This window comes from Delphinapterus leucas, chromosome 5 (genome assembly GCF_059928025.1).
Source record: "Delphinapterus leucas isolate spDelLeu-1000000601 "Yukka" chromosome 5, BTC_Dleu_Yukka2, whole genome shotgun sequence".
Taxonomy (NCBI): domain Eukaryota; kingdom Metazoa; phylum Chordata; class Mammalia; order Artiodactyla; family Monodontidae; genus Delphinapterus; species Delphinapterus leucas.
This window is the reverse complement of record NC_143133.1, coordinates 4716798-4777745: the sequence shown is the minus strand read 5'-3', so window position 1 is coordinate 4777745 and position 60948 is coordinate 4716798. Positions and strand designations below refer to the sequence as shown.

Below are 60948 nucleotides of genomic sequence, written 5' to 3'. Positions count from 1 at the left end.
AATGCTCAACATCAGTAATCATTAGAGAAATGCAAATCAAAACTACAGTGAGGTATCACCTCACACCAGTCAGAATGGCCATCATCAAAAATATCTACAAACAGTAAATGCTGGAGAGGGTGTGGAGAAAAGGGAAGCCTCTTGCACTGTTAGTGGGAATGTAAATTGATACAGCCACTATGGAGAACAGTATGGAGGTTCCTTAAAAAACTAACAATAGAACAACCATACGACCCAGCAATCCCACTACCAGGCATATACCCTGAGAAAACCATAATTCAAAGAGCGTCATGTACCACAATGTTCATTGCAACTTTATTTACAATAACCAGGACATGGAAGCAACCTAAGTGTCCATCGACAGATGAATGGATAAAGAAGATGTGGCACATATATACAATGGAATATTACTCAGCCATAAAAAGAAACGAAATTGAGTTATTTATAGTGAGGTGGATGGACCTAGAGACTGTCATACAGAGTGAATTAAGTCAGAAAGAGAAAAACAAATACCATATGCTAACACATATATATGGAATCTAAAAAAAAAAAAAGTGGTCAGAAGAACCTAGGGGCAAGACAGGAATAAAGATGCAGACCTACTAGAGAATGGACTTGAGGATACGGGGAGGGGGAAGGGTAAGCTGGGACAAAGTGAGAGAGTGGCATGGACATATATACACTACCAAATGTAAAATAGCTAGTGGGAAGCAGCCGCATAGCACAGGGAGATCAGCTCTGTGGTTTGTGACCACCTAGAGGGGTGGGATAGGGAGAGTGGGAGGGAGGGAGATGCAAGAGGGAAGAGATATGGGGACATATGTATATGCATAACTGATTCACTTTGTTATAAAGCAGAAACTAACACACCATTGTAAAGCAATTATACTCCAATAAAGATGTTTTTTTAAATTAAAAAAAAAGATGACTTACAAATACTGAGAGAAAAGGGGGTTGAGAAAGATAAGCTAGCCAAAGAGACCAAGAAGTAGTCGTCAGAAAGCTAGGAGAAGTAGAAGATAATAGTGCTGAAGAGTCAAAATTTTTTAAGGATTGGCGTCAAAAGGTTCAAAATCAAGATGTGATCATTCACATCCATCTAGTCGGTAACATTTTAGAAGTCTGAATGTCAATGCTGGCAGAGATGTTGACAAACGGCACAGGAACTCTCAGGTGTACTGTCTTTGGGAGTATAAATAGGTATAATCATTATGAGAGCAATTGGCAATATTTATTTACTAAAATCAAACGTGTGGGGCTTTCCTGGTGGCGCAGTGGTTGAGAGTCCGCCTGCCGATGCAGGGGACACGGGTTCGTGCCCCGGTCCGGGAAGATCCCACATGCTGCGGAGCAGCTGGGCCCGTGAGCCATGGCCGCTGAGCCTGCGCGTCCCGGAGCCTGTGCTCCGCAACGGGAGAGGCCACAACAGTGAGAGGCCCGGGTACCGCAAAAAAAAACACAAAAAACAAAACGTGTGTAAACCGGCAATTCCTCTAGGATATCTATATATATCTATATATACCTGTGTATATATACATATATGTGTGTCTCTGTATATGTGTGTGTATATACACACACACACACACACACACATATATGCCCTTGTAAACATTCCCACACATTTGCCAGAGAGACGTGCAAGAATGTTCATCACAGTATTGTTTATAATAATGAAATTTGGAAATAAAATGTAACATAAACAAATTTTACTATATTCATTTAATGAAATGCTGTACAGTTAATACAAATAAGCTAGCATTAGGTGAATCGAGGATTGCTCTCTAAAACAGTAGTGATCAAAAAAGTTAAATGGCATTGTATTATGTTTCTTATATGTAAATTTTTTAAGTGAGATAAGACTAAGTATCATTTATGGATATATTCACATAAAGTAAAAGTTTAAAAATAGGTTTGGGGATTATAAACTGTCCAGAACCACTGTCCAGAATTAAGGACAGTGGTTCTCTTGAAAGGAGGGAGAGCCACATAGGGGATCTAGTTTTTATTTCTTAAAAAACATGTTTGAGATAAATATGGCAAAATGTTAACATTAGGTGTTTTTGTTGATTTTGGGTCTATGTGGGATACTTTGTACAAAGTTAAAAAAAAACAACAATTTTTTTATTCCCCATTGAAAAAGTGGGTGGACAAAAATAGAGTAATACTAAGATAATACTATAACTCACTCAGAAAGTAGGGAAAAAGTCAACAATTGAAACAAATGCTTCTTTGGTTTCTATACTCTCCCAGAAGGTTAAGGGCACTTTTACTGATTTATCAAGAGTGATGAGAAAAGTAGGAGGAAGGGTTACCAAGATGTGTAACATAAGTTTTCAGGAAGAAAGGGGGCTCAAATAATATCTAAAACGTTATTGCCCTTTGTAATTCCCAAAGTGTTTATATGTAGGTACTATTATCCTTCCTTTACAGATGGAGGTATGTTACATGACTTGCTAAAAGGTGCCCAGCTAGTAGTACAGAGCTGGGTCAAAGGGCCCGTGTACATCTTTCCCTGTGTTCCTTCTTGCCTTATCAGCTGGGTGTTCAAGTTCACAAAACTAGATGTTAGAGCAGGAACTTGAACCCAGGTTTTCGTTTCAAGGCAAACTAAACTACGCTATGTTCCTGGACCACATACATTTGCTTAAAGGGCTATTACTGAAGTTAAATGCCTTGTGCTGTTTAGAACTGCCTTAGAAGAAAGAATTGTTGAAATTTTTAAAAAATGAGTATTTTCTAAGCTATGCATTTTTACACAGCATTTGTTTACCCTTTTTGATATATATGACACTGCTTTATGTTTCAAACTTATCTTTTTTTTTCCCTATAACCTCCTGTTATGCTGGTGTTTGGATTTCCTTTTACAATGGGGAAGTGGATTTTTAAGATGGTGAAGGTAAGTGTCATAAGATCATTTACCAGTTCTGTGAATTGGAAACTACCGTCCTTTATCCCTTAAGTGAAATGCAGTGTTTTGCAAAAGAGACCACTCCAGTAGCTAAGATGCCCGTGGTAATGTGGCCAAGAGCTGTATGTTATAGACGTATTGATTATTAGAGATTGCCAGGCTGTCTTGCTAAAGTATTATAATTAAAACCCAAGATAACAGGGTCTATTCTGTACCTTACCTTTTACCCCAAATACAATATTATACTTCAGGCCAAAGAGTGACTCTTCTTTGGGGGGAAAACATTACCATTAGTGAAAACCATCATAAACTCACAAATACTAGTGTTTATTAGATCTTGCACTTAGGAAGTCCTTCATAAACTTAGCAGAACTGGATTCCACAGAGTAGCGGGAATTGAAGCCAGGGAACTGAGGTGAGCAGTGCGTGGAGGTGAGGACATACAGGCTTCAGGAGAGGCCGCTTTGTCAGAAACCTTTGAATGAGATGGAAAGGGAAGACGGAGGGCAGAAACAGCAAGAAGATAAAGGGGTAAAAAGAAGGGTCATGATAGTTGAGAGATTTGAGCATGATTATAATTAGAAGGGAAGGAACTTATAGAGGAGGGAGAAAATTGATGGAGTTAGGTCCCAAAGGACGTAGGCCTTGAAAAAGACACCCTTTCTTGGAAACAAAAAGGAAGTAAGAGAATGGTGTAAGCAAATTTATAGCTGTGAGAGAAGAGGTTTATATTAGATGGTCTCAATATTTTTTGTGAAGTGGAAAGTATGCTATTTGTGAAGTAGGAGGGGGTAAAAGGTTAGTTTTGGGAGGGATTTGAAGAGAGAATGGAGGTAGTTTGGAATATTCAGCTGACTAAAGAAAAAAGCATTAATGAACAGTGTTAACCACTGAATTGAGTTTGGAAATCATGAAAGTATAGTGGTTTTTATGATTACTTCTAGTACCTCAGCTGAATGGCTTATAGAACCAGGCATATTACAGGACTGACCCAGAATTGTGAGCTGGATGACGACGGATGGAGGAGAAAGACGAGGATGAAGGGAAGGAGGTTGAGGCGTTGGTGCCTGGCAGAATATGGCACTGTTCTAGACGTGTGTGTTGGAAGAGAGACACCAGGGAAGGAAAAACATGGAGGGGGATTGAAAGCACTGGTGAGAGAAGAGGCCATATGACCATTTAAGAGATCCAGGCCAGATATGGAAAGACATGGGACCAAGAATAAACTGGAAGAAAAGGCAGCATCACAGGAATGAAGGTCTTGATGCGATTGTGGCATCAGGCATACTGAGGATGCTATCTGTGGATGGAAGGATAAGGGTATTGAAATCACTCAGAACTACTCCATAATAAAGCAGAGAGTGTGGCAGTGGCCCTGGAACTGTGAGGCTTGGGTGTTTAACAGACCATCCACACGAATATTGAAATCGCCTAGGAAATGATGAAATGAATTGGGGTTTAAAGGAATAAAATGATCCAGGTATAATGTTACTGTGGAGAATGATCTGGAGATAAATGGCTGTTAGGGACAAAGCAAGGTAAAGGGTGACAAAAGCGGGTGGAATAAACCTCAAAGGAATGAAAGTTTTTACAGGAGAGTGAAGTGCTTTAGACGAGGCTACAGGACAAAAAAGGGTAATACCAATTCTGAGCCTCGTGGTACATGCAGTTTGAGGAAACTGCAAAGGAAGCAGTATCTTTGAGAAAGGAGTCGAGGACATTCATGAGAAAAGCTGTACGTGTATCGGTGAGTTTGTTTATAGTGGAACAGGTGGCCAAGGCCCACACTGGAAGGGGCTAAGGGAGGATTTTTGTGGGAAAAGTAGAGATGAGGGGTCAGGAGGGCGTGCTGTCAGATACACAGCAGTTTGGAGCTGGAGACAAGAAGAGAGGAAGCTGATCGATGTCTGAGGAGTCTACCTTCTGAGCAGGGACCAGGAATGACAACTATTTGGATGGAACTATAGCTTCTCAGCTTTCTGTCTAGTTGCTTTGACCCTGGTTAACCGAGGGTCCCAGCAGTGTTGAGCCTTGTCTCTGTAGGAGTGTTTCTAGATCCCTGGTGGGGTGGTTATTGCTGGATCCTTGCGGGGGCTACTGTGCAGAAGGCTGCGCGTGGTAGTGTTTGGCCTGGTCTGTGCTGGACTTCCTTATGGTTTAAAACAAGCAGCCGTGGATTTGCCACACTGTGGCAGGCGTGCAGCAGACATCCCAGAGGACAGAACACAAGGACTTTCTCTATGGACTGCACCCTCTTTAGTATAAGGGCCATTATCTGTGCTTTACATGAGATGTAATCCCTTTTTTCCTGCTTTTGAGAAAGATTTCATTCACCAGTCTTTTGGAGGGAGTATGAGAGAGTGGGAAAAGCATGGACTCATATCAAAGTCTTACTGAAGACTCTGTCAGGCTCTGAGCTAGGTTCTGGGAAGTCAGTGATGAATGTGACGTGATTCTTGCCTGTAATATCCTTACAGCTTAGTAGGAGAAACAAAGATAAATATATTCAGTGACAAATGAGGGGTACCTTGATAGATGCATAGGTGAGAAAGAGTGGGAGCCCGAGGGAGCAGCAGTGAGTTCTGCTAGCTTGAGGTCGACTGAGAAGGCTTCTCAGTTTTCTCTGCTCATCTACCTTCCATTCTGTGTGCACGTCTGTTTTCATCATTAGTTTCCTTCATTCATTAGCAGCATCGTATCTTGCCTAAACTAATCTGTTCTCCATACTGCAGCCAGAATATTATTTCTAAATTACAAATCTAATTCCTTGGCTTAGAATCCTTCAACAGCTTCCTGTTGCTTCTAGAATAAAATAGTTTACAGGCCACTGCAGAGTCTCATCTTCCTGACCTCTCTAAACCTCAGAATTTCATCACTTTTCTTCTCTTACTCATTGCTTTCATTTTAGATAAACTTCTTCCCACCTGTGGCCCCTAAACCCCCAAGTGCCCCCTGGTGCTCTTTTGAGCTGACACAGTTTCTGTACGGGCACACCTCAGAGCTACTGCAGGTCACTTCCAGACCACCGCAATAAAGTATCACAATAAAGCAAGTATCACAATAAAGCAAGTCACACAAATTTTTTGGCTTCCCAGTGCGTATAATAGTTATGTTTACACTATACTGAAGTCTATTAAGTGTACAATAAATAGCATTATGTCTAAAAAACAATATATATCTTAATTTTAAAATACTTTATAGCTAAAATATGCTAACCATTATCTGAGCCTTCAGCAAGTCATAATCTTTTTGCAATAGTAACGTCAAAGATCACGGATCACAGGTCAGCATAACAAATATAATAATAATGAACAAATTTGAAATATTGGGAGAATTGCCAAAGTGTGACACAGACATGAAGTGAGCAAATGCTGTCGAGAAAATGGTGCCGACAGACTAGCTCGCTCGACACAGGGTTGCCACAAGCCTTCAATTTGTAAACATAATTTCTGCAGAGAGCAATAAAGCGAAGCGAGGTGGGACAGGCTATGCCTGTACTTCTGCTCTCATGGCACCCACTGCATCGTATTGAAACGCCTACTTGTTGGTGTCCCTGACTAGACTAATCTCCTCAGGGCAGGGATCAAGTTGTTTGTTTTGCTTGGGGGGTGGGGGGTGTGTGTCACACAGAAGAGCCTCGAGCATGAAGGAGTCAGAGAATACACGGCCACCTGCCTTGTACTTACGGTGGCAGTATAACCACACTGTGGCAGTCACAGTCACACCCTTAGGAAGGTAATTTAATTGGTTGGGGCCTTCTGTATGTTCCTTGAGTAGCTACATACAATAGAAATTGAACACTGTCAAGAATATTTCAACAATATACTCAGTATCCAACAACTAGATGGCAATGTTGTTTCTACGTCTAAGTGGAGAAGTTGATTAAAGTTAAATTTTCTCTGTCAATGAATGGTCTGTTTTTACATTATTGCATGAGGTAGTAACAGGACTGTTTATTCCATTACCTACTTATATTCTGAATTTAAATATTCCTTAGTATTTATTCCCTAATAAAGTTGAGCAATTTCAATCTATAGAAATAAAATATAGTAGACCACTTTACTTCATCATTTAACTATGATAGTTTATACCTAATCATATAAGTGCTTTTGTCTTCATGATTATCTTATCTGGTTCAGAAATTAAAACACACACACACACACAGATCTCTACACTAATCTTTTACTCAGATTTGACATAAAATGTTATAAAGATGAAGTTGGTGGTCCTCAAATGGAAGTGTGTCTTTTAAAAACAGTTTTATTGAGGTATAGTTTACATACAGTAAACAGTAAACTCCTCATTTTTTTGGTTTGTTTTTTTGCGGTACGCGGGCCTCTCACTGTTGTGGCCCCTCCCGTTGCGGAGCACAGGCTCCGGACGCGCAGGCTCAGCGGCCATGGCTCACGGGCCCAGCCGCTCCGTGGCACGTGGGATCTTTCCGGACCGGGGCACGAACCCGTGTCCCCTCCATCGGCAGGCGGACTCTCAACCACTGTGCCACCAGGGAAGCCCGACTCCTCATATTTAAAATGTACAACTGACACATGTACACACCTATGAAATCATCACCACAAAGTACTAAACATATATCCATTACCCCAGAAGGTTTTCTCAGGGCCTTCTGTCATCCTTCCCTGCTACCCTTCTCAGCCCCCAGCCTCAGCTTTCTTTATCTATAAATTAGTTTGCATTTTCTAGACTTTTATATAAAAGAGATCATCATACAGTATTTACTTTTTTAATCTGGTTTCTTTCACTCAGCATAATTGTTTTGTGAATCATCTGTGTTGTTGCATGTATCGGTGGTTAATTCCTTTTTAGTGTTGAGTAATATCCCCCTAGCGATGCTCTGGAAAAAACAACTTTGAGCTTTCTCCTGTTAGAAGAAGAAATTATCATGAAGCCTTGGAACTTCTGTTTTTTAAACATTTAAATGATCCTTTCTGACTAAAAGAGTCTGACATGAATCTACATTTTGTGCTCTTTCATTGTTGCTCATGAAAATCTCAGGGTTAGCTTTTTGTGTGGTCAAGAGGACCACACTGGCGGCTTACTGAAAATATTACCTTTGAAAGAAAAAAGAAAGGGCCACTTGCGTTGTTGTACAGTGTCTTTCCCAGGTGTCAGCACATCATAATTAAAAAACTGGAAATCTGCTGTCCATTAATCTGTGAACAAACAAGTTAACAACTAGGTTATTCACAGTTCTGCAAACATGCCTAATGCTTTCCCACGCCAAGTCTTCTTTCATACTTTTCACTCTTGCTGAAATGTTCTTTCCTCAATTACCAGCTGAGCAAATTCTGCCCATTCGTTAAGGTTTTTCTCAGCTGAGTTGAATTTCTTCCTTCTCTGATCTTTCATAGCACATTCCATCTTTCTTTTATTCATCTTTATATGTAGTATTAACTTAAACTTTTTTGAGAGTCTATCTTATTTTTATACTATTACAAGCTCTTTAAGGGCAGAAATCATGTTTATTCATCTTTAAATCCCTCAAAGGGTAGACTAAATGCCTGGTACCTAGTTGGTACTCAATAAATTGTTGCGTGAGTGAATATATCTACCAATAAGCTGGAAAGTCATAAGTAGTTCCATTATTAACCTGCTTGAGAATACTGCTAAGATTCCAAAGGGAGCATCCATTGAACACTTAAATACATTTGGAGCCATGTGAGCTTTATACCACATTCCTCACCAACATTACAAATAGTGAATTGTTGCCATGATACTATATTCCACCATGTTCCAGGCTTGTAGTCTAAGCATTAGAATGGGCACTTTTGATATGGCAGGGACATCTAAGATGAAAAAAGAAATTCATCCAACATAAGATGATTCTTTATAGCTGCACACAATATCTGTCTTTGACAGCAGGCATAGGCTAGCTTCCTCTTACCTTTGCAATCTGATTTTCCACAACTGCCCTGGTCAAAACTCCCAGCCAAACTGACTCACACACCAAGCTTTAAAACTGAAGCTTTTCCTTGTTCCATTCTTCCGGCATGGAATTCGCCATGCAATTCCTATTCCTTTCCAAGCACAGCACATTTCCCACTTTCTCTGTGATGCATCCCTGGCCATTTTAACTCACAGTGATGCTCCCCTCCTGGAAATTCAGCTTTACTGTCCTTTCTGCTCATATCAGAACATCTGATATTTGTGTCGGCTCAAACTTGTTTAGTTCTTGATTATTTGACATTTTTATTTGTAAAATAAATAACAGTGTTTCCAAACTGTTTTCCAGTTTCCCCCAAACTGGATTGGGACCTGGGACCATGGATTTTACTTTGTTATGTCCCTCACTACCCCAGCCATAAAGCCATGCACAAAGGAAATGCTCACTGAGTGTTTACTAAGTGGATGAATTTTATCTCACCTGGAAATGCAATCATTGTGAAGACATTATATATGCCCCTAACTTGATTAGCAAAAGTTGGACGATTTTCACCATCAAAATCAACCTGCAAAAGACAGACCAAAAAAATAAATAAATTTATTTCCATATGACCTGTAGTGGTTTATGAGTTTGCATATGACCAGCTAGTGGATTGCTTAAGTAGTGGCATATAATGGTAGACAGCAGGGTTGGGCCTGATTGGCAGCTAAACACAGGTTTAGGAACTCTGTTTTAAAAGTTTATCCACTGGTAATAAAGCTCTGAGAGATCTGTTTACGTAAACCGCTGAATAAATTAGACTGCCAACTTAAATGTATTAACTTACCATGAGAAAGGTCATCATACAGGATGACCAATCCACTTTAAACCAGTCATAGGTTAAAAGATGGCTCAGTGAGCCAGAAGAAGAAACCAGAAGGTGCTCCAAAGAGATTACTTGTCACTTCAACTTGCACTTGGGGCTATAGGAACCTTACTACTAGAGCTTAGCACCTGTGAACTCTAACAGTTCATGTGAGGTTAGAAGTTAGGTAAGTTATAAAAGAAAAAGCTAATGCTTTTTAGCATTTGCCAAAAAGCCAAGCATACCATGGACCGAGATTAAATCAATAGTGTAGGTACTGCTCTAAACCAGGCATTTAATTGATAAGACCCCATTCCTACTTGCAGTTTCTGTATGCCATGAGCTGTGGATTATATAACCTAGAGGAAACTCAGCGCTTGCTAAGTAGTAGTATCAGCAGCATACATGGTGTGTCTGTATTCTGCAAGGTAGAGGTGTCACTTGTTGTTTTTTTCGTTTTGAATGTCGTAGTTGTGAGAGAAATTCAGAGGCCATCGGTTAGGTCCAGTGAAAACTTTCAAGCAATACATGGTCATAGGATCTTTTCAAAATAAGCACTTTTACTGTTGTTTTCAAATCCTTTTAGACAACCCTAATTCTTCTGTCATGCAATAGCCATTGCTTAGAAATGGTCAAATTTGATAACTGAGTTAAAACCTCAAGGGCCAGATGTAGTACATGACAGGGCTCTGAAAGATTAATCCAGTATGATTACGGAAGCACTCAGAATTCTATTTTGAGGAACTGTAAGAACAGAGGGAGATTCAACAAAGCCCTTAAGGACAAGTAGGCTTCCTGGACAGTTCTGAGAGTCCTTCTAACGTTGCTATTGTAAGTTCACAGTGGCATCAATTCATCGATCTCTAGGAGTTCTGAGGCAGCCACCTATTATTCTGCGTGTCTGCGGCTCTCTCCTCGTGGGAAAACTGTTCCTTCCTTGATTCTGTCATCTAGTTCTAACGGAGGCTACTGACTCAAGTACCTTGTCTAGTTATAAGTGATAGGTCCGTGAGTGAACACCTGATCTAAGCTAGGTCAGAGCCCTCCCTTGGGATTTTCTGAACTATAATAAGAGGAAACAGTAACTTTCTAGGAACCATAGGATAGGATGCTTGAGACTATTTCTTGTCATGTGGAGAAAACCAGTACATTGAGAGAAGCAGAAAAGACAGAGTGAGTCCCAGCAGCAGGCGTCTCTAGTTCCAGCTGTCTTGGAGCCCCAGTTGTACTCTTGACACATGAGCTACTCTGGTAGCTCCATTAAACACTCCTTTTCTCTAAACTATCTTGCATTGATTTTCATCACAACCAACAAAAAGAGTTCTAGCCCAGACAAGTACTCAGAAGCCTGGGTATAGGGATGAAAAGTAAATTCTTATAGTGTTCCCAGGCTGCATCTGAGCCAGGTAAACAAGGGTGCAAGGTAGTGAGGACGTTTGTGAAAAGCTGGACCATGAAAAGCTGAGCCACGCATCTAGGCTGATTAAGAAATGAAGTGGCAGGACGGGACTTCGTAAGAAAATTTATGTGCTAAAGGAATGGAAGATACTGAAATTCAGGATTTAGGAGGTAGAACCGTTCCTGGCGACAAACCTAAGTGCAGTCACGGAGTAGATCAAGTGTAGTGTGTTAAAGGTCATCAGATTGAGAGGGTTCAAGGACATAGAAGATAGAGCTGTCCGAATGGACAAGCAAATGATCCCAGATGACGGTGGGACTCACGTGGAGATAAAGACCATAAACTAGAGAAAAGAATAACTAGGAAGTTAGTAGATGGCAGTAAACAGCAGGAGTAGAGAGGTAGATGGTTGAAAACTATAATTCTGAAAGGAGAGGCTTCTCCATGAGGGTGAGACAGATTAACAGTCTCCACCCCAGATGGTAGGAGAAAGAGTCGTTTCCTAAAGGGAAACCAGGTTTCTGCTTACGGCCAGGAGGTGGAAGGAGTATTTTGTTATAAGGATGAGACTATAGGTGAGTTTGTTTTGAATAGGCAGGAGTTCCAGAGGACACAGGGCAGAGGACAGAGCCAGAAGAGAAAGGGTTTGGGAGGATTGCAAGCGGAATGGGAGAGGATAGCTTCCTGGAGAGCCTTGTTTGACTAAGTGATGAGTGTGATGGGAAAGTGAGAAGTAACTGGCCTTGGGTGTCTCACGAAATTCTTATGAAAAGATGTTTCAGAATGGGCCCAAGCAAAGGCTTAGGAGGCATCAGAATTCTGAGGGAGGGGACAGTTGGCATCTAGGTCTAGGGGTGCATTTTTTCCTACTCTATGTCAGTAGAGACATATGGTACTAACAGCCTTTATTCAAGGTTTTTTTTTTTTTTTTTTTTTTGCAGTACACGGGCCTCTCTTGTGGTCTCTCCCGTTGCGGAGCACAGGCTCTGGACGCGCAGGCTCAGCGGCCATGGCTCACGGGCCCAGCCGCTCCACGGCATGTGGGATCTTCCCACACCGGGGCATGAACCCATGTCCCCTGCATTGGCAGGCGGACTCTCAACCACTGCGCCACCAGGGAAGCCCCAAGGTTCTTTGATTTACTCAAATATGTTGAGTATCTCTTTTGTGCCAGGCACTGTGCTAGATTCTGGGGATGGGGTTACAATGGCAAGAGAAAGGAACAGCCACTTTCTGCAGGAAACATAAAATACAGTGTGAGCTGTAGGCCTATTGGATGGTCTGAATGTTTGTGTTCCCCCAAAATGCTTATGTTGAAATCCTAGCCCCCAGGGTGATGGTACGAGGAAGTGAGACATTTGGGAGGGGATTGGGTCATGCGTGAGGGCAGAGCACTTATGAATGGGATTGGTGCCCTTATAAAAGAGGCCCCAGAGAGAGCTTGCTTACCCCTACCACCATGTGAGGACACAGTGGGAAGTCTGCAGCCCAAAAGAGGGTCCTCACCTGACCATGCTGGCACCCTGATGTTAGACTTTCAGCCTCCAGAATTGTTAGACATAAATTTCTGTTGTGTTTGAGTTACCCAGCCTGTGATGTTTTGTTATAGCAGACTGAACAGAATAAGACACCAGTAAATAGACAGTTATAATGTTTTATATCATGATGGGGAAGTACAGGGTGTGATAGGAATACGGACGGTAGGGGTGGGACACGTAACCCAGATTAGGAATATCAAGGACTGCTTCCTGGAGGAAGTGCTGTATAAGCTGAGACCTACATTGTGGTGTGAATTATGAGGAGGAGACAGAGAGCAAGGGAAGACAGAGTGAGGGCGCTTTAGGCAAGAAGAGCACGAGCAGTGTCCCAGAGGCAGAGACATTGAAAGGGGCCTGTTTCCTATCTTATAGGGTCGTTGTGAGATCTAGCTCTTAGAATAGTGTCTTCTGGCACAGGGTAGGTATCCCATAAATATCAGAAATGATTACTACGGGACTTCCCTGGCCTTCCAGTGGGTAAGACTCCGTGCTTCCACTGCAGGGGGCATGGGTTCCATCCCTGGTCGGGGAACTGAGATCCCACATGCCGTGCGGCGTAGCCAAAAAATAAAAAGGAAGAAATTACTACTAAGTCTGGAGCATAGAATTAAGGGTGAGGGTGAAGAGAGATGAGAAATAAGGCTACCCAAGTAAGCAGAAGCCAAACTCTTAAGTCCTGGACCAGGCATTTAGACTTAATCCAGGAGTCACTGGCAAACCACTCACAGATTGTCAGTAGTGAAGTAAATTCCATGCATTTTAGAAAGATCGGCTGAGACTAGCAGCAGGGAGACGAGGCAGAAGGCTGTTGTAATCAGGGTCTGAACTAGATGGGGAGAACGATGATGGAAAAACGTGGACGGGTTTCAAGATACTTAGAAGGTAGATGTATTAGTTTCCTAGGACTACCATAACAAATTACTACGAACTTGGGGAATAAAACAACAGAAATTCATTCTTTCACAGTTTTGGAGGCCAGAAGTCTGAAATCACGGCGTCTGCAGGGTTGGCAATCCTTGTTGTTCCTGTAGCAGCGTAGCTCCAGAGCCTCCCTCCATCTTCACAGGGGTCTTCCCATGGCCCCCTCCCCTGTGCCTGCGTATCAAATCTGCCTCTCCCTCTTCCTCTCCTTTCTCTCATAAGGACACCAGACATTGGGCTTAGGGCCCATCCGAAATCCAGGATGCTCTCATCTCGAGATTCTTAACTTAATAATCATACCTGCAAAGATCCTGTTTCCAAATAAGGTCACATTCAAAGGCGCCAGGAGTTAGGACCTGGATATATCTTTCGGGGGGTAGGGGTGGGGCAACAGTTTGACCCAATATAGCAGAATTAACGGGACCCTACTGATTGGCTGGATGGGGGTGAGGGGCTTTGAAGGAGAAGAGAAACCAAGGGTAGCTTCCGCGAACAACTGGTGGATGATGGTGCCATTCACTAAAATAAGTAACACCGGAGGAGAGACAAGTTAGGAGAGGGAAGATGACATCTCTATATTGAGGTGCTTGTGGAAATCCAAGTGGGGATCAAGTAGGCAGTAGGTCATATAAATTGTGAGCCTAGTAGATGGAGATGAGGGCTGGGCATACAGATTTGGGTGGTAACCGAAACCATGGGCATGGGTAAGATTGCCAAGGGAGAATCTGCAGAATAAGGAGAACCCTGATCTGAACTCAGATACACAGAATTTTAGGGAGGGACAGGAAGAGTAGCAGTCAGGGAAGTAGGAGAAAGCATGAGGAGAGTAATGTCCTGGAAAAGCTCAGGGAAGAGAGCTGTTAAAGCAGGAGTGAGCTGTTTCTAAGGAGTTTTAGAGAAACCAGAATGGATGGAGAGGTGAGGAATGCAAAGAGGATAAAGAAGTATTTCAAGAAGTTTGGCTGTGAAGAGCAAGAGAGATTGGCGGGTGACAAGAGATGCAGACAGACAATTTTCTTTTGATTTTTTTTTTTTTTTTTTTTTTTTTTTTTTTTTTTGCGGTACGCGGGCCTCTCACTGCTGTGGCCTCTCCCGTTGCGGAGCACAGGCTCCGGATGCGCAGGCTCAGCGGCCATGGCTCACGGGCCCAGCCGCTCCGCGGCATGTGGGATCCTCCCGGACCGGGGCACGAACCCGTGTGCCCTGCATCGGCAGGCGGTCTCTCAAACGCTGCGCCACCAGGGAAGCCCTGGGAAGCCCTTGATTTTTATTTAAGATGGGAGAGACTTGTGCCTGCTAGAAAGAGAATTCTGCAGGCGGGAGAGGTGAATGTAAAGGCTAAGTCAAGGTCATTGAGGAGGCAGCACAGGTGAGACATTAACCTCAGACAAGAAGGAAAACATCTCTTGTACTTAAAGGAGGAAGAGGGGAAAGGATGGCTATAGAAGGAGGCAAGTTTGCTGACTTGATGGCAGGAAGCTAAACGTTTTTTTATTCATTCCACAAATATATTTTTTTACCAAATAGTTTGCAATGCCTGGCACATGCCAGGCTCTGTTCTAGATGCTAGTGATACAAAGAGAATAAAGCACAGTCTCCATCTCCACAGAACTTACATTTCAAGTGAGAAGACGGAGAAATATATATGTATGTATGTATTTTTCAATGCCAAGGTAGTTGGTAGACGCTACGAGAAAAAATAAAGAAGCTTAAGGAGAGAGAGTTTTGGAAGAGTATCTGTTTAAATGGGGTGCCTAGGTTCAGCCTCTCTGAGGTAGGCAATGAAAAGGCAAGGCATTAAAGATCTAGGAGGAGCATTCCAGGCAGAGAGAACAACAGATATACAGGTCCTGAGGCAGGTATATTGTTGGCAGCCGCAAAGAATAATAGCAAGGAGGCCCCCTGAGACTCATATAATATTGTAAGTCAATTCTACTTCAGTTGTTTTTTACAAAGTAAGGAGGCCAGTGCAGCTGCAGCAGAGCAAGGTAGGAGAGAGGTATGAGAATGGTAGGCAGGGTTCCGGTCACAGAGGTTTAGTAGTCTTTGGTGAAGACTTTAGATTTTTAGTCTAAGAGTGATGGGGACCTCTTGGAAGGTTTTGAATAGAGAAGTGACATAATTTGTGAACAAATAATTTGGCTGCATGTGCAGAATAGATGGTAGGGAGCAAGGAAGGAAGTAGGGAGTCCAGTTAGGAAGTTACTGCACCAGTCAGATGAGAGATGATGGTGGCTTGGACAGGCATGGTAGCTGTGGAGGGGTTAAAAAAAAAAAAAAAAGTCGAATTGAGCATCTATCCTGAAAGTGATGCCCACAGGACTTACTGACAGACTGAAGATGGGATGTGAAAGAAAAAAAGTAAAGAGCCTCAAACACCTCAGACTGGCTGAGGTAGAACTGATTCCTTCAAAGAAACCCTAGCCCAGGTGTATGAAGAACGTTTGGATAAGTACATAACACAGGGAGAAGGGAAGGAAGTGTGTATCTGCTAGAGGCCTGTATGTCATTTTCATGTGTCATCTCATTGAATCCTCTCCACCACCTTTGGTGATATTATTATCCTTAATTTTAGAGGTAAGAAAAAATTGCAATTTAAGTTAAATTTAATAATTTACTCAAGCCATAGCTTATACGTGAATTTTAACTCGAGACTGTCTAACAACTATGTTCTTTTCGCTAGCTTAGAAAAATAACACTTTTACAGCACTCGTACAAATTAAAAGATTTAATTTATTTTGAAGCACACTGTACTTAAGAAAAGTCAGCTTTAACTAGATGATAGTTCAAAGGCATGTATTCATTTTGGGAACAATTCTGAAAGACTTTTTAGGTTCTCAAGGGCTACAGAGGCTAATCGCACTAGTTATTTCCCATTTCTAATTTCACTTTCAAAAGATTTATCCCTAGTACAATTTTTGCACTTATTAGCAGTTATGCCATTTCTTTTTGATGCATGAAGATAGATCCAGAGCTAGAGACTGTTCTCCCTAAGAATTTGGGCAAGGGCTAGAAGAGAGAGGGGACGAAGTACACGGACAACGCACATAGTGATGGTAACTCTTCAGCTCTGGTCAACGAAAACTTAAGGGGAGAACATAGCATGCGGAAAACTGGAGCAGGGAACCCAGGGAAGCCTATCCATGGTCCCAAGTCTCTAAGATTCCTTAGGATCTGGACACTGGAACAATTCAAAGTAAGTCTGTTTCCATCTGGACAAGATTCTTAAAAGGAGCTGAGGGTAAAACCACTTCGTTTCTTTATATTTCTCTCCATAAATGTTTATACTCTCTTTTCAACCCGGAGGAACATAACACTGGGCATATTTAAGAGTTTTCACCAAAAGCACTGAAGGAAGAGGCAGTGGGATATAATGGAAAGGGCAAGGGCAATTCAGAGACTAAGGTGGCACCGTAGCGGAGGTTCAGGAAAGGGTTGTGGACCTCAGAATGCCTGCTCTACGCTGAGTGTGCAGCCTCGGGTAGGTCATTTTCTGTGAGCCTCAGGATCCTCATTGGTTAAATAGGGATAAATGAGAGTAAAAATAGGAACTACGTCATATGTTCCTATGAGAATAAAATGAGACAGTCTATATAAAGTACTTAGCGAAAGGGCTTAACAAGAGTTTGTTACTATTAATAAGTTTCACTAACAGTGTGACTCTAGACAAATGGCTTAAACGTTTTTGCCTTTTATTTTCTCAGCCATAAAATGATGGCTAGAACTAGGTGATACTGCAGATTTCTTTACAGCTTTATAGTTACGATGTTATGTGTGTTGTTTCTTAAGGTGACAGAAAAGAAATGATATCTGTCAGTGGTAGCCACCAGGTGGCAATAGTGAAGAGTTTAACTGCCATCCCATTTTGGGGGAAACTTCCTAATTTTTTCAGTATACAAATTCAAAAAAACAACAAAAAGCTTTAATCGTTTGTAATCCTTATTCCCAAGGAACTACCATTAAAATTTTCATGTATAACCTTCCATCCAGTTTATTTCTTTACATATATATATATATATATAAATTATTATTTTTCAATTTTATAAGAAATGAGGATAACAGATGTATTGTTTTGTAATCAGTTTTTTTAACACAAAAATATATGGTGAACACCTTCCATAGCAACTAATGTAGTTCTACACCATCATTCTTAAAAGTTCCATGGTATTCCACAGGTATTTGTTTAATTGAACCATCCTCTACTTAGCAAACACTGACTGGAAAAATTTCCAGAAGTGGAATGCCTGGGCTATGCACCTTTTTTTTTTCTTTAAGGCTTTGATACATACCACAAATTTGTCTTTTCCTATATTTTTTGGTTTTGTGTCTGGTAGAGCAAGGTCCCTTATCAGTGCCTTCCTTCAGAATTTAATTGACTATATAAAGCCTTTATTCTTCCTGATGAAATTTTAAATCTTTTAATCAAATTTTGCCCCTCTGTCTCCCCTAAAAATTTTGCTGGGATTTTGATTGATACTGTGTTAAATTTATAGGTTAATTTGGGGGGAATTTTCATCATTACAATATTATGTCTTTCCATCCAGCAATATGGCACACTTCACTATTCATTCAATTCTGTCAGTAAAATTTCCATATTATTTAGTTTCCATTTAGTTTACTTCTGGATATTTTTTTGGTTGCTGTTAATAAATATTATCTTTTAAAATATTCTTCTGAAGGCTTTTGCTGGTATATAGGAACACTATTAATTTTAGGATTATTGATTTTGTAATTGGCCATGATACTGAACTCACTTAACGGGTCTAATATTCTTATCTATCCATTCATTCATTCTGTAAATATTCAGGCACTATTCTGGGTCCTGGAAATAAGCAGTAAAAAAAAAAAAAAAAAATCTGTTCTCAAGATCTTTACATTCTACTGAGAAGAAATACTAAACAAATAAATATATGACAGGTGGTGATAAGTGCTAAGAAGGTGGGGGAAGCATAGTAAGAGAATGGAAAGTGACCACAAAAAATACTACTTCAGTTAACATGTTCAAATAAGGCCCCTCTGATAAGTTGAAGTTTGAGGAGAGACCTAAAATGATGTTGTTTTTCTTGGGTTTTCCCAGTAGGTATATATACATCATTATACACTTCCCACCCACAGCAGGATTTCCATGCTCCTGGAAGATTGCCTGTCCAGTGGCAGCAACACCAAGGATTTAGTCTCTAAAGGACGCTTCGAGGGTTTTCAGTGTGCTGGATTTAAAGAATGGCTCCACAAGTCCTTCCAGCCACAACACAACAAAGTGGAACAGCTATATGTATACTTATATCCCCATATCCCCTCCCTCTTGCGTCTCCCTCCCTCCCACCCTCCCTCTCCCACCCCTCTAGGTGGTCACAAAGCACCGAGCTGATTTCCCTGTGCTACACGATGCTCCCCACTAGCTATCTGTTTTACATTTAGTAGTGTATATATGTCCATGCCACTCTCTCACTTTGTCCCAGCTTACCCTTCCCCCTCCCCATGTCCTCAAGTCCTTTCTCTATGTCTGCGTCTTTATTCCTGTCCTGCCTCTAGGGTTCATCGGAACCATTTTTTTAGATTCCATATATATATGTGTTAGCATACGGTATTTGTTTTTCTCTTTCTGACTTATTTCACTCTGTATGACAGACTCTAGGTCCATCCACCTCACTACAAATAACTCAATTTCATTCTTTTATGGCTGAGTAATATTCCCTTGTATACATGTGCCACATCTTCTTCATCCATTCCTCTGTCGATGGACACTTAGGTTGCTTCCATGTCCTGGCTATTGTAAATAGAGCTGCAATGAACACTGTGGTACATGACTCTTTTTGAACTCATCATATAGATTCTTAACCCCATAATGCTTTGCTCTAATCTAGCCTAACTTCCCACTTTTCTTAATCTATCCTGACTCTTTCATTGTGCTGTCATGAGTCAAATCCCCCGTTGCCCTTAACAACTCTTCTAACCTTTCCCTTTATCTTCTTACTCTAACCAAAAACCTGGCCGTCTCCTCGTTTCCTTGCAATACTCTCAAGTTGTAGGTGTTTTGTCTTGTTTTGTTTTAAATCCTTCGAGTCCTGCTTGCTCTCCATTGCCAAATCCAAACCTTTCCCCTTCCTTCCAAAATCCTAGTTCCCTTGAGATGCACACCATTACACTACTGCCTGAACCTACCCAGGCTGATTGCCTGCTAAAACCAAAATATCAACATTCTCGATAGAATTTAAACAATACACAGAGTTTCAAAACAGAACAGTCGGAGCAGTGTGAAGAAGAGGTGAGAGCGACCCCTGGACCGGCCAAAGCCGCGCGCCACTGCGTGCCCGTGTCCAGCGCCCACGTCCCGCCGCCGTCGCCACCACGCCCAAGAGAAAGGCTGAAGGGGATGCTAAAGGAGATAAAACCAAGGTGAAGGACGAACCACAGAGAAGATCTGCAAGGTCATCTGCTAAACCTGCTCCTCCAAAGCCAGAGCCCAAGCCTAGAAAGGCCCCTGCAAAGAAGGGAGAGAAGGTACCCAAAGGGAAAAAGGGGGAAGCTGATACAGGCAAGGATGGGAATAACCCTGCAGAAAACGGAGGTGCCGAAACAGACCAGGCACAGAAAGCTGAGGGTACAGGAGATGCCAAGTGAGGTGTGTGCCTTCTTGATAACTGTGTGCTTCTGCTGACTGTACAGTCTGAAGTACCATTTTCTATCAAGTTTTATAAAAATGCAGAATTTTGTTTTACTTTTTTTTTTTTTAAGCTATGTTGTTAGCATACGGAACACTTCATTATTGTTTTTTGGGGGAAGAGCACATGTCACTAATAGATTGTCTCCGAAGCTGGATTGACATGGGATAAAGAACACCTTTCCCGTCTGGTTGTGAGAGACTTCCTCTTGGTTCCCAGGAAGGAGGGGTTCCTTGATGTTGACACACAGTAGCCACCTTGGCACAAATGCCTTGTGGTGTGGAAAAACTAAATTTAGTTTTTATGTCCTCTTCTCCCTCACCACTTTCAGCCTAGAATTGACTCCCTTAAACCCAGAGACCTGTTGGAACCTGACCCCTCAAAATTGGTTACCAGTATGTCAGGCAATCTGGACTTTCCAGTGTGACCACTGAGATGGCGTCCCTCAAAAGAGCAGCGGTTCCTTTTTTAGGTTGTGGACCTTCAGATTGATACTTCTGCTATTTTCATTTCCATTTCCTGAAAGTCAGGGTCGGCTTGTGAAAAGTTGTTAAACAACATACTAAATGTGAAATGTCAACCCTCACTCTAAACTTTCCCTGTTCAGAGCATCACAAGAAGACTTCATTGGGCTTTATAGTGGCTTTCAGATTTTGGTAGCCCACTGAAAAAGGGAGTTTGAAAGTTGTTGTATACTGTTAACGATTGTCTGCCCATGTCCTGCCTGAAATACCATGATTGTTTATGAAAAGTATCTTTAATAAAGCTGGATACAGTTTGAAAAAAAAACAAACAAACAGAACAGTCAAACTATCCAGGATACAATCAAAATTACTAAGCATACAAAGAACCAGGAAAAATCTCAATTCACATGGGAAAAAAAGATGTCAATGCTGAGAGAACACAGATAGTGGAGGTATCTGACAAAGGCTTTGGAGCAGCTACTTGAGAGACAATTCTCCATTGTGATCTCTTGTATTTCTGTATGTCTTTTGGGCAAGGGCATTAACAGCTTTTTTCCTGGACTATCTTTTCAGGGATTTTTGTATAGCAAACATCCTTGGAAGACAGAGATAATGTCTTCCTCTGGGGCCAAGGGCAGATTTGTTTGCTGTCTAGAATAAAAGAGAGAATGTCTCTCTCCAGGGCACAGTTGGATAGGTTTGCTAGTCCCGCATTACAAATTGGAGTTTCCCATCAAGTTCCTCTCCTATAATGAAACTCACTGCATGTGCAGGTATCACCTGGTCCTCCTGGTATTACTTGGTGGGACCTGGGGCTCAGGAAACTGGCATAAATGTTGATATTCTACTTCCTGCTACTGCTCTAGGCAATAAATGGTCCTTTGTCTCTGACCCAGGAGACTCACAACTTCTGCCACTATCCATTAAACTGTGGCAGCCTAACGTGTTAACTTGCAAGTAAGGTAAAATCCCAGACCCTTCAAAGTTCTCAACGCTATTATAAAAATTATCTTAACAAGCAATCAAAAGCACTTTTGAAACCAATGGAAAAATATATAGTATCAGCAAAGAAATAGAAAATATAAAGAAGAAACATATGTTTAGTTTGGAATTGAAATATATAGTAGCCAAAATTATAAAAATTCATTGGATGGTCTCAGTAGCCGAGAAGATGACAGAGAAAAGTATCAGTGAATTTGAAAACAGATCATTACAAATTATCCAACCTGAACAACAGAGAAAAAAAAATTGGATAAACAATGAATAGAATCTCAGGGACCTGTGGGATAATAACAAAAGGTGTTGAAAATTTTTTGAATAAATAATGAATGAAAAGTCTCAAGTTTGGCAAAAGACACAAACCTACAGATTCAAGAAGCTCAACAAAGTCCAAACATAATGAACATAAAGAAGTCTGTGCCCAGAAACATCATCATCAAAATGCTGAAAAATAAAGACAAAGAAAAAAATCTTGAAAGCAGCCAGAGAAATGCAATCTATTACCTACAGAATAACAACAATTTGAGATACCATGCAGTCTGGAAGGAAGGGACACAACATTTTTAAAGTGCTGAAAGAAAAGAATGGTCAACACGTAATAGTATATGCCGTAAAAATATCTTTCAGAAATCAAGGTGAAATAATGGCATTCTCAGATGAAGAAAAAATAAAAGAACTCAGTGCCAGCAGGTCTGTTCTAAAAGAATTGCTAAAAGAAATTCTTTAGGCAGAAGAGAAATGATACCAGAAGGAAACTGGAGCATCAGGAATGAAGAAAGAGCACCAGGAATGGTGAATACCTGTATAAATATGGTAGACTATTCTCCTCTTGAATTCATAAAATACGTTTGATGTTAAAGGCAAAAAGTACAACATTGCCTGAGGGGGATTTTGACACATGTAGATGTAATTGATGACGACTAGACCATAAAGGGGAGAGGATAAATGGGCCTATGTGGTGGTAAGCGTTCTATATTTCACTTGAAGTGGGGGAAAAAAATTGATTCTAAGCAGATTTAAAAAGTTTAAATATTTGCATTCCTTGAACCTTGTTTTTGCCTCTAGGACTTTGCAGTTGCTTTTCCCTTTGCCTGAAAAACCATTTCCCCATATATACTGTCAGCCCTCCCTATCTGAGGGTTCTGCATCCATGGAGTCAACCAATCTCAGATGGAAAATATTTGGAAAAAAATTCCAGAAAGTTCCAAAAAGCAAAACTTGAATTTGTCATGTGCTAACAACTATTTACATAGGATTTACATTGTATTAGGTATTATACATAATCTGGAGATGATTTAAAGTATATGGGAGGATGTGTGTAGGTTATATGCAAATACTACCCCATTTTATATAAGGTCTCTGATCATTTATGGATTTTGGTATCCTCAGGGGTCCTGGAACAAATTCCCAGAGGAACTGAGTGTTTTATTCATGGCATCTAGCTAGGTTTTTCTTTTTATTTCAATTTGTATGTTTTAACTGGTAGTTTTAATACATATACATTTTGATTTTTGATGTATTTGAACTTATTTCAACATCATTTTTGTTTATGTTTACCTTGCTTTTTCGGAGCCACTTTTTCACCCTTTTGGAGGTATTTTTTAAAAAATTAACTTTTGTTCAGAGTTTTAAAACTCCATTTCTCCCTTTATTTGGAATTCGTACGGTATATTTGTACTTTCTAGAAGTTTTCTTGTACCTCTAACTTAACAAAATGTAAACAGTATATTAACCCGTCTTCTAAACAAAATGACTACTCCTCCTCTCAATGCCTACATGCTAGTGTTATTCAAGGTATTAGTTCTGTACATTTTTTTAAACCTCACAAATCAGACATTTTTTCAGACAATGTTTAGTTGACAAGTTTGTTTACCTTTTGATTCACTCACCATTCTATCTTGCACCTCAGACCATTCTTCTAGGATAATTTCTTTGTAAATTTTTTTTAAAAGCTCTCAAAAAGCACTTACTTTATGCCAGGTTTTAAGTTCTTTTTTTAATTTGGATTATGATATTGTTATGGGTTTTTAAAAAATATATTTATTTATTTGGTTGCACTGTGTCTTACTTGCGGCAGACGGGCTCCTTAATTGTGGCACGGGAACTCTTAGTTGCAGCATGCATGTGAGATCTAGTTCCCTGACCAGGGATCAAACCCGGGCCCCCTGCATTGGGAGCGTGGTGTCTTATCCACTGGGCCACGAGGGAAGTCCCTAACTTCTACTTTCTACTAATTCATCTAATCCTCATAAAAATTCCATGAGGTATATACTATTATTGTCAACATTTTATTTATTTTTTTAACATCTTTATTGGAGTATAATTGCTTTACAATGGTGTGTTAGTTTCTGCTTTACAACAAAGTGAATCAGCTATACATATTATTGTCAACATTTTACAAACGAGAAAACTGAAGCACAGAGATGTTAACTCACTTGCCTAATATCCCACAACTAGCAAATGGCAGAACAGGAATTCAAACCAAGCAGACTTTAAATATTCTTAACCTGTTTGAAATACTGCTTCTCATATATCATTTAGGAGTTCCTTTAATGCAGGTCTCTGAGGTAAACTCTCAGTTCTCATTTAACTTAAATGTTTCTTTTTTACTCTTGTTCTTGAACAATAGCTTGGGTGAGTACACACTTCTAGCTCACTTTCAGCACTTGAAAGATATTATTCCATTAACTTTTGGTTTCTATTGATGCTGATGAGAAATCCGTTGTCATTTTAATTGTTCTGATCTGTCCTTTCTCTTTGGCTGCTTTTATGATCTTTTGCTGTGAGTTCTTCAGTTTCTTTACTATGTGTCATTATGCATTTCTTTTTATTTACCCTGCTTTGGTTATGTTGTGATTCTTTTTTTTTTTTAAAGATACTTTTTCTAGTTCTTTTTTAAAAATTTTATTTATTTTATTTATTTATTTTTGGCTGCATTGGGTCTTCATTGCTGCACAGGGGCTTTCTCTAGTTGCGCCACTTCGTTGTGGAGCACGGGCTCTAGGCGTGTGGCCTTCAGTAGTTGTGGCTCGCGGGCTCAGTATTTGTGGCACATGGGCTTAGTTGCTCAGTGGCATGTGGGATCTTCCCGGACCAGGGATCGAACCCGTGTCCTCTGCATTGGCGGGTGGATTCTTAATGACTGCGCCACCAGGGAAGTCCGGTTATGTTGTGATTCTTAAAACTGCAGGTACCTGTTTTTCATCCTTTCTGCAAAAGTCATAGTACTATTTCTTTAAATATCGCATCTCATTTAGAACATTTGTAACCAGTGGGAGGTAAGGGGCAGGGACTGACTGACTGACAAGAGGCATGAGGGAACTTTCTGGGGTGATGGATATGTTCTATTTTTTGATAGGAGTTTGTGTTATATCCATATATGCACTTGTAAAAACTCACTGAATGATGCATTTAAGATTTGTGCATTTTACTATATGTAAATTTTACCTAGGTGGGAAAAAAGAACTATAAAACAGTATTGAACACTAGTTAATGGAAACGTCTCGAAATCTTTAGAGGTGAGGTCTACAACTTACTCTAAAATACATCAAAAAAAGAGAATGCATTGATGGATGGGTAAAAGAATGGACAGATAAGTGATATAGCAAATGTAACAAAATGTTAATTCTAGAATTTAGTTGGTGGATAAGAGTGTTCACAATTCTTTCAACTTTTCTGTATGTTTAAAATGTTTTATAAAATGTTGGGGGAGAATATTGCTTCTCCTTTATTCTATTCTGTCCTTCTGAGATTACAATTAGTTATATGACAGGCTCTCTCATCCTAGTGTCCATCTCTTAATTATCTCTTTCATATTTTTAGTTCCTTGCCTCTCTGTAGTATACCCTAGATAGTTTCTTCAGATAAATCTTCTCATTTATTAACTTTCTTTTCATTTGCATCTCATTTTTTCTTTAATCTTTGCACTGAGTTTTGTCATTACAACAATGACATTTCTCATGTGTAGAAAGTCTACCCTCTCCCACCTGCCTCCCCCTCTGCCTGTTCATTAGGCCTTGCTCATCTTTTGTCATTACATCCTTTATTTTTAACATTTGGAGTATAGTTATTCTATACGCTATCACCTGCACTACTATGGTCCTTGGAGTTCTGTATCTGTTGAATATTATTTCTGCAGATACTCGCGGAAGTTTGGCTTCTTGGTGCTTGTAGTTCTTTGACTGTGAGCTCATTGCCTGACCTTAATCTTGGGAGTCCTCTTGACCTAAATTGGGGATGTTTCCTTCCAGAAAAGTTTTGCTTCTGTTTCTGCTCATAGCCGGGGAGCAACACAGACTTAAAATTAATTCAGCTCCCATAGGGAGTCTTGTTTCAGGGAGGGAGTCCCATGCACGGCTTTCCACTTGGCAACTGGTCCAGGGCTGTGCATCAAGATTGCGGCTGTTGACAGGACTTATCCTGATATGTCCTCCTATCTGCTTGCTCATCAGCCTGGGCTAAGGGTTTGTGCCTTATAGAGCATATCTCATGTAGATGATACCCATTCTGCCAGAGCAGGACCCCTCAAAGAGCCTTACCAGCCATGCTTCTGGAAGAAAATATTCGATATTCTTTATTTGTAAAGGAAGTATCCTATTCCTAATTTACCAAAGATTTTAAAATTAAAACTGGATGTTAAATTTTGTATCAAATGCCTTTTCCGTATCTGTAGAGATGATGACAGATAAGATTTTTCTCCTTTAAGCAATTTATTAAGAATTCTTTTCTCTCCTAGATTCATTGCCTGCTCTAAAACGGGAACTGTGCTCTTTGAGTATTTTTCCTTTGCCAGATGGCACAATGTTATGTCAGTAGAAGGCGCTGGAAGGACTTTTCCTTCTTAGTTCTTGCTTGCTTTCTTGCCTGACACTTGACACACACATAGCTTCTCTCGCACCCCCCGTCCTGCAGTGCTTTGCCTTTCCCTGGCTGCTGCACTACAGATAGCTCCTTACTGCCTGGCTCCTACAGTGAAGGGGCTTCCCCAGCACCAGGCTCCTGCATTCCGGGCAATTTCCCCAGCACCCAGCAGCTTCCCCAGATCCACCTTCAGACTTCCGGAGCAGAGTGGCTCCCACAAGACACCGACCCATGAACAGCTTTCTCTGGTACCCTAGAGGGTAAACTTTCAGTATATTCCAGAAGATGGATTTCTAGCATGCTTCACTGGCACACAACCAAAGCAAATTCCCCGCCACTCAGTAAGCCATGGCCTTGCCCTCTCTAACGAGGTCTAGATCTCAGGCTGCAGCTGGGGGCAGGGCCCGGGGTACCTTGGGGAATCTATCTCAGCCCTAGGGGTAGTAATTACTTCTTATATCTGATATTCCTATATTTACAGTTCTCTTCACTTTCTACTAGCTAACCCCTTGTTGCCCCAATCCCATCATAGTTAATAATTCTCTATATTAAACTTTGCATGGTCGGATCACTGTGGTTTCTATTTTCTGATTGACCTTGGCTGATACTTTCAGTCATTTCTAAATTTACTGAGAATTTTCAAAACTATCTCCCAGTTTTTGGTCTATGTTGGTGAATGTTCCATATGCATTTTGAAATAAATGTGTGCTCTGCCACTGTTTGATGTAGTGCTCGCTCTGCGAATATCAAGTAGGTCAAGTTGGTTGATAAAATTCTTCGAGTCCTCTATATCGTTGCTGATTTTTTTTTTTTTTTTTTTTTTTTGCGGTACGCGGGCCTCTCACTGTTGTGGCCTCTCCCGTTGCGGAGCACAGGCTCTGGACGCGCAGGCCCAGCGGCCATGGCTCACGGGCCCAGCCGCTCCACGGCATGTGGGATCTTCCCGGACCGGGGCACGAACCCGTGTCCCCTGCATCGGCAGACGGACTCTCAACCACTGCGCCACCAGGGAAGCCCAGAGCACTTCATATTTATTGTTCCCCAGGAAACTGAAACTCTTCTCTTTTTTTCTGTGTGCTATAATTTGAATAGCTTCTATTGCTGCTTACAAGTTCAGCAATTATTTTAAAAATAGGTCTTTACTGGAGTATAATTGCTTCACCATACCATGTTAGTTTCTGTTGCACAGCAAAGCGAATCAGCCATCTGCATACACATATCCCCATATCCCTTCCCTCTAGGTCATGGCAAAGCACAGAGCTGATCTCCCTGTGCTATGCGGCTGCTTCCCAGCAGCCAACTATTTTACATCCAGTAGTGTATGTATGCTGATGCTACTCTCACTTTGCCCCAGCTTCGCCCTTTCACCTCATGTCATCAAGTCCACTCTCTATGTCTACTTCTTTATTCCTGCCCTGCAACTAGGTTCATTAGTACCTTTTTTTTTTCTTAGATTCCATATATATGTGTTAGCATACGGTATTTGTTTTTCTCTTTCTGACTTACTTCACTCTGTATGACGGACTCTAGGTCCATCCACCTCACTACAAATGACTCAATTTCGTTTCGTTTTATGGCTAATATTCCATTGTATATATGTGCCACATCTTCTTTATCCATTCATCTGTCGATGGACACTTAGGTTGCTTCCATGTTCTGGCTATTGTAAATAGAGCTGCAATGAACATTGTGGTACATGACTCTTATTATTTTTTAAAATTTATTTTATTTATTTTTGGCTGCATTGGGTCTTCTTTGCTGCGCATGGGCTTTCTCTAGTTGCGGTGAGCAGGGGCTACTCTTCGTTGCAGTGCGTGGCCTTCTCATTGGAGTGGCTTCTCTTGTTGCGGAGCATGGGTTCTAGGCATGCAGGCTTCAGTAGTTGTGGCATGCAGGCTCAGTAGTTGTGGCTAACGGGCTCTAGAGCACAGGCTCAGTAGTTGTGGCGCATGGGCTTAGCTGCTCTGCGGCATGTGGGATCTTCCCGGACCAGGACTCGAACCCAAGTCCCCTGCACTGGCAGACGGATTCTTAACCACTGCGCCACCAGGGAAGTCCCTACATGTCTCTTTGTGAATTATGGTTTTCTCAGGGTATACGCCCAGTAGTGGGATTGCTGGGTCATATGGTAGTTCTATTTTTAGTTTTTTAAGGAACCTCCTTACCGTTTTCCATAGTGGTTGTATCAATTTACATTCCCACCAACAGTGTAGGAGGGTTCCCTTTTCACCACATGCTTTCCAGCATTTACTGTTTCTAGCTTTTTTGATAATGGCCATTCTAATCAGAGTGAGGTGATACCTCATTGTAGTTTTGATTTGCATTTCTAATAATTAGTGATGTTGAGCATCTTTCCATGTGCCTCTTGGCCATCTGTATGTCTTCCTTGGTGAAATGTCTATTTAGGTCTTCCACCCATTTTTTAACTGGATTGTTTGTTTCTTTGATATTGAGCTCCATGACCTGTTTGTATATTTTGGAGATTAATCCTTTGTCTGTTGTTTCATTTGCAAATATTTTCCCCCATTCTGAGGGTTGTCTTTTTGTCTTGTTTATGGTTTCTTTTGCTGTGCAAAAGCTTTTAAGTTTAATTAAGTCCCATTTGTTTATTTTTGTTTTTATTTCTGTTACTCTAGAATCTGGGTCAAAAAAGATCTTGCTGTGGTTTATGTCAAGGAGTGATTTTCCTATGTTTTCCTCTAAAAGTTTTACAGTGTCTGGTCTTACATTTAAGTCTTTAATCCATTTGGAGTTTATTGTTGTGTATGGTGTTAGGAAGTGTTATTTCATTCTTTTACATGTAGCTGTCTAGTTTTCCCAGCACCACTTATTGAAGAGGCTGACTTTTCTACATTGTATGTTCTTGCCTCCTTTGTCTTAAATTAGGTGCCCATATGTTCGTGGGTTTATCTCTGGATATTCTATCCTGTACCACTGACCTATATGTCTGTTTTTGTGTCAGTACCACACTGTCTTGATTACTGTAGCTTTGTGGTATAGTTTGAAGTCAGGGAGCCTGATTCCCCCAACTCAGTTTTTCCTTCTCAAGATTGCTTTGGCTATTCGGGATGTTTTGTGTTTCCATACAAATTGTAAAATTTTTTGTTCTAATTCTGTGAGGAATGCCATTAGTAGTTTGATAGGGATTGCACTGAATCTGTAGATTGCTTTGGGTAGTACAGTCATTTCCACAATATTGCTTCTTCCAATCCAAGAACATGGTATATTTCTCCATTTGTTTATGTCATCTTTGATTTCTTTCATCAGTGTTTTATAGTTTTTGAGTACAAGTCTTTTGCCTCCTTAGGCAGGTTATTCCTAGGTATTTTATTCTTTTTGCTGCTATGGTAAATGGGAGTGTTTCCTTAATTTCTCTTTCTGATTTTTCATTGTTGGTGTATAGGAATGCCACAGATTTCTGTGCATTATGTATCCTGAAACCTTGCCAAATTCATTGATTAGTTCTAGTAGTTTTCTCTCTCCTGATCTCCCCAGCCTCAGGGGCACTGATCTTGTCTGGCTTCCACTTCTCCTCTCCCCTCAGCCCCCCTACGTCCTATCAGTTCACTCTGGGGTTCCTCCCGTCTCCTTGGGCATCAGAGTGCCCCAACAGCGGCTGGCAGGTGCCCTAGTTGCGGGGAGATGATAACTCCACATCTTCCCACACCGCCATCTTGACTCACTCTCCCACCAATCTTCTACAGTGTCCAATTTGCTGTTAAGCTTCTACATTGATTTTTAAATTTTTCAGATACTGTATTTTTCATCTCCAGAAGTTGCATTTCCTTCATTTACATATCTTCCATTTTTATCATATGTTCACATTTACTTGTCAGCCCTTTTTAAAGGTCCTATTGCTAATTCTGTGATCTCTGTCATCTCTGGTCTGTTAACTGATTTTTCTCCCAGCTATGGATCAAATTTTGCTGAAGTTTCACGTATCTAGTAATTTTTTATTGTATATTGGTTATTGTGAACATTATATTGCTGACTGTCTTAATTTTGTGTGTGTGTGTTTAAGTATTGAGTCTTGTTTTGGCAGGAAATTAAGTTATTGTGGATCAGCTTTACCCTTTCAAGGCTTGTTTTTAAACGTTGTTAGGTTAAACCTACGGTAGCTTTTAATCTAGGGCTAGGGTAGCCCTATTACTAAAGGCATAAGCCTTCAGTTGTCTCTACTGAATTCCTCAGATGTTCATTGAGGTCTTTACTCCAGCAACTCCCGGGTAATTGTTCTTTCCTTGGTAGTTGATCTTTGCTTGGCCTTGTGGAGTATTATTCTACACATGCTCAGATTAGCAGTCAGCCAAAGACTCAAGATTTCTGTAAATCTTCTTGGAGTAAATTCCTTCTTCTCTGGTATCCTGTCAAGCAAATTCCACAAATTGCATCTTTTTGCTAACCACCGTATCCTTAGTGACATGTACAGGGCCTGCCTGTTATGTGGTAGGTGCTCAATAAAATATTTTTATGAATACGTGGACTTATACATAGTATTCGCTCATATTTAAAATTCCCTTTGTATCTGAATATATCTCCTTTTAAATTTCTAACATCATCTCTCCTGTTTAAAAATCTTTGCTATTTTTATTTTGCCATATTTATTTTACTGATCATTTCAAACAACCAGCTCTTTCCTTTTTTGATCTGTATTTCTGGATTCTAATTCATTGCCTTATTATTTTACCTGCTTTTCCTTAAAACTTTATGTGTTTTTCTCATTTAAGGTAAGGGGTAGTATAGTGTAGTGGTTCAAAGACTGGGTTTGATTATTGACTTTATCACTTATTAGCTGAATAAACTTCAGAAAGACACTTAACCTCTCTGAGCTTTGGTTCTTTATATGTAAAAGAGGGAAAATATTACTTGCTTCATAGGTATATTGTGAAGATTAAATGAGAAAATTTTTTCAGAACACAACATTGTCTGACACATTAAGTACTGTATAAGTGATAGGTAGACCATTTGGTATATTTTAATTCATTCTATATTGGTTAATATTAAAATATTGATCTGTGATTTTCCTTTATATACTACTTCAGCTGAATCCTTATGTTTCAATTTTATTGTTCTCATTGTCATTAATTTCTAAGTACTTTGTAAATCAGCAACTGTGATTTTCTCCTTGAACGAGAATTATATAAGAGATTTTCCTCTTAGCTTCCAAGTACAGTAGATGGATTTTTTCATCCTTTTACTTAAAATTAAAAAAAAAAAAACTTATGTTTTCATTGCTCTGGTATCAGAGAGTATAACTTAAAATTGAGATTCTTCTGTGATTTATTTTAAAAATAAATTTTTATAAACATGCACATTAAAAAAGTACCTTCTCTACCTGCAAGTTAGAAAGTTTAATATTTAAATCTCCTACTTTAGATCCTCTTAAAAATTACTGTCTGTAGCTTGCCTTTGATATGTCAAATACTGGGAATGCTATATAATCAAACATTCTAAAGGTGCGGAGGGAGAAAGAGAATGAGAAAGGAAACAACAGAGGCCACTGCGACTGCACTTTGCATATATATCAAATATTTGTAAGTCTTGCTTACTCATAATTTGAGTTTATTATCTAGAATGTCACCACCAGAGGCACACTCATCTTTACTGTCCACTACAAGAAGGCCTTCCATCCTAGCTCCTAGTCTGCCTCCACACTTGAACACATCTAGAATTTTTGAAGTCTTCTCCCCTGCCCCAATCACTAGCACAGTGCTATATACATAATACATAGTTAACTTTCATAAATCCTCAATGACCCTACTTATGAAGATATGACTTGAAGAATTCTGAAACTCAGTAAACTTACCTATAAAATGTTGATGGTAATTTTAGGTACTAAAATTAAAGTCCTTGTTATTTATAATGTAGTATCTCTCGTAAGATATTTGGGGTTACCATTAACCAGTGATATGGTAACCTGGTGGAGGCCAACAAGACCAAAGCTGTTCTTCTCTGGGGAACTGGAGTTCTGTCTTTAATGGAGAGATGATTCCTGCTGTCAAATGGGATGGACAGGAAACCAGAATTGTCAGAAGAGCCCTTATATAGGCCAGTGATTCTCAATGAAAGGGGGGAGGGGACATAATTTTACCCCCCCAGGGGCATTTGGCAATGTTTAGAGATGGTTTGGGTTGTTACAACTAGGGGTGGAGTACTGCTGGCAGGTAGTGGGTAGAAGCCAAGTATGCTACTAAACATCTTACAATGCACAGCACAGCTGCCCACAACAAAGAATTACGTGTCTGGCTTACAGAAAAAGACAAATACTATATGATATCACTTATATGTGGAATCTAAAAATTAATACAAATGAATGTATATCCAAAACAGAAAGAGACTCACAGATATAGAAAACAAACCTGTGGATACCAAAAGGGAGAGGGAGAAATTAGAGGTATGGATTAACAAACTACTATGTATAAAATAGATAAGCAAGAGGGATATACTGTATAGCACAGGAAATTATAGCTATTACCTTGCAATAACCTATAATGGAGTTCAATCTGCAAAAATACTGAATCACTATGCTATACACCTGAAACTAACATAATAATGTAAATCAACTATACTTCAATTTAAAAAAAAAAAGAATTATCTGGCTCAAAATGTTAGTAGTGCCAAGGTTGAGAAACCCTTATATAGGCAAGCAAATGAACTCTCCTGTCCTCTGTGCTCAGGCCAGAACTTAAAGAGTGAAGCTGTCTAGGAGCTATTTCTTGGTAAGACCAGTTAAAAAATGGCCTTTGCCACAGGGAGGTGGTATCTCTGTAGTAAACAAAAGTTGAACGTGAGTAGTTATATTTTGTACATAAGATTACCCTTATGTTTTTAATATCCATTCAGTTTCTTCTATTAGGAAAATACTTTTAAATACCCATCTTACCCTAAACTATGTATAATATTCCAGTTGTACTGCTAAAGGATCCAAATTCAGTCTCTCCTCAGCTTTGAAGTAAAGTATTAAGGAAAGAAGGGTTAACATGCTTATACTTTGAGGCCAAGCGGTAGTGGTAGCAAGTAGGGAGAAACTCCAAGAACAAAGTGAATTCTCAGAAAACAGGGCTGCATAATCCATCCACTCTTCCCAACAGCAGACTCTCCTTCAAGCATCAAACCTGGTGGTTCTGGGGTTATTCAATTAAGAAGAGTGAAATACACTTTAGTCACATATGTAGCCTCTCAAACTGCAGACTGAAAATATAAAACTCTTCATAACAATGTCAAGTGTCTACAATGATTTTTCCAACTAAGTGGTGCTGAACTGTGTATAACTGGCAAAGGGTTCAAATTGACAAGGCTTACACAAGAAATTTCTCACTCATTTATTCATCATTTGCTGAGTAACAATGAGCTCTCAGTCAGTAGTCAAGAGTTGACAATCTAGTTGGAAGGCACAGCACATAACCATGAAACTTAAACAGCAAAGACAGTCTTCCAAAGCCCAATGAGCAATACCCCAAAAAGCGTATTAGATTTAGAATAAATCAAGAACATTCTGAGCTGAAGTAAGCAGGAAAAGCTTCACAGAGATGAGACTTTTGAGCTAGGATGTGAAATATGAAAAAGATCGGATAAATAGACAAGAAAAAGAATTTCTAATGCAGTTTAGCACGAGCTAAACCAAAAAAGCCAGAATACAACAAAGAGAGAGCAAGGGTCTTGGGATGCAGAGACATTGATGCTTTTATTCACCATCCTTAGAAATTACCTGATTATCCAGCTTGGAATGCTTCAACTGCTTTTTGTTATTCTATCTTCAGATGCTATCCTTTAAATGGGATAGGTAGAATAGGTCAGAATATATTCCAAGGGCCTCTAATAGTTTCTGGGATGATTACTCTTCATGGAAATAATGTCACAAGTAAACAATGAGGATTTTCCAGGCCATGTTCGGGTTTTGTAACAGGAAACTGAATAAATATAATTGGCAAACACATTCAACCAGGTGTGTAAACTTTTTCCCCCTGGCTAACGTAAGTCGGTATATCAGTAACTGTATAAAGTTTTTCTATTGCAACGGAAATTATTGTATATTAAAGGCTTTTGCAAATTCCTGGCAACTTGGCAGGCTCAGGTTCTACCACAAATTCTCTCTGACCACATTTTCATTTTATCTATTGAAATAAGCACTTTAGGGGCTTCCCTGGGGGCACAGTGGTTAAGAATCCGCCTGCCAATGCAGGGGACACGGGTTCGAGCCCTGGTCCGGGAAGATCCCACATGCCGTGGAGCAACTAAGCCCGTGCGCCACAGCTACTGAGCCTGCGCTCTAGAGCCCGGGAGCCACAACTACTAAGCCCACGTGCCACAACTACTGAAGCCCACGTGCCACAACTACTGAAGCCCGCGTGCCTAGAGCCCGTGCTCTGCAACAGGAGAAGCCATTGCAATGAGAAGCCCGCGCACCGCAACAAAGACCCAACAACGAAGACTCAATGCAGCCAAAAATAAATAAATAAATTTAAGAAATAAGCAGTCTATCTCCTTCCCTAGGACTTTCAGTGCTCTACTGTTGCCCTCATTCTAGTTAAGGCATGCCTGTCCTCCTCTCCACAGTCCCTGAATTTCCAAACGGCATAACTATGTGCTCAAACAGAAAAAACAAAACACCCCCAAACCCCAGTCGTGGCATTGCAAAACAAAACTTCTCACAAAAAGCGATATGGTTGCACATTTTGGACCTTTTCTATGACTTAATGTATGGTAGGTTTCCTCAGAAGAGTCTCAGTGATCCAGAGACTCTTCTTTAATGCTGGGTGGTCGCGCCTATTACCATTTTCCTCGTATATATGGATCTAGAGAACTTCTGTGTGCGCTCAGAAATATTAAATGTCTCCGCTACCGTCACCCAGGCACGAAGGCACAACTAGGGCACAGTGGATTTTTTTTTTTTTTTTTTTTTTTTGCGGTACGCGGGCCTCTCACTGTTGTGGCCTCTCCCGTTGCGGCGCACAGGCTCCGGACGCGCAGGCCCAGCGGCCATGGCTCACGGGCCCAGCCGCTCTGCGGCATGTGGGATCTTCCCGGACCGGGGCATGAACCCGCGTGCCCTGCATTGGCAGGCGGACTCTCAACCACTGCGCCACCAGGAAAGCCCAAGGCACAGTGGATTTTACTCTCACCAGAGAGGCCGTCTAGTACCAGCTCCCGGGTTCAATGCCGCCAAAGGGTCCACCTGCTCTACCTCTTGGGCCGGTGCCCCGCGCCTAACGAAAGCCTCCGCGCGGAAGCGGCGGGCGGCCTCCAACTCCCGCCCGCTCACTGACAGCCATGCTCCTGCCAAGACTCAAGCTCCGCGTGGCCCGACGCTCGCTTCTAACGGCTTCCCGCGCCCGGCGGGCCTCCGGCGGAGCCTCGCACCCCCCAGCCCTCCACCTCCCCAGCCCCTGTCACTGTCCCAACGCCCGCGGTCCCGAGAGCCCGGAGGAGGCAGGGAGAGCAGCCGGCCCCCAGCTGCAAGCCAAGGGAACCCGCCTCCACCTCCACGTCCGGGGAAGCCCCACCGATACGTCGGTGAGAGCGCCGAACGCGACGCCCGAAGCTTCCGGAGACCTTACACGTCCTCAGCAGGCACACACCCCCGCCGAAACGGCTCGTCGGCCCTCTCGCGAGAGAGTGCCTAGTGGCACCTCCTTCCCTTCAGCAGTCTTTCTCTCCCCGCCCCCAGAGTGCTCGCGCGGCTTCCTCCGGGGGGCGGGATCCTTGGACGTGGCGGGGCCCGGCCAGCCAGGGTGCCGGGCCTGGGGCGCTCTGCTCGGCCTCTCGGCAGCTGACCTTCCGCGCCACCTTCAAGCCCCCGACAGGCCCCGTCCCTTCCCAGATAGACGGCGCAGGCCTGAGTGACGCTGGGGTGGAGCCGCGGGCCGGGCAGGAGGGTCGGCGAGGCTGGTCTGGGGGGACGCCACACCTGCGCGGGGCGGGGGTGGGGCGGGAAGGTGCGCAGGCGCGCTGGCGGCCCGGAGGGCGGTGGCTCCTGGAACGTTGAGCGACGGAGACCGCGGACTGGGCGAGCTCGCCGAAGGTGGCGTAATCTCCCAGCCTCTCTGCGTCTCCTTTCCTCCGCCTCGGTTTGGGGCGGGGCAGGAGAATGGCTTCGGAGATGGAGTCGTCGCTCGAGGCGAGCTTCTCATCCAGCGGTGCGATGTCAGGGGCCTCAGGGTTTCTGCCTCCGGCTCGCTCCCGCATCTTCAAGATCATCGTGATTGGCGACTCCAATGTGGGCAAGACGTGCCTGACCTACCGCTTCTGCGCCGGCCGCTTCCCCGACCGCACCGAGGCTACTATCGGGGTGGATTTCCGAGAACGAGCGGTGGAGATTGATGGGGAGCGTATCAAGGTGAGCGGATGACAGACTGTCAAGGAGGAAGGTTGTCCCGGGGATGACAAGGGTCCCAACCGCTGCGTGGGTTAATTGCTGGCCCGGTGCGGGGCGTGCGCTCCATCTTTTCAGACGCTGGTGTGGAGATGGGAGTTGGGGATTGGAAGGATTTGTATATAGCAAACTTCTAAGGCAGTGCTTCTCCAGCTTTGATGTGCATGAGATTTGCCTGGGGATTTTTTTTTTTTAAGTAAATACAAATTCTAATTCGGTCATGTCTCAGGTGTTGCAGATGCAGCTAGTCTGTGGACGACACATTGAGTAGCCAGAGTGTAGGGCGTATCCACTGACTCATGGGCTGTGTCTCACATGCTGGGAGTTAGTGAAGTAAAACCGAAGGAAAAACAGTGAAATTTCTCAAGCATGGGAAGTTCATTTAGGAAATACTATTTGTTAAACATTCATTTTAGCACTGCCCTAGGTACTGTGGAAGTAATGCCCCTTTGCCTTTGAGGAAGTACTTAGATCTTCTTTTGCATACAGTTTTGTTACAGTAGTTTTGATATGACACTGAGTTGTTGAGAAGAACCTGTTTTCCTGCAGAGACATTCTGTAATTTGTACTTGGTTCCTCCTTGGGTTGCCAGAGCACATTCTCAGTGCCACCCGCTTTCAAGTCTTCTTTAAGTCTTGTTGGTGGTTCCTGAGACTGGAGACACAGTAACAATGGAGAAGGTAGTAAGCCCAAGGCCAAGCCTGGGGTTCTGAGGGGTTGCAATGGGGACGTTGGAGAATAAGGATCAGTGACAGGGCTGAGGCCTCCTGATGATGTAATCCTTAGACACACTTCTTGAGTCTGAGCCACCACTAACCCCTCAGCTACCTGCTGATACCATCCCTTAAAACACGTGGACCCGAGGAACTGCTCTGCCTTCCTTATACTGCATTTATTTTTTCACTTTAAATTAGGATGTTCGTCTTTACCTCAGTCTCCCATGGGGAAAAAATAGGCTCACTTCATTCCCATCCTCACATCCTTGAGGCACAAACAATTTATTTTTTAGTTGCCTAACCACTGCCTCACCTTCCCACCCCCAAAGGGGTTTTACTGCTAATGATAGTAAAGGAGAAATAGGGTTGAAAAGACATCAGTCTTCTGTAGGCCCTTTCGCCTTTTAATCTTTTTTTTTTTTTTTTTTTTTTTTTTTGTGGTACACGGGCCTCTCACTGTTGTGGCCTCTCCCGTTGCGGAGCACAGGCTCCGGACACACAGGCTCAGCGGCCATGGCTCCTGGGCCCAGCCGCTCCGCGGCATGGGGGATCTTCCCGGACCGGGGCACGAACCCGTGTCCCCTGCATCGGCAGGCGGACCCTCAACCACTGCACCACCAGGGAAGCCCCTGCCTTTTAATCTCCACTTTAATTTTTCATTGTCCCATTCAAGCTGTGAGTGGTGGTCCTTTGGGTGCACCGTATTAGTGAGTTAAGAAAGATTTGTATACATTGCAAAGAAAAAGTAGAATAAGAGGCTCTTTAACATCAGAATTAAGTTGGGCCCAGGAACCTTTGGGGGAGGAAAGTAGTGGGACTTCTTTCTGAGGTTTGAGAGGGAGTTTGTTTGGGAGAAGGAGGAGTTCTGAGAAAAAGTGCATGGGCTTTGGCGCCCAACTGACCTGGCTCAAATCTGAACCTATGAAAGGGCTGTGTGTCCTTAGTAGATGATCAGCTTTGCCCCAAACTGTCCCAGTTTTAAAACTGAAGTCCCACATTCCCAGGACCTCCCTCAGTCTCAGGCAAACCGGGGTGGTTGGTTACTCCAGTCGCTAGGCAGTTTCCTTAATCTTTCGGAGACTATTTTCTCATCTGAAAAGTCGGGATAACAGTACCACATCAGGCTAATATGAGGGGTAGATGAGAAGGTATATAAGGCACCTGGCTCCATAGTTGGTAATCTTAAGAAGATTCTTCTTCCCTGGTGGTTTAACATCACTTTTTCTCTTTGGCACCATCAGTTCTGCAGCTGCACAACCAGAGAGTGAAACAGAGATAGAGCAGGGCATAGGCACACAGCTGAAGGGAAGAGAAATTCCCCTCACATGGAAGCAGGATAATAACAAAAAAGAGGGGACGGAGGCAGGGGAGGAGTTGGGGTTCAGTGGCCCTTTACCTGCCTCCGGGTTGCCATTTATACTTTAAGATCACAGGTGAATCAGGTGCAAATTTAAGAGATACAGCATATTAAAAGTATATAAAATATGTCCAGTGCGTAACGTCGAAGGCTTAGCTACTGGGATTAGCTAAGTGAGATACTGTGTTAAATGTTTTGTGGCCTGGAAATTTTTCAGAGAGCATGTCTTACAGCAGTGCTATTTCAGAATCACTTAAAATGTTTTACGAAATGTAATTAAGTCTATATGTGTTAGTCTGTCCTAAGTGCTATATATGTATAATTGAAAGAGTAAGATCTTATTTGCAGAATTTGGGAAGTTAAATAAAATTATAAAATTAATTCCTTCAATAAAAATACATTTGATTTTCAAATTGAGGCTCTAATCCTTATGCTCCTTCCTTGTGTGTGTATCCTCATAGCCGTACCCCTTTCGTATCAGCGTGTGACGATGGCAGACACCAACAGAATCATTAAAGCCTAGTGTTGGATTTAATCTCTTTCTCAACTAGGGATCATCATTCCTATTTGAACTTTGAGATAGCTTACTTGTTATTTGTAGTGATATGCAATTTTCCCACGTTAATATTAACTAAAGGAAAGCAACCAGGACTTCTTGCCCCATTGGTCAAACATTTAGTGAGTAATTGTTGGAAAGAAGACATTTTGTTAGGCACAAAGAATTATGATTCAGTGCAGGAATCAGCAAACCATGCTTGAGGGCTAAATACGGTCTGCTGCCTGTTTTTTTAATTTGTTTTTCTGTTAGTTTTTTTGAAGTTGAAATATGGTTGACGTGCAATATTATGTTAGTTTCAGGTGTACTGCACAGTGATTTGATATTTGCATACTTTATGAAATGATCACCACAGTAAGTCCAGTAACCATCTGTGCACCGCTGCCTGTTTTTATATGGCCTGCAAGCTAAGAATGATTTTTACATTAAAAAAAAATTGATTTATTTGGCTGCGCCAGGTCTTAGTTGCAGCACGCGGGATCTCCTAGTTGCGGCATGCGGGAGGAGCTTTTAGTTACAGCCTGAGAACTCTTAGTTGCGGCATGCGGGATCTTGTTCCCTGACCAGGCCCCCTGCATTGGGAGCACGGAGTCTTAGCCACTGGACCGCCAAGGAAGTCCCGATTTTTACATTTTTAAATGGTTGGGGGGGAAAAAAAATCAAAGGAATAAGATTTCATGACAAGTGAAAATTTTATGAAATTTAAATTTCAGTGCCCCTAAATAAAGTTGTATTGAAACACAGCTAGGCTCATCTGTCTACATATTGTGCTTGCTTTTGCACAACAGTGGCAGAGTTGAGCAGTGGTTGTGGTAGAGACTGTTAGGCCTGCAAAGCCTAAGATACACAGAAAAAGTTTACTGACCCTGATATACTCTGTAGATGATTTGCTGTCCTAGATAGGGGTAAGATTTATATACCTAAAGAGATGACTAGCAGGGCTTCCCTGGTGGCGCAGTGGTTGAGAGTCCGCCTGCCGATGCAGGGGACTCGGGTTCGTGCCCTGGTCCGGGAGGATCCCACGTGCCGCGGAGCGGCTGGGCCTGTGAGCCATGGCCGCTGAGCCTGCGCATCCGGAGCCTGTGCTCCGCAACGGGAGAGGCCACAACAGCGAGAGGCCCGCGTACCGCAAAAAAAAAAAAAAAAAAGATGACTAGCAAAATCAGGCAGTAGGTGAGTGCTAAGTTATTGGTTTGGATGTTGGTGGAAGAATCGTTCTCACTTGGAGGGAGATTTTGATGGGGAACGTCAGCAGGATGCTCCATCAGGGTTAAAGGTTCCCGTGGGAAAGTGGCAAGTGAGAAGACTGCGAAGGTTTTGGTAGCAACGTTTCTGAAGAGTTTGGAAAACAGCTAGGGTGTAGCTTGATTTTGTGTGTGTGGCAAAAACGTCCAAGTGTTCTAGGAAGATAAATGTGGCAGCGCTTGAGGATGAATCCTGAGAGAGACTCGATCTGCCCCATGACCTGTTTTTCTATCTACATCCTCTCCTTTGGAAGTCTCTTGACTCCGCCTGTCACTTCTATGAGGATAACTTCCAAACCTTTGTTTGGCCCACACCTCTCCCCTCATCTCTCATTCTGCGTTTCCTGTTGTTTTGTAGACGTGGCTATTTGGATAATCCCTCCCCCCCCCCAAAGTTCCAACGTGAGTTCCTCGTCCCTGTCAAATCTGCCTCTCCTGTTTCTCCTCGACGTGACCTAGGTGGTCCTGGTGTTACCCTCATCCCGGAGGCCTCGCCTCTCTCCTTTGCTCCCTAAATCCACTTAGTTTTCTACCTGGATGATTTCTCTCATTCACCCTTCGGAATCCTAGTTCATCTTTTCTACGCTCTGCTCTGTTGCAGCGGCTCAACTTCACCCAACCCCAGTCCTCAATTAATCGGTTTGGAACATTGTTGCCAGATGCCAGCTGAGTGTAGCACTTTGGGGAGAGTAATCTCCCCTGCCTCAGATGCTCTGAGTAGTTCTCCATTATTTCGTAAAGTTCCAACTTTTAAAATGAACGTAAGGCCTTCCTTCTCTTGCCCCAGACTTCTTTTCTAACTTGACATTTTTTCCCCATTAATTTCCTTCAAGTACCCTATAGTCCAGCCAATTGTTTCCTGATCCCTATGTTTTCCTCTTACATTTCCCACTATTTGCCTGGAATATCCCCCCTTCCCATATTTCACCACATGTAATTCTTCCTTATTCAACTCAGTGTGTCTGTATTAGGAATCTCCCTGCCTCTCATTCTCAATTCTATTTCTTCCTTCTATCAGCTTCCTTTAGCACCTTACCTGCGCCTTTAAACTCTCTCTCTTTCCTCATTGTTCTATATATGCATCCACCTCTTCTTTTTTTTTTTTTGCGGTACGCGGGCCTCTCACTGTTGTGGCCTCTCCTGTTGCGGAGCACAGGCTCCAGACGCGCGCAGGCTCAGCGGCCATGGCTCACGGGCCCAGCCACTCCACGGCATGTGGGATCTTCCAGGACCGGGGCACGAACCCGTGTCTCCTGCATCAGCAGACAGACTCTTAACCACTGAGCCACCAGAGAAGCCCTCCACCTCTTCTATTAGGTCTACTCCGTCTTGCTCAGGACAGGGCGCGTGCCTGATAACCCCGTAGACGTCTTCCAGTGTGTGGCTCAGTTTCTAAACTATGCAGGACTTGGATAAGTGCTGCCTACTTGGTGGCAGCAGATCAATAGGTAGGCTGCTCTGGAAATCCGACTCGGCGTGTATAAGGGAAGCTAATGAAAGAAAGAGGCGGTAAGACAGGCATTTTGATGATAAAGCCAAAGGCTTCAGTAACTGGCTTTTGGTGATGAAAGGACTCACATGGCTGAGGGTGTGGGTCTGGTTGACTGGAGGTAGGTATGCCTTCAGTAGAGATGAGAAGTACAATGTGGAAGATGGAATTTTGAGAGGCTCCATAAAAAGTTTTCTCCTAGTCATTTCTTTGTTGAGATGGTGGTGTACTCAAATGGAAATGTCACATTCGCAGCTAGAAGTGTGGAATTGGAGGAGATAATCATGAATATGAAGTTGAAGCTGGAGAGCATAGATAGATGAGAACGAAATGCCCGATTTGGTTAACATGCACAGGGAGTGGAGTAGAGCTTTGTGTCATGGCGCGATGAAGATGATATGCAGTGAATGCTGAAGCCAAATGTACATCAGATTATTTCCGCTTCTCCCTTGTTCTGTCGTGATCTTTATTAAAAGTAATCTAATGTTTATAAGTCAAAGCATATTGTATAAGACATCATCTCATACCTTACCTTACTAGAATTAAATTGATAATTCATCTTCAAACGTGGTGGTGGGGCTTCCCTGGGCGCAGTGGTTGAGAGTCCGTCCGCCTGCCGATGCAGGGGACGCGGGTTCGTGCCCCGGTCCGGGAAGATCCCACATGCCGCGGAGCGGCTGGGCCCGTGAGCCATGACCACTGAGCCTGCGCGTCCGGAGCCTGTGCTCCGCAACGGGAGAAGCCACAACAGTGAGAGGCCCTCGTAAAAAACAAAAACAAAAACTAAAAACATGGTGATGGTGGTTAGGGAGATACCAAATTGATCCTCTTGATTTGATTTGCATTGGAATTCGGAGAATGAGAGTATTAACTGTTGGGGTACCCTAAAAAGAATCTTAATTTGTGACTCCTTAGCTCAGAAAACTTTAGAATGTTTAGGTCTAGTCTGACAGAGATTCTGTATTGCAGTGGTTTGGTGAGGCCTGTATGGTACAAGCAATATTCATTTTAATATTGTAGTAGACCCAAGCCGTTCTACTATCTGAAGTATCCCTGGAACCAGGCCGGAGTCCCATTCTTCTTCCAGCCTGATTTCAGAAGCCTGTGATTCTTGTACCTCGTCTTTGAAGGTGGCAACGTTGGTGTGTGTACTCAGGTGGTGAGATGTGATAGAATTATTTACTTTCCAGGAATCTTTAATCAATAATCAAGATCTTTTGCTTTAGAGTCTGTGTCAGAACTCTGTACTCAAAGTAACAAAGCAAAATGAAAATTTATTGTTTCACATAACTGGAAACCCGGAAGTAAAGTTCTCTTTCTGCCAGTTCCAACACCAGTCCTGAAATGGAGACTCCGTGGTTCTGATTGGGGATTGTGACACATGCCCATCCCTAAACTGTGGTGGTGATGTGGAGATGGCAGTGCTGGAATTTACAACCCAGGGCTCCCAGCTCTTGCTTCCTTTCTCTCCCTGCTTACTCTCTTCCTGTCCCTTTCATTAGGCTATAATTCAGTTCTTCCCTTAAAGTATTCCTTTCAAATAGTCACACAAAATTTGTTACTTCTCCTTGTTAGGGAAGCTAAAAACCCCTAAAATTTAAAATAAATTTAAAAATTTGCCATTTGGATCTATACATCAGATATACATATTTCTACTCTGTATACCCAAAGCAAAAAGAGCTCTCTTGAAATGTTACTTACACTCCTTATGATGTTGATTTACATCATCAAGTTGTTAATAGAAGCTTTTATGTAATTACCAGATGATCTTTTATATAGGCTGCTCAGAAGCAAAAATAATAAAAACGTGTTCTTTGAAAGAACAGGGGAAGAGGAAATTTGATAGCTGATCAAACAAAGAAAGGTCATCTGGGCTAATACCTTTATCCTTTTCAGTCAAGCAAAAAAAGCATTAAATCAGTTTAGCCAGGTCATTGCTCATTTTGGTCATAAAACTACTAAAAAGAGCTTTCATGAACAGTAAGAATCTGCTCTTTGGGACTTCCCTGGTGGCGCAGTGGTTAAGAATCTGCCTGCCAATGCAGGGGACACAGGTTCGAGCCCTGGTCCAGGAAGATCCCACATGCCGCGGAGCAACTAAGGCTGCGAGCCACAACTACTGAGACTGCATGCCACAACTACTGAAGCCCGCATGCCTAGAGCCCGTGCTCCATAACGAGAGAAGTCACCGCAGTGAGAAGCCTGCACACGGCAACAAAGAGTATAGCCCCCGCTCACCGCAACTAGAGAAAGCTTGCGTGCAGCAACGAAGACCCAATGCAGCCAAAAATAAATAAATTTATTAAAAAAAAAAAAGAAAGAAAGAAAATAAGAGGACAACCTACAGAATGGGAGCAAATATTTACAAATCATGTACCTGACAAGGGTCTAGTGTCCAGAATCTATATGTGTACATGCACACGCACACACACTTTATCAATAATAAAAAGAAATAATTGAAACTGGGCAAAGCATTGAATAGACATTTAAAAAAAAAAGACTCTGCCCTTAGTATTTAGCAATTAGGTTGTCATTTTTGTTGGAGCTTGATATTGGAATTTAAAGTAGAGATTCATGAAATATTATTAACATATATTTTATGTTATCTTTATAATGTTTAAAATGGGAGTAATATCTTGTAGAACCACCTATGAGCCATTTTCTTTCTTAAGATATTAAGTATTAAACTGGGAAAAATTGCTTTGAAAATACTTCCTAACTTAATATTTCCCAGGACAAAAGCATGTCACTTCCTTAGGTTCCAGAGTGTCGTTTTCTCTTTTTTTTTAAGCATTGTGAACCACTCCACTCATAGCTGAAGCTCAAGATTTTTCTAGGTTATCGTGAGGTTTGTTCCCCACTGGGTATCTATATGTGTCTCTCTCTTTCAGTCAAAGCTTTCTCTAGCCTTCTGTGGCTGACAGTTTTTGTTAGCTGTCCTGTCCTTTCTTTGCCGGGTCTCTCACTGCTCCTTCCGCAGCCCGCTTGCCCTCACCTCAGTGTCCTGTGCAGACCTGAAAGGCAGCAGACAGCATAACAGTCTGTGTCCTATGCCTTCACTGGTTCTAGCAATTCGGTGAGTGAAATTTTGAAGCTTCCTTTTAGATACACTCAGCCCTCCAGGGGCAAATATATCCATGGGGAAATATTTGAGGAAAAAAAATTCCGGAAAGTTCCAGAAAGCAAACCTTGAATTTGCCCACTGCTGGCAAGTATTTACATAGCATTTACTTTGCATTCGGTATTATAAGTAATTTAGAGATGACTTAGAGTATACGGATGTGTGTAGGTTAAATGCCAGCACTACGCCATTTTATATAAAGGACTTGAGCATCCGTGGATTTTGGTATTTGGGGGGTGCTGGAACCAATCCCCCATGGATACTGAGAGACAGCTGTACTTCTTTGTAAGTGCCTCACTTAACATAGTATTTACTTTTACGGCTCTTCAATAAAGTGTGCAGAGTTATTATTTACGACTTCTTGTTTCCTGGGAGTCTTGATATGGTTAGAATGTTTTGAGCAGGACTGATGGGAAGAGGGTTACGTTGAGTCAATCCTAGCCTAAAACAAGCAAGTGGTTTTCTTAGGGATAAACATCCTAACCATCACCACTCGCATTTTTTGAAGACTTCTACGGTTCTTTGAGGCAGGTCTAAATTCAGCATAATTTTTTTTTAAACTTTAGTTTGTTAAAACAAATAGAACAAATGTATGTTTGTTGTGGAAAACAGAGAAAAGTAGAAATAAAGCAGGAAATTGTCTTCAAGACAGCCATTGTTAATGTTTTGGTATATTTCCTTTTTGTGTGTCTTTTATTATTCTTTTAACTTAAAAATATACTCTGCTTGAAACATTATAAATCATTCTTCATCGATGAAATGATTTTTTAAAATTAATTTTTATTGGCGTATGGTTGATTTACAATGTTGTGTTAGTTTCTGCTGTACAGCAAAGTGAATCTATTATACGTGTATCCACTCTTTTTTAGATTCTATTCCCATATAGGTCATTCCAGAGCATTGAGTAGAGTTCCCTGTGCTATACAGTAGGTTCTTATTAGTTATCTTTTTATATATAGTAGTGTGTCTGTTTCAGTCCAAATCTCCCAATTTATCCCTCCCCCCCGCCCCCCGCTTTCCTCCTTAGTAACCAAAGTTTGTTTTCTATAATACATCTGTCATCTGTGACTCTCTTTCTGTTGTGTATATAGGTTCATTTGTATCCATCGATGAAACGATTTTTGAATACCTGAGCTGCAAGAATGTTACTAAAAGGGAAAAGATCTGTTCCAATTTCTCTGGACAGCTTTTATGTAGGTCATCCAAATTATTCCCCAAATCTCTTTCTGAATGTTAAAGAGACGGTTTGAAGTGGGTTTTGTTTTCTCATTCTAAAAAACTGAGATATTTAAGATTTGAAAATATACAATTCAGTGGTTTTTAGTATGTTCACAAGCCTGTGTAACCTCATCACTGTCTAACTCCAGAACGTTTCATCACCCCAGAAAGAAACCCTATACCCATGATCAGTCACTCCCCATTCCTCCCATTCCCTCAGATCCTGGCAACCACTCATCTACTTACTGTCTCGAGGGACTTGCCGTATAGTGGGCATTTCATATACATGGAATCTTACAGTGTGTGGCCTTTTGTGTCTTGGCTTCTTTCGCTCAGCATAATGTTTTCAAGATTCATCCATGTTGTAGCATGTGTCAGTACTCCATTCCCTACTATGGCTGAATAATGTTGCATTATATGGACATACATTTTATTGATCCATTCATAAGTTGGTGGACATTTAGGTTGGTTCCACCTTTTAGCTATTATGAATAATGCTGCTATGAACATTTGTGTACAAGTTTTTGTGTGAACATATCTTTTCGGCTCTCTTGGATATACACCTAGGAGTGGAATTGCTGGGTCCTATGGCAACTGTCTCTCTCTCTCTCTCTCTTTTTTTCCCCTAATTTGTTGAAGTGAAACTCAAATAACATCAAAGTAACTATTTTAAAGTGAGCCATTCAGTGCATTCATAATGTTGTACAACCACCACCTTTATCTAGTTTCAAAATATTGCCATCACTCCAAGTAAGATCCCTCACCCATTAAAGTTTCTCCCCATTCCCCAGCCTCTGGCAACTACCAGTCTATATTCTGTCTTTATGGGTTTGTCTATTTTGGATGTTTCATATAAGTGGAAGCGTAGAAATGTGACCTTTTGTGTCTGGTTTCTTCTCCTTAGCATATTTTGGAGGCTCATCCATGTTGTAGCATGTGTCAGTACTTCATTCCTTTTTTTTTTTTAAGGTCTTTATTGAATTTGTTACAATATTGCTTCTGTTCTATGTTTTTTGGTTTTTTGGCCACGAGGCATGTGGGATCTTAGCTCCCCAACCAGGGATCAAACCCGCACCCCTTGCATTGGAAGGCGAAGTCTCAACCACTGGACCGCCAGGGAAGTCCCTTCATTCCTTTTTATGGCTAAATAAAATTCTGTTTAACTTTCTGAGGAACTGCCAAACTTTTCTAAAGTGGCTGCACTTACATCCCCACCAGCAACGTATGAGAGTTCCACTTTTCCACATTTCTGCAAACACTTGTTATCGGTTTGCATTTGTGTGATGGCTAATGATGTTGAGCAGCTTTTCATGTACTTATTGAACATTTGTATATTTTCTTTGGAGAAACATCTATTCACATCCTTTGCCGATTTTTTTAATTGGGCTATGTGTCTTTTTATTATTGAGTTGTAAGAGGTCTTAAATATTTTGAATACTAGACCCCTAACACATGTATTATTTACAGATATTTTCTCCCATTCTTTGAGCTGTCTTTTCACTTTCATGATAATGCCCTTTGAAGCACATTTTTAATTTTGATGAAGTCCAGTTTATCTATTTTTTTCTTTTGTTGGTTCTGCTTTAGGTGTCATAGCTAAGAAACCATTGCCTAATCTAAGGTCACAAATATTTACCCCTATGTTTTCTTCTAAGATTTTTATGGTTTTAACTTAAATTTAGATCTTTCATCCATTTTGAATAAATTTTTGTATATGGTGTGAGGTAGGGGGTCCAACTTCATTTTTTGCATGTTGTCCCAGCACCATTCATTGAAATGTCTGTGCTTTCCCTCACTGAATTGTCCTGGCACTCTTGTAGAAAATCCATTGACCATAGGTAATATGGATTTATTTCTGGACTCTAAGTTCTGTTCCACTGATCTGTATTTCTAATCGTATGCTGATAGTACACAGTGTAGCTTTATAATAAATTCCGACACCTATAGCTTGAAACAGTTTTAGTTGTATGCTGAGTGTTTTTATTCTTAACATGTTAATTGGGATTAAAGAAAAAGTATTTTTCTTAAAAAGGAAAGTTGTATTTTTAAAAAACTATAATTTACTTTATTAGTTCTTTGCATAGTTAGTGTAGCTAGTCTATGAATGCTATTTTATAGGGTCTGAAACTAAATTTTACTTTTACTGTTGAGGAGGCAAAGGCCTAGTGGTATAAGTAACCTACGGGTGGATACACAGTAGGTATTTAATAAATTTTGGTTGATTTAAATAGTCTTAGATGTTAGTAGTTCTTAATTTGCTGACAGCCGTTTGCTTCTACCTCTGATTTATATGATACTGAGTCTTTATGGCCCATCTGTCAACTGTGTTGCTTACATCACAAAGTGGGTGTTTTTTAACAAAGTACTTTGTGAAGTGGTCTCTAGGAGTGCATCAAGGCAGAACCTGTACTTTCCTGAGTAAATGCGACTGTAAGCGTAAAGGTTTTAAACAGTGTACATAGCAAATAATTTTAGGATAGCACTGAGCTACATGTAAGAGAAATTCAACTATGGTGATTTAACCGTGTAAGGTTTTATTTTTGTCATGTAATAAGGAGACCAGGGGCAGCAGTCTGTATGATGGTACGCTGTCAGCAGTATTCTATTTAGGCTAGACTTCTGCTCTGTCATTCTTGTGTGTGGCTTTCTTCTTCATGCTTATAAAATGGCTGCTGAGCCTCCCAGCGTGATATTCCATTCCAGGCAGAACGGGTGTGGTGAGAAAAGTGCAAAAGGCACGTGCCAAATGCTCTGTCTTTTTTTTTAAAAAATCACAAATCAGTTTATTTTTCTAGAAACCCCCACTGAAAAAACTATTTACAAATTATTAGCCAGAACTGTGTCACTTGTCCCCCTAGTTCCAAGAGAGCCTGAGAAATCAAGTTTCTACGGGCGTATCTTGTTTTACTACTCTTGCAGATGGTGCATTTTTTACAAATTGAAGTTTTGTGGCAACCCTGACTTGTCAGATGATGGTGAGCATTCTTTAGCAATAAATCATTTTATTTTTATTTTTTTATTTTTAACATCTTTATTGGGGTATAATTGCTTTACAATGGTGTGTTAGTTTCTGCTTTATAACAAAGTGAATCAGTTATACATATACTCTTCCCTCTTGCGTCTCCCAGTCATTTTTAAATTAAGGTATGTACTCTGTTTTTTTAGGTAAATACCATCGCACACTTAATTAACTACCATATAGTGTAAACATAACTTTTATATGCGCTGGGAAACCAGAAAATTCGTGTCACTCGATTTATTGTGATATTTGCTTTATTGCAGTGGTCTGGAGCCAAACCTGCAATATCTCCAGGATATGCCTGTATAGTATTTTATATTTCCACCTGGAACAAGGTTAGATTTATGTTAATTTGGAAGAAAGGGAGAATATTTCAAAGATGGAGAAATTTGGACTAAAAAGAGCTACCACCAAAAAAAGATGAAAAAAATCAGAACTGCTAAAAACTAAGGTAGCATGAAAGAGAGTGGTGATCAATATTTCCATCTCTAATCACATTTTTAAATATATTTATTCATTCATTACATCTTAATTGAGCACTTACCATATACCGCCGTGTTCTCAGCGCTTCCTGTCTTACATCCTACTTACTCTGGGTGTCATCTACAGTCTCCCCTCAATTTCCCTCTCCTTCGGTATCGCTCTAGAGAAATCACCAGTTTAGGCTATCTAAGCAAATCTGCCTCTAGTCTTTTCCATTGTGACCAGTACCCTCATCATTTAACTTTTTTTTTTTTTTTTTATCATTTAACTTTTTTTAGGAACCAAACAAAGGCAGGATAAATTCAGTGTTTTAAGAGAATCATAACACATGACTTGTATTTAGCTTTATTTATTTATCTATTAATAAATTTACTTATTTATTTATTTTTGGCTGCGTTGGGTCTTTATTACTGCGCGCGGGCTTTCTCTAGTTGCGGCGAGCGCGGGCTACTCTTCGTTGCGGTGCGTGGGCTTCTCATTGCGGTGGCTTCTCTCATTGCAGAGCACGGGCTCTAGGCACGTGGGCTTCAGTAGTTGTGGCTCCCAGGCTCTAGCGTTCAGCCTCAATAGTTGTGGCACACGGGCTTAGTTGCTCCACGGCATGTGGGATCTTCCCGGACCAGGGCTGGAACCCGTGTTCCCCGCATTGGTAGGTGGATTCTTAACCACTGCGCCACCCGGGAAGTCCTGTATTTAGTTTCAGATATCATTTTCCCCAACTCCCCCATATTTCCATTAGGAGGTATTGGAATATTTTTATTGGTAGAGATGTTTAGGATAGATAAGTGATTTCCTATTCATTTAAAATTTTCAAAGGGGCCTGGATTTTATAGGATGTATATATATATATATTGATTTGGGGGCTAGATCTCATGACTTTTCACATCTATCCTAAGTCTACTATTTTAAATTAGATGAGTGAAATGTAGGGAAGGGCATATTGTAACCAACTTTGCAGGAATTAGACACTTCACATATTTGTTAAAACCTGGTATCTGTTTCTCTTAGCGTTTTAAAATCAATTTTTTTTTTTTCTTTTTTTGCGGTACGCGGGCCTCTCACTGTTGTGGCCTCTCCCGTTGCGGAGCACAGGCTCCGGACGCGCAGGCTCAGCGGCCATGGCTCACGGGCCCAGCCCCTCCGCGGCATGTGGGATCTTCCCAGACCGGGGCACGAACCCACGTCCCCTGCATCGGCAGGCGGACTCTCAACCACTGCGCCAACAGGGAAGCCCTAAAATCAATTTTTGAGGTATAATTTTTCTAAACAAACTTGATTTACTGAAATTAAAGTGCTAGATTGAAGTCTTTGTTCTGACACTTGCATTAATGATGAGGTAACTAGACTAGTATCATGACATTTGGATCCCTTAAATAACACTGAAAAGGCATCATGGAAGGGAGCAAAGTAGTATAAGTGAAGAAGTAGGAAAGACCATGCAAAGGTGGTTAAATTTTTCTGTATGTATAATTGGAATGAAACTTTCAGTTTTCCTCTTTTTTTCCCCCACTTCCAGATCCAGTTATGGGACACAGCAGGACAAGAACGATTCAGAAAGAGCATGGTCCAGCACTACTACAGAAACGTACATGCTGTTGTCTTCGTGTATGATATGACCAACATGGCGAGTTTTCATAGCCTGCCATCTTGGATAGAAGAATGCAAACAGCATTTGCTAGCCAGCGACATACCACGGATTCTTGTTGGAAATAAATGTGACTTGAGGAGTGCCATTCAGGTACCCACAGACTTGGCACAAAAATTTGCTGACACGTACAGTATGCCTTTGTTTGAAACCTCTGCTAAAAACCCCAATGATAATGACCATGTGGAAGCTATATTTATGACCTTGGCTCATAAGCTGAAGAGCCATAAACCGTTAATGCTTAGTCAACCCCCTGATAACGGAATTACCCTGAAGCCTGAACCAAAGCCTGCAGTGACGTGCTGGTGCTAAATCACAGTCTTTATTGTACAATCTAATTTTGACTAAAGAAATACTTTTGAAGTATGACAGTGGTAAGTCATAGAATTTAATCTCAGATGTAATGGAGCATCCTGACACTTTACTGTTTATCATCGTCATGCTTATTTTTGTATTTTGTATCTACTTCATCAAGTTTGTCACTGCGACAACACAAGGAAAAAGTTAGTTTTCAGAGGTTGAAGTGAAGCAGAGTTAGGATGAATGAGGACATCTTTCCATTGAGAGCCCCATGAGGAGGCTTCAAATGAGAGTATGATGGGATTTTAAGAGTCAATGATTGTTTAATCCTGTGTTCCTGCAATTGAAAAAATATATTAAGGGTTTAGTATACTTACTCGTATGTGCTTTGAATGGGACGTGTTCTCAATAGGATAAAAACTGGTATTTGCCTCTCCCTAGAGTTCTTTCTTTGTCTTATTAATGTACTTAAATGCATTATTATTGGTACATTTTAGAGCCAAGACTTTAGTTCCAGGGGAAGGAGAGAGCCTAGAATGTTTTCTGGTTCTCAGTCCATAAAGAATGACCTTTCCAACAGTTCTAGATGCTTAATATTTCAAATCACTATCAATCAGGTCTACAAAAAAAAAAATCATTGTTATTTTTAGAAGAGTAATTTGAATTGTTTTCTTACTAAATTCTACACAATATGCAAAAGTAAATCAGATAGTAAGGTGCTTTATACTTTATTTTGATACCTTTAAACATTGAAAAACTAATTGAAAGATTTGAGGAGATGTAATTCGGGGAAAAATAGCTAAACATGGTTCCTGGCTACCACAAAAGACCTATTCCTGGCTTTTGGTCAAGCTGTGTGTCAAACATAGTATCTCTTGCTCTCCCCCGGCCCCCAATCAATTTAATGCCTAAAGGCTGAATAAACAAATCATCTTCCATTTGGATTGTAACTCTGAGGGCATACCTGTAATTGCTATGAGTCTACATTTTATTTCTGTAATAGTACATTACAGTACTTCTGTTGTTGAAATCTTTAAACTTTTATGGTCACAACAAACTACTCCTCCTCAGTATAAAAAATAAATTAGATATTGAAAAATATCTAGTCTACCCCTTGGTGGTAGAAAGAATATTTCAAAAAGTTTTTTTTACCCTAATTACTTTTATTTTGAATTTAAGACTTTGCACATAGGAAATAGTAAGCTTGCCTGTGAAGCTATTACGTGAATGGAATGTAAGCCATGAACTTTATCTGAAGTGTGCACATTGACTAATTCTGAAAGATTGCTGAACTTAATAATTTTAGAGGAAATTAAGCCAAAAGATGATTATACTTAAAATATTTTCAGAATGTGGGAAACCAATTAAATATGTGATGTAATCTAGTTTAGGATTTTTTGTGTAACCATGATGGTGGTCCTGACTGGATAATTTATTTATGAAAACAAGATAATTCTATTAAATGAACTAATGGAAAGTAATAATTACAGGAAATAATTATTCTGTTTTAAACGTTAGAGCTTAAGGAAAAACAAATTGGCTTTGTTTGCTTTTAAGAAGATTAATCCATTTTTCTTATCATGGTAGAATTAAAAATGGTTTGACTTTGTCTAAATTAGTGTTGATTTGCAACTATTTTTATAGTAAAACAATGACAGCTGTTATAATTGTCATGGGCGTAACAGTTTTTTAAAGAAGGGAATCTGTTTATTGCTTATCAAAACATTTTCTAAAGTGGGGGAAGAAAGTTTACAGACTTTCCAAGCACTTTTTTTTTTCAGTGCTGTTATTACTCATGTTTCTAAAAAGGTAATTTAACTTTATTTCTTTTTGTAAGAAGTTAGTAGTAAGTACCCTTTAAAGTTCTGTAAAAGGACTTATTTTTTCACTTTAATATTTATTTTAAAATACTTGTATCCCATTTGTAGTGATTTATTGTTTTAATTTTTTCTACATATGTTTTTACTTTTAAAAAGAACATACTTATCAGTTGAATGGGGTAAAGCTTTTAGATATTTTCCAGAATATTTATAAAACACAGACTATTGAGAAATCACTTACAAAATGGTGGCTATCAAACAACTAATTATTAATTTTTAAAGCACAAATCACACATTTTATAACTCCTGTATGAATTTATTTTAACTGTGACCTTTAGTTGAAAACCTCAGATATGTTTTGGAAAAGTCATAATTTGAGAACACCAAAGGAAACGAATCCAGATTCCAGTGAAGTTAGCTATTCATGACAATGCTTTATCGACAGTGTATTGCTAGTACATTTCCTCATGAAATCTAAACTAGAGTTAAATAATTTTGTTATGGAATAGCATCACTGTAACTTTGCCCTCATGAAGTTCAATAAACCAGCTTTGGCATAAAGAAATTGTGGTTTATTTTCGTTTGGTTACTAGGTTGAGCATAAAATAAAACAAACAAACAAATCTCTGGTTTTCCTCTGGCTTCCAGGTAGTATGTAATACATTAGAATCAAACGGACAAAAAACTAACCCATTTGGAAATACATTCAAGGTTAAAGAACTTTTCAGGAAAAAACCCTAAGTATTAAAATTAGCTGATAGGGTAGCTTTTTTATTTGTGAGGCTGAGTAATCCAGCTTGTTTAAGAACAAACACTTCAGTGCAAATGGCACATATCACGAGAGTGGTTGGCATCTGTATATTTAAAGGTAGAAGAATTCAGCAGGATGAATAACTGTAAAAAGTGAGAAAGAGGAGAAGGGAGTAGGTGACAGGTGTAAGATTACAATTTCTGCATTCAGATTTCTGATTTAGTTAGGCTCTTTCGGAGAATGTTTTGTTTTTAGAGACTTTTTTTTGGCTGCATTGGGTCTCCGTTGCCGTGCGCGGGCTTTCTCTAGTTGCGGTGAGTGGGGGCTACTCTTCGTTGCGATACCAGGCTTCTCATTGGGGTGACTTCTCTCGTTGCGGAGCAAGGGCTCTAGGCTCGTAGGCTTCAGTAGTTGCAGCACGCGGGCTCAGTAGTTGTGGCTTGCGGCTCTAGAGCGCAGGCTCAGTAGTTGTGGCACACGGGCTTAGTTGCTCCGTGGCATGTGGGATCTTACCGGACCAGGGCTTGAACCCATGTTCCCTGCATTGGATTAGGGTTAGGGACTCTGAAGTTCGTGCTGCTTTCCCTGGTCAGTTTATTTCATATATGTTACTCTTCTGTTCAAACACAAAATTACATTATTCATGAAAGACTGCTTTTTAAATAATCAGACAATAGGTTGGTCAAATCTTTTGGGGGGCAGACTTGCTAGAGCCTGTGTGGCAAATACTAATTCACTTCATTTGTTGGAATAACCTGGTTTATCAAACATTTGTGTTAGGCAGTGAGCTACGTAGATGAATAAGACTGTCCTTGAAGAACTTACAACGTGATATATAAACAAATAGGAATTCTACAGTGTACTGTGGTAAATGTAACTAAAGAGGCAAACACAAAGGACGATGAGCACAGAGACTGGCGTGATCGTGTGGCTTCGATGCAGAGGAGGGAGTGTGCAGTGAGATGAAGGGGTGGTCAGAACACTGGGTGATGAAGCCAGCAAGGCAGGTTGTGACTGAACCACCAAGTCGCCATATGCAGTGGAATTAGGACTGACTTAGGTGCAGGTGTCAGGAACTCAGGTCACATCCGTCTACAAGGGGGGATTTATTGTCAGGAGTCTGACTTGTCTGACGTTAGACTCCAGGACAAGGATGCAACTAGACCCAAAGAAGAGCTGGGATTGAGGACTCGGTCTCCTACCTCTGGGCTCAGCTTTGCTGCCCACCTTCATTCTCTCTCTCTCTTATAATTGGATTTCTCCACTCTTCTGGTTCACTTGGCAGAAAACATGGCCAGTAACCGCTTCTGAGCTTTTGCACGCTGCAGGCACCCAAAGAGAAATCGACCGAGTGTCAGTCCCAAGTCAAAATGTCTAGGGTGGCCTGGCTAGAGTCAGGTGCCCGGCCCAAGATCAATAGCCGAGAAAAGATCAATTACGGAATTTCCACATTTGGGGGGAGAAGGAATTTTGGGGAAGGGAAACAAAAATGAGAATAGCCACACAAAAACATTTGAGCTTTACTGTTTAGACAGTGGGTAACTAATGAAAGCATTTAAGCAAGGTAGTGAGGCCATCAGATTTATGCCTAAAATTCCAGTGGTGAGGGGAAGGCTATGTGGGAATGGAGCCATGGTGGCCAGTTTACTGTTATAGCCTAGAAGAAAGAACTTTCAGTGGGAAGTTGACAGAAGAATAATACCATACAGCACTTTTCTTCTTCTGTCTGGCTTATTTCACTTAGCATGATGCCCTCCAGATTCATCCACGTTGTCACAGATGGCAGGATTTCCGTCTTTTTAAGACAATAGGGACTTCCCTGGTGGTGCAGTGGATAAGACTCCAAGCTCCCAATGCAGGGGGGCCCGGGTTTGATCCCTGGTCAGGGAGCTAGATCCCACATTGCATGCCGCAACGAAGAGTTTGCATGCCACCATTAAGGATCCCGCCTGCCACAACTAAATAATGAATAAATATTTAAAAATGAATGAATATAAAAAAACAGTAATATTCCTCTGTGTGTGTGTGTGTGTGTGCGTGCACGCACGCATGTGTACCACATTTTCTTTATCCATTTATTTGTCAGTGGGCACTTAGGTTGTTTCCATACCTTGGCTATTGTGAATAAAGGCTGCAATGAATATGGTAGTACAGATATCTCTTTGAGATAATGATTTTGTTTCCTTTGTACACCCAGAAGTGGGGTTGTTGGATCATATGGTAATTCTATGTTTAATTACTTGAGGTATCTCCATACTGTTTTCCATGGTAGCTGTACCAGTTTACATTCCCAGCAAGACTGTACAAGCGTTCCCTTTTCTCCACATCCTTGCCAGCATTTGCTGTCTCTTGCCTTTTTGTTTTTGTTTTTGTTTTTTTGCGGTACGCGGGCATCTCACTGCTGTGGCCTCTCCCGTTGCGGAGCACAGGCTCCGGACGCGCAGGCTCAGCGGCCATGGCTCACGGGCGCAGCCGCTCCGCGGCACGTGGGATCTTCCCATACCGGGGCACGAACCCTTGTCCCCTGCATCGGCAGGCGGACTCTCAACCACTGCGCCACCAGGGAAGCCCTTGCCTTTTTGATAATAGCAATCCTAACAGGTGTGAGGTGGTATCTCACTGTGGTTTTGATTTGCATTTCCCTGATGATCAGTGATGTTGAGCACATTTTCATGTACCTGTTGGCCACTGGTATTTCTTCTTTGGAAAAATGTCTGTTCAGGCCCTTTTCCTATTTTTAAATTATTTACTTATTTACTTTTGCTATTGAGTTGCATGAATTCCCTGTGTATTTTGGATATTAACTCCTTATTGGATATGCGGCTTGCAAATTTTCTGGGATTCCACAGGTTGCCTTTTAATTTTGTTGATGGTTTCCTTTGCTGTGCAGAAGCTTTTTAGTTTCATGTGGTCCCACTTGTTTGTTTTTGCTTTTGTTGCCTTTGCTTTTGGTGTCATGTAATCATTTTCTTAAAGAAGGTCCACCATGTGAAAAAGATGTCAAGTCTCCCCAAACCCGGATATTCATCTGAAATGAATATATTCATCCTGTGGGATACTTGAGATCCACAAGTGGTTTATTAGTGTTCCCAGCATTTATTTCTGCCAGTCTCTGTACCATCGCATCTGCTCTAGGTTTGGCTTATTGACAGAACGTCCAGTTTCTCAAGGCAGTAATTCATAAACTTCTCATGCAAATGTAAGGTTAGTAAACGTTGTCTGCTTTGTGGAATCTGTTATCTCATTGTATATCCACAGACGCCGTATAGCATGCATTTAAAAATACTGAAAACTCTGGGAGCTTAATCACAAATGGTCACGTGTACCATAAACTAAACAAGGAGGCGCTCCCTAAGCCTTTGTCCTTCTTCCTCTTCTCTTCTGGCTGAACACCCTTTCCCTTTGTGATCTCATTGATTCCAGAACGCACTTCCGGGGCCTGGACTTTGCCCCCGGATTCCTGTGGGCCATCTTCCTTTGTGGGTACCAGTGACACACCCAACTAAACAATATCCAAACTCATAATCCTCCTCCCTAAACTTACTTTGTTTCCTGTGTTTCTTCAAAACCTCCAGGCTCTATTTGAGGCTTCCTTTCCTTCACCTCCCATATCTCGTCTTCCACCAGGATCTACTGTTTCCACTGCTTCTGATCCTTGCATTTAAACTCTTCTTTCCGAGAGGCCGCAGTCACTGCACATAGACTCTGAGGTCCGGCCATGTGGGGACTGAATCCCAGATGTTCTAACAGAGTTGAAACCTCTCAAGGCTTCAATGTCCTCTCATTTTTATTTATTTATTTGTTTGTTGGCGGTATGCGGGCCTCTCAATGTTGTGGCCTCTGCCGTTGCGGAGCACAGGCTCTGGACGCCCAGGCTCAGCGGCCATGGCTCACGGGCCCAGCCGCTCCGTGGCATGTGGGATCTTCCCGGACCGGGGCACGAACCCGTGTCCCCTGCATCGGCAGGCTGACTCTCAACCACTGCGCCACCAGGGAAACCCTGCCCTCTCATTTTTAAAGGGGGCTGACGATAACTCATGGGGTTATTGTGAGAATTAAATGAGTTGATATACGTGTAATATCTAGTGTTGTGTAACAAATTTCTCCAAAGCTTAGTAGATAAAACCACACTTGTGTTATCTCTCACTGTTGCAGTGGGTCAGCAGTGGAGGTGCTGTCCAGCAAGGCAGTTCTGGCTTGGGTCTCTCATGAGGCTGCAGTCATCTAACAGCTGGGGTTAGAACAGCTGGCACTCCTCCGGATCTCCTTCTGTCTGGTATCTGAACATGGTGGCCTCAGGGTAGCCAGACTTCTCCTACGATGGCTGGAGGTGCCCAGAGCAGAGGCCCAAGATACACCTACAGAAGCCCCAGGGTCTTTTCTCACTTAGCTTATAAGTCCTGCTCTATTGGTCTTGAATGGTGATCACAAAACCCTGCCGGGGTTGTAGAGCAGGAGACATAAACTCCAGCTGTGCGTGGAGGCCTGTCAAAACACTTGCGGACCTTTTTAAAAACCATCACAGAGAGTGACCATAAAAATGTTTTGTACCATTCAGATGACTCACTGCGTATCTCATGGCAGAGTTGTTAAAAGATTTGAACTGAAAGATGTGCTACACATTTTTCTTTCACAAAAAGACATGATGCAAATTATTGACCATTTCTATAATGACAAGTGTCTAGAATATATTTCATACTAAGGAATATGCTAACTTAATAGTTATTTTTAGGAAAACAAACACACTTTATCTCTTCCTGGTGGGTGTTGGAAATGTTTCCATCTGATACGCTTTTCTTTCTAAAGTCTGTGTCACCTATAAGAATTCTCCTGTGTGAAGAAATAGAAAATATGAACAGACCAATCACAAGTAATGAAATTGAAAGTGTGATTAAAAATCTTCCAACAAACAAAAGTCCAGGACCAGCTGGCCTCACAGGTGAATTCTATCAAGCATTTAGGGAAGAGCTAACACCCATCCTTCTCAAACTCTTCCAAAAAATTGCAAAGGAAGGAACACTCCCAAACTCATACTATGAGGCTGCCATCACCCTGATACCAAAACTGGACAAAGATACTACAAGAAAAGAGAATTACAGACCAATATCACTGCTGAATATAGATTCAAAAATCCTCAACAAAATACTAGCAAACAATCCAACAACACATTAAAAGGATCATACACCATGATCAAGTGGGATTTATCCCAGGGATGCAAGGATTCTTCAATATATGCAAATCAATCAATGTGATACACCATATTAACAAACTGAAGAAGAAAAACCATATGATCATCTCAATAGATGCAGAAAAAGCTTTTGACAAAATTCAACACCGATTTATGATAAAAACTCTCCAGCAAGTGGGCATAGAGGGAACCTGCCTCAAAATAATAAAGGCCATATATGAAAAGCCCACAGTAAACATCATTCTCAATGGTGAAAAACTGAAAGCATTTCCTCTAAGATGAGGAATAAGACAAGGATGTCCACTCTTGCCACTATTATTCAACATAGTTTTGGAAGTCCTAGCCACACAATCAGAGAAGAAAAAGAAATAAAAGGAATACAAATTGGAATAGAAGAAGTAAAACTGTCACTGTTTGCAGATGACATGATGCTATACATAGAGAATCCTAAAGATGCCACCAGAAAACTACTAGAGCTAATCAATGAATTTGGTAAAGTTGCAGGATACAAAATTAATGCACAGAAATCTCTGGCATTCCTATACACTAACAACAAAAGATCAGAAAGAGAAATTAAGGAAACAATCCCATTCACCATTGCAGCAAAAAGAATAAAATACCTAGGAATAAACCTACTAAGGAGGTAAAAGACCTGTACTCAGAAAACTATAAGACACTGATGAAAGAAATCAAAGATGACACACACAGATGGAGAGATATACCATGTTCTTGGATTGGAAGAATCAATGTTGTGAAAATGACTATACAACCCAAAGCAATCTACAGATTCAGTGCAATCCCTATCAAATTACCAGTGGCATTTTTTTACAGAACTAGAACAAAATATCTTAAAATTTGTGCAGGGACACAAAAGACCCCAAATAGCCAAAGCAGTCTTGAGGGGAAAAAACGGAGCTAGAGGAATTAGACTCCCTGACTTCAGACTATACTACAAAGCTACAGTAATCAAGACAATGTGGTACTGGCACAAAAACAGAAATATTGATCAATGGAACAGGATAGGAAGCTCAGAGATAAACCCACGCACCTATGGTCAACTAATCTATGACAAAGGCAGCAAGGATATACAATGGAGAAAAGACAGTCTCTTCAATAAGTGGTGCTGGGAAAACTGGACAGCTACATGTAAAAGAATGAAATTAGGACACTCC

General features: G+C 41.2%; 1 protein-coding gene and 1 pseudogene across 2 annotated transcripts; both read left to right on the top strand.

Annotated features, from left to right (window-relative positions):
• Positions 1-6551: 6551 nt before the first annotated feature.
• On the top strand, positions 6552-20976 carry LOC111164883 (non-histone chromosomal protein HMG-17 pseudogene; annotated as a pseudogene).
• A 15478-nt stretch (positions 20977-36454) lies between these two features.
• RAB33B (RAB33B, member RAS oncogene family) lies at positions 36455-54402 on the top strand. 2 transcript variants are annotated; one of them, XM_089911500.1, is made up of 3 exons: positions 36455-36833; positions 49853-49924; positions 51589-54402. In XM_089911500.1, the coding sequence occupies exons 1-3, from the start codon at positions 36585-36587 to the stop codon at positions 52027-52029; spliced, it is 762 nt and encodes a 253-aa protein (XP_089767626.1). In that variant the 5' UTR covers positions 36455-36584; the 3' UTR covers positions 52030-54402. The 2 variants fall into 2 exon arrangements, with proteins under 2 accessions (XP_089767626.1, XP_022410559.1); XM_022554851.3 differs by lacking the exon at positions 49853-49924 and having other exon boundaries at positions 36467-36833.
• The last annotated feature ends 6546 nt before the right edge of the window (positions 54403-60948 follow it).

Coding starts and splice junctions, on each gene's coding strand:
- RAB33B (XM_089911500.1), top strand. CDS start 36,585: ATGGCTTCGGAGATGGAGTCGTCGCTCGAGGCGAGCTTCTCATCCAGC. Junction 36,834..49,852: donor TTGATGGGGAGCGTATCAAG/GTGAGCGGATGA, acceptor GCTTTATTGCAG/TGGTCTGGAGCCAAACCTGC. Junction 49,925..51,588: donor ATATTTCCACCTGGAACAAG/GTTAGATTTATG, acceptor CCCCACTTCCAG/ATCCAGTTATGGGACACAGC.